The 60,604-nt window shown below is 39.8% G+C and overlaps 3 protein-coding genes across 4 annotated transcripts; 2 read left to right on the top strand and 1 right to left on the bottom strand.

The window, feature by feature from the left end:
- Positions 1-4,366: 4,366 nt before the first annotated feature.
- On the top strand, positions 4,367-20,072 carry LOC124411972. Its single transcript, XM_046891562.1, has 6 exons — positions 4,367-4,684; positions 15,531-15,626; positions 16,735-17,056; positions 18,142-18,455; positions 19,674-19,877; positions 19,956-20,072. The coding sequence occupies exons 3-6, from the start codon at positions 16,738-16,740 to the stop codon at positions 19,992-19,994; spliced, it is 876 nt and encodes a 291-aa protein (XP_046747518.1). The 5' UTR covers positions 4,367-4,684; positions 15,531-15,626; positions 16,735-16,737; the 3' UTR covers positions 19,995-20,072.
- Positions 20,073-27,792: 7,720 nt separating this feature from the next.
- On the top strand, positions 27,793-34,086 carry LOC124411970 (RNA-binding protein 5-like). 2 transcript variants are annotated; one of them, XM_046891560.1, is made up of 9 exons: positions 27,793-27,937; positions 28,885-29,541; positions 29,840-29,909; positions 30,376-30,449; positions 31,041-31,154; positions 31,241-31,653; positions 31,736-32,070; positions 32,167-32,333; positions 32,412-34,086. In XM_046891560.1, the coding sequence occupies exons 2-9, from the start codon at positions 28,900-28,902 to the stop codon at positions 33,399-33,401; spliced, it is 2,805 nt and encodes a 934-aa protein (XP_046747516.1). In that variant the 5' UTR covers positions 27,793-27,937; positions 28,885-28,899; the 3' UTR covers positions 33,402-34,086. The 2 variants fall into 2 exon arrangements, with proteins under 2 accessions (XP_046747516.1, XP_046747515.1); XM_046891559.1 differs by having other exon boundaries at positions 28,882-29,541.
- LOC124411971 (beta-1,4-N-acetylgalactosaminyltransferase bre-4-like) lies at positions 33,436-36,822 on the bottom strand. The gene is made up of 2 exons (XM_046891561.1): positions 35,807-36,822; positions 33,436-34,987 (listed from the first exon to the last, which is right to left on the bottom strand). Exons 1-2 carry the CDS (start codon positions 36,584-36,586, stop codon positions 34,793-34,795), a joined length of 975 nt encoding a protein of 324 aa, XP_046747517.1. The 5' UTR covers positions 36,587-36,822; the 3' UTR covers positions 33,436-34,792.
- Between the last annotated feature and the right edge of the window lie 23,782 nt (positions 36,823-60,604).

Below are 60,604 nucleotides of genomic sequence, written 5' to 3'. Positions count from 1 at the left end.
GTTGAGGCAAAATGTCCTTTGACTTCTATGCATTACCCAGTTCCAGGAGTGGTAGGTGGATCGTAACAATAGATTTTAGTCTTCATCATCCTACTTGAATTCGGATTTTGCCTGGATTTTCTAAAAGAATTACCCAACTGCTTGGTTGAATTGAAGAGAACAAAGAGAGCTGGAACAAAGATTTCTGACGAAGCGAAAAAGGAAACGAGGGTTCTTCGTACTCGAGGCTAATTATAAAGCATCAAGCAGCCAGAGACAAGTTATCTGTCGCTTCCGTCTTCTGTCTGCAACAAACTTGTCCGATATTACTTGTTCGCCGTTCATTGAAGAGTTTCTGGTTGGCGGCAAAAGAAATGAGCTGCAAAAGGCGCGCAAGAACCGCGGGACGGGAGGCAGGAGACGGGATGAAGAAACGAAGGAGCGTAAACGGATGAATTGGCCGGAGTTTGCTTACGTCTCATTAATATTTAACAGCGCCGAGCTAATCCGTGGGTGAGACAAGACAAGGAACGTTCGGGGAGACGTAATGACTCGCCAAAATTGAATGAAACTTCGTTCAAGGCACCACCTTTGTCATGATTCCAAGATAACGCCGTGGTACCCTCTCCGCCCTAGACGACCCAGCTACTTCGCCCCCGTGGGGCCTAGAATGGGTACAGGGTGGTGGTAAACTGGCATCCGCTCCTCCGGCTCCTCCAATACCGACAACGCCAACGGCTCCCTCTGGTTTTTGGAGTTCTCGGCGAGGGGATGTTTTGCCTCCCCTGAACACCCCCACTCGGATATATCACGATCCCCACCACTTGACCTGACGCTGCCTCCACCACGTCCTGGGCTCGGCGGAAGGGAGGCGAAGGGGCGGTGCTGCGGGAGAAGGGAGTCTGTTTTTTCCACCCACGTAATCAATAGCAAGCCTACAGCTTCTACTGAATGGACTTTGCCATCCCTGTACCCTCGACGCCTACCCAACCCCCTGTATTGATTACTACGACGTAGGGGGGCTCTATCGACCCACCCAGCTGTATTACACTTCATTCATAAATTTTCGGTTTTCATTCGCAATCGGAGCGAATCTACATTGTTACTCGGTACTTGTTATTTATAGTACTTTGTCAAATCATCGTAAACGCTTGGCCTATATCTGCTCGTTGTTCTTGATGCTATCAAGAATTTTCACTCCGAACATTTTATGCTTCTTTGGAAAAGTTCATCCGTCCAATGTAGCGATAAAATTTTACGGGGTGCTGATCGTTTCAAACGATGAAATGTATCACAAATCCTACCGTAGTTCTATTCTGACAGTACTGTGGCATTGTTGACGCGTGATTTATCTGGTCACAGTTTCTGATAATAATTTGCGAATTTTAGTGCAAACTGCAGTTCGCCTACTATTACCCTCTTTTTCAAAAGGCAGGCTTGCACTCAGCTTTGAGTGCTTCAGTGCTTCCATCGAAAAAGAGTTTTTTTTTAAAGTAGAACGTTCGATTTAGCCTTGCCTTGACAATGACGAATTGAGGTTTCGGTACATTTTGGTGGCACTGTGATAAAATGCCAGCGGTTTTTCGAGAGTACGCAGACTCAAAGATACAGCATTGTGAATACAGTACACAATTCCTGACCGGGGACGTTCCCTTTGTGGCATATTGACATTAAGTGTAATAACTAGGGTCGCAAATCGGTTTCGTGTTTATCGAAGTTCCTTTGCCTACCCACTTGACATACGTGAATCAATCACGTACAAAGAAATTGTTCTATTTGTCAGAGACTCCTACTGAAAAGGACGGCGGTATTGGACGTGGGTAAACCGCAACCCGATTTTGGTATTCCATTCCCATCATATTTCACATTTGCCCTTCTAGGTTATATGCTTGACAGGAACTTTGACTCCATGCCTTTCGGCACCACTCTGCGCTCATTGTAAGTACAGTTTATAACTTTATACGTACTATACGACGATAACTGTTTTGCAAAATGCAATTAATTTCTTCTCTCTGAAACGCAACAGTTCTGTGACACATGCTGTATACCATAAGTGTACTATTGTGTATTGGTCTTGTGCAGCTATGACAAGAGCTCTTGTCCTGACAACAATCTGATCAGTGCTGTGATGCAGCCACAATTGTCGAGTGAAAGAGCTTGAGTAATAGCTAAAAGACCAGACAATTCTTCATGGCATTCAGTGAGGAACTGCTGCAACTGATGGATTTGCTGCAATGTGTGAACCAAGGCGACGTTAAGTTCTATGAATGAATAAGGTAGTGTGGGCCAATTTTAGAAGCGCGCAATCTGCTCTAGAGACGGAGAATAAACCACGAGCTGATGATATCAAGTAGACGGATACTTACACACTCACACGTGTTCGATCGAGCAGCTTGAAGAGCCAAGTATTGTGTAGCAGGATCCGCAGAACGGTCTCTTGGTCACCCTTTTTCCGCAAAAAAAGCAGATTGTATTCACAATTTAAAAGGGTCCCATATCAGCGTAGTTCCAACTTTGACTCTCCACCCAGGCAACTTTCTCCCATTGTGAGCATGTGTGGGTGGACGGATATTTGAAAACCATCTGTTGATAATGAAAATGTCAAGAAATGCGCGAAGATGATTCACGATTATTGGATAAATCGAGAAAGTGCTTTTTATGCCTAAGGTGCGAAGTTATCGGTCTGCGGTCGCGAATGTTTCAAGTGTTTGGATTGCGAAACATGACTCTCAGAGTTTACCAGTTCTCTGCTAACTCCTGGGCAACGTTCGAAATGTCTTTGTCCAGGGTAATCACTTCGCGGTAAAGGACTTGTGCAAACTGGGAGCATGTTTTATTCACGAGGGTCAACTCACATTTAAATTAAATCAGCTGAAGATGGGATGGAAATTGACTCTGATGGATTGATAGTAGGAGTATTTGACGCAGCTAATAGATTGCCTGGTATCAAACGACCCATGCATCACTCTGATATCTGTATTTTCCTATCAAGATTCACCGGATTAAATGGCATGCTGCAATTGTGCAAGTTGATGAGCAAATTCCTTTACAGTGATATTGGTGCGAGGCCGAAAGGTCATCGTGAAAAATCGCCTGACAGCCAATGTGTGAGCGGGGATGCAAAATCGAAGAACGGAAAATTTATCGCATAGCCGGAAAAATTCCGTGGTTGACGCCGATGGGTCGGCCATGTCAGGTTCAAACTTCCAATTACGTTACTACCACTCGTCAATGTCAAAGAATTCAGTCGTATCAACTTGAGTCCGCTCCAAATTTGATGCGACACAAAGTTTTTGGGGCACTTTGTTTAATTTACGGGAGTGCGTGGTCCGCGGAAAAAGGTCGTTCGACGCTTTTTACATTTCCTTTATTACAGTCCTCTACGGCTATTCATTATCCCCCGTCCATTCGAGTGGTTAAAGAGAACATAATACTTCAAAACTTCCACTCCCTCGGAGTTAACGGTCTTTGTTACATCACAACGAATAAATATAATCATATGGTTAGGATATCCTGAACGGGGAATACCCGAGACCAACATCAAAATTTTTTATCTTACAAGGACGCAAGATGCAGAAGGCGTACCTGCATTTCTGTTTCCGTTTTACCCATGCAAGTGCATAGTATATGGTGCATGCAAATTACGCGCTTCATGTATGTGTACGAGATCGAAACAGTCCCTTGATGCAAGTTATATGCTCGTCCAGGATACGCGAAAGCTGACGTCTCTCATAGAAACATATATACCTACTCCGCCGCTACGTCAGCCAAGCGACCAACAGTTTGCTGCTCCATGATTCGTCCACACCTCACCATCCCTCGACTAGTTTCTAACCTTTACTGGCAGCTCTGATGTACGCTATTAGTTCCACAACTTCCCGGGAGGAACGATGAAGTCAAGTGCCTCACAGAGTATCAACTCAACTACCCTCCGATGAAATTCATAACCTATAAATTACATACATAATTAAATGTACTAGATCGTTAAGTGATCTGCAGCAAAGATGCTATAATTCTGAAAATAAAGGAATAAGAATGATTTTGCATTGTACAACTCTGGAGTTGTAAAGGCTGTAGAAAATTTGAGTACCGTGACGCAATAGCTGGCTAGAGTTTACAGAAATTTGGGATTCGGGGGCGGCATTAGGGCCGAGATTTATGGGTTTTCATTCGTTTATTTTCACAGGGCATTTTGAAAAATTAAAGAAAACGCGCGTCATAGACGTTGACAAATAGCCAACTCATCCACGCCACTCCTCAGAAAGAAACACGCGCGATGCCTTTGCCCAGGCAGAAGACCTGGTTCTTCGTTCTTCTTCCTACTACGGTACTCCTTTGCCACTTCCACAATCTCTTCACCCCCAAGCCCCTCACCAGGAGCCTCCTGAAATCATCCCTTCCACCGGCACTTCCATTACTCCCTTCCATCATGACCCCCACCACGAAACCGGGGAAGGGATGAACACCGCCACAGCTTGCACGCAGACACAGACCGTACTACCAGGGAGTGGAGAATTTCCCGGCACGATAGGAGCGCACTAGGGGCGGTTGGCGTGGAGGCGGTAGCCTTAAGGGTGCGAAAGAGTAACATATATGTGACTAGGGGCAGCAGAATTCCAAAACCCCTACGCAAAGAGCGGGGACAAGCAAGCCGGCTTCGTCATCTCAGTAGACCCACGGTTTCCGGACTCTACGGACAAACCAGGTGAGCAAACCCCATCAATTCCCGTTATTTACATTAAGAAAATTATTTCCTCGCGAAAGGTTCACCCTCGGGCCGATTCATCACGGTGTCATAATGGACGAATTTCACTTTCCCGCGTCATTGCGATTCCATTCGCTTTCCGATAATACTCGATTTTTCTTATCGCCAAATCAGCTTATTGAATCGCTTCTCTTCCTTCCGTCACATCATTGTGTCTTGGCTTCTTAATGTTGATGCTCATACTGGGCATACTACACACAACTTAAGGATACGCGAATCGTAACCTCATTTGGATAATAACGAATCACTGCCGACTATTGTCATCGACTCGTGCCTGTGAATGAACGATGAACCAAAACCTCAAGGGAACAGTGATTTTCTCGTGTTCGAATTTTATCGTATTCACACGCCAAAACTGTAATAAGGCCATAGTCTCTAGCGGAGCGTCAGACGAAGCAGTGTTATGAATGGACGAAAGCTAGCCGAGGGAGATTCATTGATTGACAATAGCAGCAAAGGGAACGTATAAGCCACTTGTTGCAACCCAAGATGTACCATTGCAGAAGCTTCCATAGGTGTAAAGAGTCGTGTTTTTCATAGCCAAACGAGAAATTCTGTTCTTTACTTATTTTGTGATGATTCGTGTGTATCCATATGTAGACTCCCGCGTGTCATTCGTGAATGATAGAAAATTCGATTTCGATCAATAAAATTTGACCGCCATTCATTTCCCATCCCTATATTCTTGGATGCAAGTATTTATCACTGATGCGCGTTAAGCACCAAACGATATAGTAATGGCCTGATAAAATTTTATATCTACCGCGATTGGCGTATCGATTCAGGTGGAAAAATATTTCCTGATAGGTTAAGATGCTCCCCAATCGAACGCTAACGACCGTTTTTCAGAGATTGATTGAAGCTTCCGAATTACCGCGAGGATCAAACTTACACCAGTAACTTGCAGAGTTATGTCTAACTGAAACCCAATCCACGTCTGCATCATCAATTAACCATTAAAAAATGTTTCATGGTTGTCGATTTCTTTTTTTTTTTTTTAATGTTTTCTAAGAAAATAAAAGCAACTGTGACTTCATCGCATCGATATTATTAGTCATTAATTCATATAGCTTTGAAATTTATCTGGATTTAGTGATCCCTTGAAACCAATATTAATTTCAGCAGTTATTTTTCGATGAGCACGACGACGCCTGCAGCTCCGTGAAATGTTAATATGGTTAACGATTGATCCAATCACGTGCATAGTTTACCTATAATCCTATTACGAGAAAGCTGTGCTGTGCCAATAGCAATAAACCACGTCAGTTTACCCGTCGTGGTTTTGCGTTACTGTACAGTCTTAAATCACTTCATCGTTTACGTTCTCTCGGGAATGCAGGCTGATAAAAGCCGGAAGATAACATGCAACTACGGAATCGGGATACATTCGTTACAAAATTGATATAAATAATCATGAGCTAAATTGGAAAAGCAATTCTATATCTACTTTGTGGATAAAGGAAATTATTTGATTAGAAAATTACGGAAACCGAATCAATTTCAACAGTACGATTAATTAAATAATTAGCTCTTATCAAATACTCTTTGTAGAGGTATACTTGAATTACTGGAAATACTTTTTACTCAAGAGCCGTGGAGGCAATTTAAGATAAGAACGAGCTCATTTTCGGACTGATTGTCAATAATTTAACAGCTTGAGTAGAAACGGAACATCCAGGTCAATTTAAGATAAGAATGAGCTCGTTTTCGAACTCATTGTACTGAAGATTTACAAGTTCAAGCACGAATGGAACATTTAAGGCAGTCTTAAGTAAAATCAAGTTCGTTTTGGTTCCGATAGTTATTAAGTTGACATAAAAATTAACCACTTGACAATACGTGCATAGGATGTGGTCGAATTTTGAAACATGTATGTGTAGTTTGGCAGTTATTTGTCACAACGGATAAGACTTGTGGTTACTTCAAATTAAATGAGTACTATAATCTGATATATTATGTGATATCGATCTAATTATAGGGGTCAAATGAAACGAGTAACTCAAAAATATAAACGTAGCAGAATAACGTCTCTTCATCGAGATTATTCCTTTTTTTCACAAGCAATGCTGAAACGCTAAAATTTTTTTTTGGTCCCTACCCAAGGAGAGTATATTGACTGGAACATGTTGCGTGGAAATGCCTGTATTCGCACAGAAAGTGAAGGAATGAGACAGTAAGAGAACATCTGCGGGTATATTTTCAACGAGTTTGCAAATTTCCTTCTCGTGCGATTGAATCTCTTTGCGTAATGCGGGGATAAAGTAAGGTTAAGTCAAGTTGGGTTCGAACGACGTCTAACTAAGATCCCTTTTAAGTAATCCGGTATTAGCACAAAACCTCTCTTGTCGTCGGAAACATGACGGTCCCACTTGTGGCTTCGGCTGAAACCGCAATTTCTGCGGACGCGGAATCACCTGCAAGAACGACCATTGCCTGGTTAGATAGCGTTAAACCGCGTGAAAAATGGTGACAGAGGTGGGATCACGGGATCGTGGTTCAGGTTCAGAGTGAAATAGGCTTTGGAGATACGAGAATTTCATCAGGGCCAGAAGATTTCGGGGAATATCTGAAAACAACGACATCTTCTTACTTGTAGCTCTTATCCCAAATCCCGCTCCTTGAGTTCTGAAAAGACTGTCCCTGGCACTGCATCGAAGTCTAGGCTTCGATTTTGTTCGAGATCGCTAAGCCGGCTTTTGTATTTTCCTTTGCTCTAATACGCGTTGGGTGGATAGGTTACTAATTGAATACGGGAATAGAAGCATAAGAGCTTTCCGAGACTCATCGAAAGTTCGTTTAGCGCGTAGGCTTACGCGTGGAATACGAATCTGACAAACCTTGGATTTATCTCGGGATTTTTCACAATCTTCTATCAGTGCGATAAGAAATTCAATTGTCATTGACAAATTGACCTCGGTCTTTCGTGTAATAGGTATTATCAGGATGTCCCTTATATAGGGTGTTGACGAATTTTTGCCACCCAACCCCTCAAGTCAACTTCAAATAATTAGAAAACAATTACCTAATTTTTTCAGATGAGGAAATAGCATGGGAAAAACTTTTTTTCTCAGTACATATTTTATTGTAAAAGTAGTAATGTTGAAAAAAAATTTGTAACTGTAAGGTTTTAGTCGGCAATAGTGCTACTGTCTGAGAAAAAATTCACAGAATCATATCACGCAATCTCGACGAATTGCACACCCTCGAAATCTGACTTTTTTGCATTTAGAGGCAATGCAATTCGTCTAGATTTGCTGGTATCGTGATGTAAATTTTTTCACAGATAGTAGAACTAATACCCATTAAAACTTCCCAGTTTCAGATTTTTTAAAATATTATAACTCTTGTAACAAAATATATAGAAATCTTAAAAAATTAGGCAATTGTTTTCGAATTATTTGAAGTTGTTTTGGGGGGTGGGGGCAAAAGTTCGTCAACACCCTAAATACGGGACACCCTAAGGTATTATACTATTACATAATCATTTCTTCTGGCATGAAATTAGAAAATACTATCTAAAATATGTTGATAAATTTTCCGAATGGTTACTGCAAATGACGTTGAAGCGCCGCTCCTGAAAAAATTTCTCCGAATTTTCTGGAAAGCCCGCCAAGGAATAAGGGAGAACCCATGACGTCATCGTTCCACAGTTGGCCTGGGATTGAGCAGCTTTTGATGCGATAGTAGAGCCGTCCGGGTTCGCATACATGAATTCACGCCTGGAAAAATAGGAATGACGTTCGCGGTGTTGAAATTTCATTGGGGGGGGGGGGGCGTTCGATGTCTGAAAATAGATAATGAAGATTATGGAAATATCTTTTATGGTGGGAACCCCTCTATGCTCAGCGTGTCGTCATTTGTCAAAGCGCCTCCATGACGTCAGCCACTTATTGATCCGCCGGGTCTTCCCGAATGGGAGAATAATGCGAGTAAAATATTTTGTTAACTTGTTGCTATAGCGTAAACGCGTCTTATACGTTCAATCTGAAGGCAGCGTCCTCTCCTAGCATAAATTCCAGCAGGAGTATGGCTGGTACCTAATTCGCAACGATTTTTTAGCTAACCAAAGTTTCGCCGTTATTACACAGCATTTGTAACGACCCTTTTTTATCCCCCTTTAACCGGCTTCAACAGCCAAGTAGGTATACCGGGAATGATGATGAGTTGATTTAATTTTGGAATATTTGATCCATACGGTATGTCCTTCAATTAATTCATACAATAACCATACAGAGCATATACATGTATGTGTAATATAATTATTCAAGAATGGAATCTATACATTCGAACAGAACTTAGCAACAAGTTCACTGGTAAAATAACTTTCCTTTTTAACTTTTCAATGAGATAAAACCTTTTAGAGGTTATGATGAGGAAAAAAAGTTTTCGAACCTTTCAACTTTTAACAGCAATAAGGTAGAGAGTAAAAACACACACGCATACATGCAAAGCAAGTCTTTTTCTCCAAGAAGAAACTCACGCCATATATACCGCGATAGTCGAAGCCTAAGAATGTTGGTTATTAAATTCTCTCTTTTTCAACGTTTCTTCATATTTTCCTCCCACGATAAAACTCGTCCCAGATTTTGGCGTTATATTTGAGCAGAGAATATCTCTTGATTCCCCCAACCAACCATCGACACACGAAACCTTATTTACACTTGACTTTGTACAGGGCGCTGAACAATCCAAGAAGACTGATTCGACGAATTTCCATCTAAGCTTTCTTTCTACTCGTAGCCATTGCCCACTTTCATCAGGCGATATCCAACCCAATGGTATACACACTCAGTCGTTCAGGTACTGACTAACAAACTCAGTTTATTGAAAATTTCAAAGATTTGAAGGTTCATGGCTTTACGTATATACCGAGGTGAATCTGGGCACCTACTACATCCCTTTGTACACTTACTGCCTTGTACTGCTTCAGTGCTATTTTGAGAAGCATAATACAGCGATGGTTAAGTCTGACTATAAACGTAGTGTAATGGAAGAACTTCGCCTGTAATACTCGATCGATAAACAACGATTATTTATGTCCTCATATACTGTACTGCAAATGCTGGTTCTGCGGCACATATTTATCGTATTGACCATCGGCAGGTCTGTCCTCCGGCTTTTCTTCGGGAAAAGCACAATAAACCCCGTCGAGTGTTTGGAGACTTGAGGATTGCCGCGGAGTTGGTCTGGCATCAGCGTGAATCAGTGCCGGGATTTCTTATCAACGTGCTATAATGAAGACCACCCACTAGAGCTGGCCGAATGGTAGTCTAATTGTATTTACTTCGGGTCTCGTCCTTATCCTCTACCAAAGGACTATATTGTCACAGTCGCTTTACCGGTTTAACTAGTGAGACGAAGGGACTCTGTACTATCGTAGATTAGAAAGACCGTAATTCTCGTCGCCATTAACCGTCAAATTCAAAAGAATTGCGTTGGTTGTTAATTTTTTATTTTTTGTTTATTTTTTATTTTTTTTGTTTTTCTTTCTCTTCTTCTTTTCTTTCCTTTTTTTTCAACACCAACCGTCAACCTCTGATGAACAAACTTGTTATCTCGCGACAAACTTCCCCGCGAGCTTTTCTCAATATACCATATAAACCTCGTTCAGAGGATCCGCTTTGTGCTCGACAAGCACGCCGCAGATTTTTCGATTAAAATTAATTAGTTTGCCTTTGAGGCGGCCGGTCGCTGCAAACATAACTGAACTGTGTTGGGCGAACTTGAAAGCAAGGCTCGTGGTCGATCAAACTGAGTTAGAACAGACCAAATACAGTGAATTATAGACTTTGGACTCTAGAGGGTCAAGCTGCATCTGCTAGTTCAACTTAATGATTACCGTATATAAATCGGTTCTCACGATCAATACCCGCAAAGGTTAGAGAACAACTACTTCCACTTAATTCAGGCCAACAAAACTGCTTCAAAGTTTGAATAAAGATTAAAACGTAACCTGTGTGTAAAAATTGTTTAGAAAATTAAAAAAAAAAAAAAAACAATTCTGGGTTTGTTATTCTAAAATCTAGCCACGAGCTCGAATTGATGAACAAGTTCTAAAAGTTGTGTAAAAATTTTAAGCGGATCGGATAAAAATTGACCAAGGAACTGCGTCACTGGATTGAAAACGTGGTCGTTCGCTATTTGTATGCGCCATGCCGCTATTTTGCTGTTAACTTTGACGAAAAAATTGTAAAATATTCTTAAAACTATAAATAATAAAATCCTTAAACTCAAATTGCTCTAAGTATTTTAATTTTCTTTTAAAAAAATCCCTAGAAATAGGTATGATTTTATACCGTCCAAGCTGTACCCTTAATACGACCGACACGCGCCAGTCTCAGAGCTTTGATTAATTAGCTGTTTTTGACTCTAATTATGCAACTGAGAAATTATCGCGTACAAGTGTAATGCGAGTACCCGCGAGTTTTTCCTGAATAATTAGCCAGTAATAAACGTGCCCGCAAAAGCCGGATCAGACATACCTATCTAGGTGTAGTATATAGAGTGCAGTTAAATGTACGGGCGAATTGTAAACCGAGGACATAATCACGAATCATTATGGATCGAGAATTGCGGAGTTGAATTGAATGGGTCCATTCGGTAATGCGACAACCCCTGCGGGGTGATATATTTCATCTTAAGAGTAGGCTTAATGTAGGAGAAAAGTGACGGGTTTTTCTTACCCGCCTCCATTCGGACAACTTCGAACGGTGTGGAAAAGCTCAACCCTCCGTGTAAGTTTATCGCAATTTACAATCGATCGACCGCAGAAATCGGCCGTGTGTTTGCTTATTTGGACGAGTTTCACCGGTTTCACGGCTGGCGGTGCGGTTTAAGGGGAGCTTTCCGCTCCGCCCTATCGATCTCCCAAACTTTTGTGACGGCATGTTTCACCGGCATTCACCAGACGCCACTAATTCAGACACCCACAAGTGTCGGAGTTAAAGAGTTTGCTACATCCCACGTTTATTCTGTACCAGCCAGCCCAGAATCTACATACCTACCTATTACCCTACCGAACCGTGTATTAAAAATGGCTTATTTGATACCCTCCCTTCAGGATTTACAAAAGAACGTCATCTGTAAAAGCCGGTGCATTGTGATATCTGACACAATGTGAAGAAAAGAAGAAGAAAAAGAAGTAAAAAGAGGAAAATGCTCGTTCACACTCGCGTCTACAAAGCTGCCACTTATTGTGTCTCCCATAGCGCAGAACCGTATAAGTTACCCGAGTTGATGGGTTGTTATCGGAAATAAATAACGAGGCAACCAATATCCCCTCCCCCTTTTTTCTTTCTGTTGTTGTACGCACGACGTTAATTTTTCCTTCGCTGTAAAGTACGAGCATTTGAAATGCGTTGCGATCGTTCAACACTTGTTGTTATGGCACGTGAATGAACCAGTAAAAGAAGCCCCATCAGCACTGAGAAATAAAATTCGACGACTGATTAAGTCCCCAAAAAAATGTGCAGGTAGAGAGTTTGAACCGTCAAATATCCGTTGATTGGAACGGGCGGGAAAATTTGTTCCACTTCTGAGAAACGTTGACCGTTTCGACTTTCAATTATTCGCACGGAGATTTAAATCAGCGGAACGTGTGCAACAGAGTTTTCCACTTTGGATTTACTCCGTGCTTGATCGGAATTTGAATAATTGTGACAAACTTTTTTCGTCGTCTATTCTCGCTTCGTGATAAATCGGAACGTGACCTGGACCATTTTTGTATGTGTGTTCAATTTGTCGGAATGTTTGTGGAGCTTTTGTGGTATATAAAGACATAAAATTGATTTTCAAAAACAAAAGAAAGGATGGCACAATAGACTCGAAAAGCTCCTGCAGCCGGCTAACGTTAAGTGCTTTGGAATTCAGGCCACATCACCGAGCGTCCAGTTTCAGCTGGTAATCGAATTCCAGCATCGTTTCGAAGTCTTCAGGGGTTTCCTTCGTGAAAAACGAAGGAAAACTCCTGGCTTCTCTTTGTTATTTGCCCTCGTTACGACGACGCTCCAATATACCAATATATAACCTCGCAATTCCATCTCTCTTAGTTCCTGCACCTTTCAATTCGTTCCAATCGACGAGAAACCCGAACTTCGAAAACTTTATAGTAACACAAAACCCCGCGCAGACCTACAGTGTTGCCGCGAGTTATATGGGTGGATGGTTTCGCCGGAAAAGCGTATGCCGATTTATCATTTTATCACTTCGTCCTGTAGTTAACGTTGGACGTCACGCAAACCCACGCGTCGATTGTGGTTTCCGTTGTTTAAATATTCGTCTATTCATTCTACTCTTTAGATTTTCGTCTGTTAATCGTCGTCATTACCGCCGTTATCACTCCCACTCACTTTCTTCCCTCAGTATAAAACCGAGTGAAAATAGTAGAACGAACAAAAGAGAAGAAGAAAAAACAACACAGACGACATATCTCACGCCCACACGCATCCAACCTGTAAGGTATAAAGAGGCTAGAGGTACTATGTACTACCTTATTGTATACATACATATAAAGGATACGTCGTCGTACCGCAAACCATTTACCGCCGGTGGTAAAAATTATCGAGCGAAACCAATACAAGTAAAGCATAGACCCGAGTTATGTACCATACTAAAGGTATAATAAACATGTTGTGGGGAATATTCTAACTCCGATGAAGAAAATCAGCGTTTTTCCTCTGCTAATTTTTCTGCTTTATATATATATGTAAAATACATACCTATATACATATTTCTTTTCTAATTATTGTATTACGACTAACGAGGAGCCTTTGTTCAAACGATCAACTGAAAGCTTATTTACATGCAGACTCCGAACAGGGTCGGCAGTCGGTATTTATACTGAGGGTGTAAATAATTCTTTCGGTCTTATACCGAGAGGTTTTCTTGAAAGGACCTGCTCGTAGCGCGTGCGCGCGATTCAACTTGCTTAATTTTGATTGGCTGACATCCGTGCTCGCAGTCTGAAGTAAGCCTTTGCAGACAAGAACCAGTGTCGCCACTCTGGTAATTGAAAATGTAGCAGCTCTGTGAAAAAAATTTACTATTTAGAATTCAACTATCGTGAAATTATGTTGTTTGTGGCCAGGTGGTACTTTCATTGTTTTCGCACTTGTCAGTGAGGCAGGCCATTGAAAGGTCTCATTCGACAGGCTCATGCCCCATCTAGGTTACATACTACCCATGCCCAGGTTATAATATCGAACCGCATGGAGGGAAATATGGAAATATACGACTTTATAATATGGTCTCTAGGGAAATGTACGATATTACATTGGCATGTTACAGCATGTTACATCGATGGGGTTTAGTTGGAAGATCAATATTGCCTGGAAAAACCGCGTTTCAAAAATTGTATTAAAAATCATCAAACCATACTAAAATATTCTTAAATATATTAAAAGAGCCTAAAGTGTTCTAGCGTACTGAAAACAGTTGAAATGTACTAGAAAGTAAAATTTTACTCAAAATGGCAACACTGTCTATCAAGACAAAGAAAATATCTGTTGACAAGTGACGGTCAAACATAACCTCTCGCGTATTAAGGTAGTTGGGATCGACAGTAACGGCAACCGCGGATCATCGTAAGCACTATATTTCTCAAATATTCAGAAAATAAATTTGGCAACATCGCGTGATTTTCTTATGTTATAGTCTGCTTAAACCTTCGGTATTTACCTCGTTAAAACCTTTGTTTTTGTAAATTAAAATGTCAGATCAGTTACGATTTAAGGCAAGATTTGCAAAAAAATAAATAAAAAATAAAGTGTTTCAGCAATACCGTTCCAAACTTTACGAGATTGTTTAAAATTACTCAAACAATTCCATAATTAAAACTTATGTGAATTAAACATTTCCGAAAGTACTGCCCACTGCCTCACGAATGCCCGGGTTACGACGCAGCCGCCGCGCAATTCACTACGCGTCGTTCACTCTGCCTACGATGCAGGTCTATGCTAGTAACATTTTTACGAAGTTGGCTACGCATATAAACTAGACGAGTTACAATCGTCGAGCGGGTCCTTTCAGGAGAACCTCTCGGTATAGCACTCGTCGGTTATTCAATGGGTCAGACCGTTACGTGCTATTGGAAACGTGGCGTAGAAACCCCTCGAATAAATCAGTATGTCGTACAGGACTAGAGAGCATAGAGAGGAACAAAACACCCTTCAAGACCCCAAGGAATGGAAATGTACGTCTATTCTCAAATCAGCTGCCTGCTTACGCCCACGACGCGACGGTTCGACGACGGTATACCCTTTCCTCAGCCAGCTTATCCCGTCTTCTACGATGCTACAGTACAATATTCGAGTTTTGACAAGCATCGAGATCCCTCAGCGTTACTCTATGGGACCCCGTAAATTACTTTATATACTTTGAGCTGAGGGTATAAGGCAGGTACAGGGTAATGGAAGTTTTGGCGTGCCTTTCGCACACCGTCAACGCGCGGAGGTACAATATAATGCGTATCGTTAAACGAAGCGAGATTTCCTCCTTTTTCTGCCATCTTTCTCGTTTCAATCACGAAAATGTGGATTTCCACAATGGAACTCGCAGGGTCCTTTCATCTTTTTGATCATATACAGTACTTGTAATTTCGTGCTTCAAGTTGTGGCTGTTGTGAACTCGTATAATCCACACCGGTCCGATTTGATGGCTGAGTGTAATAAAAATTTGCTTGTTCCGTACCTGCCTGCAGCAAAACAGAGTGTTTGATTCGGAATAAACCGAGTTTCATGTGCCTGTATATCTGTGACTAAAATCGATACCGCTTCTTGTTTGCTTGCAGATATTTCAATCACGGTGCATATCTCACAACACATATCTTTGGAAAGACTATTTCAATCATCACACGGCTTGAAGAAAGACTGAAAACAACGTGAAGGTTGGTACCAAAATTGATTCATCCAAGCAGTATGTATACATGCACCGCAGGTACCGTCCGCGACGCTCCCCTTTAACCCAATCAACCCTTAATTATAATAATTGTCGCGTAAACGGCCTCGCGAATAATCAGGATCATCGTATTTGTATAACGCCTCCGCTTCTTCGCGGCAAATAGGTACGAGCGGGTACCTGATTGTATAATCGAGAATTAATTTTACTGGATGGTGCATATCGTGTTTCCGACCAAATTGGCAACTCAATTTACCGAAGCCATAAAGTTGTAGCCATTCAAACTGAACCAATTTGGGATAAGAGCATTATATTCAGAGAATGTTGAGGATTGAATAACCGACTAAAACATGTATTGTGTTTACCGCAAGCCATGTGTTAGAAATTCTGTACGAGTGGTTCACTCTTAAAACAGGCGACTCGATTGCTCGGAAAATGAAGGTGATTCGTACAGGTATGTGGAGAATGAAGGGATGTAGACGTACATTTAATAACGCGGCATAACTGCTCGGAGTACTACTGCAGCAGGACTCCTGACGAATATAATTACACTAGGTTCTGTACGTAATTTAGCAACACCTAGCAATTTATGGGATGAACTAATCCTCTTACGCCGTCAACCAAGCGGTAGAGCCGCACACTTGCTTGAGGCAACGACGCCAGTATTATGCATATGAGTTTACTCGATACAGTATCACATAGTTCCAGCCTGACGTCAGCCTAAGTTAATTACAAGTTTCAAATTCTCGCGAATCACCGAAACCTACGAAACATGGGATAAGATAGCAGTTCCCGTACAAAGTTAATCATGTTAAGTGCTAAGATTTAGTTTCCACGGTGTATATAATCAATCCACAAATACAATTATCCGCACCGTTTCTCCCGCACTCTTATACTATATCCTGTAGCTTTCATTTTCATTCCCGCCCGGATAAATGGTATACGAAATCGGGCGCAAAGTCAGAATGGAATGCAATTAAGCGTCCAGCGTTGAGCTTCCGATTGTCGGCGTTGGAAGAGGAGAAAATTATACCGACAGTGATGCCGCTTGTAAAATGAAATTTCTGACGGCCCAACGTTCTCTTCTGTACTTACAGAGAATGCAGGCTATCGTAGGGTTGCTGAGCTTTCACGTGTTGCTCGCGAGCAACATAATGGGATCGAAGGGCCAGCAGTACGGCGTCCATCCCCTGAACCCCGAGGTGGGTATTCCGGTTCAAATATCGGGAGGGCTTACCGAGAAGCGGGGAAATATGGAGGAGCCATCTTGCGAAGAGCTCAGAGCCATGTGGAGATACAGCAAGAGGCAGAGCAGAGCTGCAGAAATCACCAACGAAATACCGACCTACCGCGATCCCTTCTCCTACAACGTTTGGGAGCCCTATCTAGATCGGACACAGTCATCCCTGGTCTATCGGGGTAAGAGAGCTTCCTGCAGGATTGAGGGCATAATTTCACCGGGTCATATACATTCGGTACCCATACATACATGTGGGGGGGGGGGGGGGGGGGGGGGGGGCATAAGCCACCCGAAACTCGTTCGAATCTTGTGCCAACACGAAACTTACACACCAGACCAGAAATCTTCCCGAATACACACTCTTGACACCTGACGTTGACACTCATCTCCCGATCAATAACATCGAATCAGAGTAAAAAGTCTGAACCAACTCGAGCATTTGCGAATCACTCTTCAGCGTCATAACAACTCCACAAAGTCATGAAGTTGACAACGAAGCGCTTAAAGCGTTCGAGCACGGTGTCACGTGACCGATTCAAGCACATTTACGATATTCGATCTCATTTTTTCGTAAAACATCGGTTAGATTTTAAATATTTTCCATGGTAGGTGATCTGTTCGAATGGTAGGAAGTGCGCTGTGGTCAGCTAGGCCAGTCAAATTATCATACCTATGAATTAAATGATGGAACAATTCGCAAGACACAACCTCAAAGCTCAAAGCAAATTCATAATTTCCGAAAAACGGTCAAGTCGATTAAAAGTTACGAAAAGAAATTGAATCGATTTTCGTAAATACTCGTAATTAGAGGATAATACAGTCAGTCTTTACCGACCGCTTTAAATGCCACTTGTTCTGACAACCCGTCACCAAAATCTACGCATCACTGATGTGAAAATACCGCAGTCAGCGCAATTCTACGTAAAATACCCAACAAGAATATTAAAAAGAAACAAAAAAGTCTTATTTTCCTCACCAATATAATCACTTATCGTAGGAACATGTTTTCTAACCTTATTCCTGCATGAAATAAAAAAAATGTTGGGTATTTTTGTTCGAAATTGCATGTAGAATTGCGCTGACTGCGACATTTTAACATCAGTGCTGCGTAAACTTCGACAATAGTAAAAAACCAGTGACATTTTACTCTGTCGATAAAGGATGCCTATGACATCCACTTGAACTGCAGTCACGTGACTCCGTGCAAGAGAAATAGCACCCCCATGGTACAAACTGATCGAACCGTCTTTCTTCCGGTTCAAAGGACCCACAGGTCCTGCCAGAGTCCGCGGAGCGGGCGGCGTCCCGATATTCGGAAGAATAATCCACAAAGCTCCCCCGGGTCACCAACTGCGGAACGCCATGCCCGACAGAACGCGAGCTTTCGAAGAGGTGACGCGCCATTATGGAACGGTGAATCGTCACCCTGCACAGTCACCCCGTCGTCGTCCGATGAATTTCCGGCACGTGGGTGGAGCTTCGCCCTCATCCCAAGACAGCATCTCCCACGTCCCCCAGGCCGGAAGCTTTCAGCACTTGAAGGAACTCATCCGCACCGAACGAGCCCGAGAACTCCAGGTGATCATTCTAGACTCCGTCAATTTATTTCGGCGCCGGTGAGGCCTCCTTCTTCTTGTACTTCTATTCGCGTTACGGTCCTTTGAGGGCTGATTACTCGCTCGCGATTCACGCGATGATCCCGTACTTTTCGAGGCGTGGAAGTAACCGCTCGTCTTGACTCTTATCAGCTCAAACTCGAGCGGTTTGAGTACCTACCAAACCGCATCTCGACGTCCTTTACGGGGGTCGAAAACTTTCGGTATACCGCGCGCAGGGTTCAGGGAAGTTTAGAAGTTGTTGGATACTCGGTCGGTAAACAGGTCAGAATTCCCACGTAATACCAACCTCCGGAAAGCACTCTTTGCAGCGACACCGGTCTGACCTCTCTCTTTCTCTCTCTTTTTCTTGCCTGGCCAACAAACTGTACACAGGTACAACATAAAGGCGAATCGCAAGTTGGCGGTAAATAATAAATAAACCTCCTACAGTCGCTTCGTCGCTGTAACCTCACTTCTGCAACCCGTGAATACACACAAGGTTCCGTTCAACTTTCACCGTCACTTCCGTGACACGAAGACCAAACCGCATGGAAACTCTCTGTGAACGGTACTTTGTCAGATTTATCGCCAGCAAAGGATCAACCGTCAAATATTAAGTTTTGATTCCAACTTACACATGAATATTGTCCAGCTATTGCCGATCGAAAATCTATCGCTTTCCATGAATAAATAGACGGAAATCTCTGGCCAGTTGATGTTGTATGTATTATGTACAATACATAATGATAATTATACCGAACGAGGTAACACAGACAGATTTATATCCTCTAATCTGAATTGTAAGTACAAAGATATTAGGAACTTTAACTTCCATAATGTTTTTGTCTTTAACATTCAGGACCACCAACTTGTGAAATAAGTGGGTTTGACAATTGTAGACGCTATATCTAATGGGTGCATGTTTTCTAATGCAGGAACCTTATGATTGAAAGATTTTCAATCTGTTGTTTCGATATATCACAGACCATATTTAGAGATTTCGTCAGATATCTTCAGATTTTCTTGAAATTCGGGCCTAAACGACGATATTTCTTAATAAGAAAACAAGTGTTCTTATCTCTTTGAACGGACTATAATTTCTTTAGATTTAAAGAAATTTCTTTAGGGTTGGCAATGCTGCTTCGCGATTTAAAAACTATCCACTTGGGGCGTAAAGTATCGGTTCTTCTAATCCCAGGAGCAACGTATCGCCGAAGAAGTAGCTGCGCGGGCTGCGGCAATCAAGGAGATGACAAACGGACGTAGACAAAGCGAGCCGGAGACTCGTCAGCACTACATGAACTCCCTGCAGTCCTACAACGACATGAAAAACGTCAACTACAACGACTACGACCAGGTGCAATACGTCTCGAACATGGCAAACCTCGGGCAGTCCCTGTCGGTGAGTTTATTCGTTTTCCGATTACTAAATTGAGCCAAGTATTTCGTCAGAGAGAACAACCGTCGCCTTTATTTGTAGAGAGGCGATCAGTACGGGAGGGGATACTCGCTTCGTTAAGAAAGCATTTCTTTCATACGGTGGCGAAGACGACTGAACGCGAAAACGACTCATGCAAACGACCGATTACAAAGAAGATAAATATACGGTATTACGATTAGATCGATCGATCGATCGAATCTTCAGCCGCTGTCTTAATGATGATTTTTAAATTCCGATAGGTATACATTATGTAATAATACATTACATAATCACATGTGTACTTATCCGAGACCCCGTGAAATCTAAGATTGCGATTTATGTTATACCTTCACCGGCTCACCGATACTTCCAACGCAATTGCTTGAACATTAAAGCCACAAACTGTTTTCATATATCTTCTCACAAATTGACTATGTTTCGCGATTCCATTCCACGGTGAGACGTGATTTTTTACTCCGTATACTGCGTAAGTCAGCGTTGTAGCTTTTTTTTTTTGTGTCGTTTTTTTAAAGATATCAATTCAATATTATAAAGTGTAGGGAGTGCGATTGTAACGAATAAGAAAAACAAGCCCTGAAAATCTAAGAAATTTTGACGGAACACCTTTGAACAGCACCGCTATACCTACTATAATAGAGATCGAATTATACAGCGGGGCTGAGAGCATCGCAAAATATTCCTTTTATTTCTTATAAATTTTTCTCTACGATGACTGAGGAGTATAAAACTAGAGTAGCTGATAAATGTTTCCAAAAAAATTGAATACGATGAATCAGGTATTAACGAAACGAATTTTTTTTTTGGAATATTCAATATACTTTTTCTTCCGAATTTGTTTTTGTTGCAAAACCCGGTAGTACGTTCCATCCGACTATTTATATACCGTTTTTAATAAACATATCGTTCTTGATCGATGCTCTCAGGTGGAAATTTTTTGTGTTATGCATAATTTTTTTAATTCACTTTGTCTTCGTTTCGAAGAAGATAATTAAACCTGCTGACTGTAACTTTCAATTATACTAAACTGTAAGCCTAATAATGTTAATTAACGTGCGACAATATTGAATAGCGAGTGAGAAGCTTGCGTGCGTCGGAGAGAAAGAAAAATTTCAATCGGCATTTTTATTATTTTTCTACTCCTATACAGTTTTCATATTTTACCTTGCACTTCCACATGGAATTGTACATGGACGTTGAATGATATATGCAAAATATGATAAATTTTATTATCAGATAAAGCGATATCTGCTTGATAATTGCCATTTGTGTAATCGCAAATCGCGCAAGATTTCCTCTTTGTACAATCGCAAGTTTCTCATCTGCAGGTGTATCGAATTGAAGGGAAAAAAAAACCAACATTCTGACAATAACTTTGTAGTATTTATGTAAGAGAAATTTTTTAAAATTATGATATATATATCACAAGAAATGTAATAACCTGCATTATATGAATCAAAGCAAAAAAGCGCGATTATCTCGAGTTCAACGCCAAATCAATTATTAAATCTCACAATATATAATACATGACAATAAATAAAATAATGATTAATAATAATAGTAATGACAATATATTGATAATAATAGTAATAATAATAATGATTATGATTATACGTTATAATGATAATGATAATAATAATAATTTAACAACAAATCCAAGTTCGATATATACAGCTGTATTATAATGCTGCAATTATATACAGCTGATTCTTCTTCTTCAAAAAAAAAAAGAACAATTTTTGGAAGAAAGTGCGTCAGATGACAATGAAACGATCGATCTATGTATATTTGACACAGAATCTCAAGAGTTGCCGATGCTTGATTCGTCGTATATGTAAACATAATATGTGCCATCGGATATTCGTCAAAATATAAAATTTATGATTAGGAGTAATTAGACATGATCCGTTGATTCGATTTTTTCATTTCCGACAGAGAAAGGAGATAAAGAATAAAGAATGAAAAATAAAATATTTCACACGGTAGAATCGTATTATATTTTAGCGGTATCTTTTTATAGATTTAGAGAGGCAAGTGTTGTGCTAAAGTGTGCCACTTACTACGGTTATAGATATATTATTTTTCTTCAATTACCAATACGGGTATTAATTGTTGTTATCATTATTATTACTATTATCGTATTTAATATAAATATATTGTTTGCGCGGAGCTGTTATGACAACGTAGAAAATAAAAAATAACACAAGATTCAAGACGCGCGTTTCAAAAACATACGTATACACAATAATAATTGTATTCAGTGATCCGATTAACACGATAAATGATAGAGAAAAAAAATTCGTGGTTACAATTACATTATAATGTAACGGGCGTATATGATGCAATGTGAAGCAAGTGGGGCAGATAATTTTTAACACAGGCATGCCTCGCCTAAGGTGAAATGTGTCAGACAATAATAACATGGCTTAATAATATTGTTATAATGGTCACTAAGCCCGAGTAAATTATAAATGTAGGTATTATTATTATTATATTATACTACTCATACACACACGCATATACACACACATATATGTATATTTAAAAAATTGACCTCCGTATATGTATATACATATACCAATATACATGGTGTTCCAGCTCCAGCTGACCGAACTGATAGAGGTTTTAGAGGAGGTCGAACTGAGTAAATTAACCCAAAGAACATGTGTTCTCCGAAGTCGCGTTCGCGAGATACGACCATTTAAAAAAGTTCCACTAAGCGCCGGCATGTAGGCGACCGGGTAGACAGCTCAACGTGAATAAATGATAAACCCATTTCCATCGTACGTCCTCGTTGTTGGGTTTGGCGAAAATTCAATGTCACGAGTGTTTTCGTTTGAAATTCGTGAATTTAAAAGCGTTATATTTCGCATCAGTAGTCAAGCGCGCATCAACAAGACTGCTAATTGCTGCCTGCTGTCTACTCGTTTGCCTACATGCCGGCGCTTAATGTGCTCGATTGCCTACATGTTGGCGCTTAGTGTGCACGGTTGCCTATATTCCGGCGCTCATCGGGTCTTTTTTAACCGTTCGTATCTCGCAAACGCGATTTTGGGGACCACATGTTCTTTGGGTTAGTTTACTCAGTTCAATCTTCTCTATAACCCCTATCAGTTTGGTCACTTGGAGGTGGGACACCTTATATATACTAATAGCGAGACCCATTGAAAACATTACATACAATTATTCATATACATTTTTCGAACGCGTACATCAGGACGAAGAGAAGATGTGCGTAAGCGTTTAGATATTATTATTGTAATAATCCGGTGCATATAATACACACACACACATATATATATATATATATATATATATATATATACATGTCGGAGAATGGCCAGATAAAACTCGTGAGCTTCGTGCTTGGCGTGTGGAACGCATTATGAACCACCGTTTTATTCAACAAGACAAAACTTGTGAACTTTAACTAAAACAACTTTTCAGAAAGAGACCCAATAAACAATATTTATTCGACAGGTCAATTAAATCCAAGATTCGTTTGTTGACTAGATATTCATTCGTCTTTTCGAAACAGCCGCCCTTCAAAATAATAGAAAAAAGCCACGGCAACTCTGCTCTTTCGCCATCCTCGACATATTTATACACACACACACAGAAACATACGTATATGAGTATACATATATGATTAGGTGTATAAACAGAATATTATTATCAGCTGAAATGATGATGATCGAGGCATAATAATTAATTGTTTGACAATACGATTTAACCCAGCACTCAGTATAAACCACTGACCAACGGATTAGTAATACTGGCTCCGTATAATAGTGAAAACGATAGACATAAATAAATGTCCTTTCGTGTCAGATGTTGAAATCAATTACTGATCATTTATAAAAAATACCAATGACATGTAATTATTATGCATCCATTGACGGAATAAGATAAAAAAGGAAATGAACGAAGAAAAAAGAAACAACACAAAAACAATAGCAACAAGCAAAAAGAAAGGCGGAAAATTATGTTGATTTCAAAGAAACAGGATTAATTAATAAAAAAAGAAAGGAAGAAAAAAGAATTATTAATTTTATAAGAGATCTACTATATTATTATAATTATATAATTATAAATATATACATACATATATCTATAGCGTAAACGTGTTCGATCATATGATATATTAATAACCATACGTCAAAGCAATGCAGCTAATTAATTCGCAATCAATACGGAGTCTAGTAGACAGTCTCCAGTCTGAATTACCGATATACTCTAAAGTTCGGGGTTGGTTTCAATCCTAGATTCTAGATCGCAGCCATGCATATGGCCAATCAATTAGTTAACCCTCCGTTCAACCTATGCTTTAATTAGTCATTTTCCGGCCTGTTATCGAACTTTGAATATAAGCTGGAATTATATCTAAAGGAATTACCATGAGTCTATTCATATGCATTCGTCTACATATAATTTACATGTATTATACTGAATAATCTCTCGATCAATTACACGGGTTGACTAATCACAGGCGAGAATGCATGCAATTTTTTTTAACACTTTGTTTTTTCATTTGAAAAATTGAATTTAAAAGTTTAAAATATTTGCAATTAGTTATTATTGACTATTATATCAATTTTAGTGAATTCTTCAAAGGATCGGTACTTTAAGGTACGGTCCTTAAGCTTCAATTGTGAATATTGATTCCCCCTAATCATTCAATTAGCTGCAAATCCTGACGTTCATTCGGTTATAATCTTGTAATTTCGCTCTGGTGATTGTATGCGTGACCACGCCACCCTCGAACCGATTTCAATCGAAAACAATTATTGTTCAGGCCAATTTCCGTACCTCGATTTGCTTTTCATGATGAGAATGTCACGTGCTTTAATATAGTATCGCAACAACAAAATGGTAAAACAATTCTTGTAAGAAAATGAGAAGAAAATGAGAAGAGGAAAATCTTTTCATCTGTTTCGAAGCCGACTGTATTTTCGTCGTGTACACGCGTACATACACACGCGCGGTATTTTAGGTACATACTGTAATTAAAAATTAAGCCTACTGACTGCATGTGCATTTATTCAGGTCATTTTCTGCGATTCTTATTGGCAAAGGGCAATTTGACGAGTGAAAATTTCGAGTTTACACCACGGTTTAACCGAATTCAGACCACACAAGTTCAGTTCGATTCGGTATATTATACATATCTTAATCTTACGTTGGAGGATGTTGAAACCGAGAAACATATCCAGAATTGAGGAACGACTAAGTACACTTTTTTTTTTTATCCTTTTAGCAATGTTAATTGTAGTCGAACTGAAATACGCGAGCCACTAAGAATTGTAGAAAAATACAAGCCGAAGCATTGACAATAATTAATATTAATGGTAAATTAACGTTGTAATAATATTGCTAGGAAAGGTTGTAAGATGAGTATGGAGTATAATTATGATGCAGAGTGTATTCTTCCGGTGGGAAACGTACAGTGTCTTAGCAAGTAATTTGAAGTGTTTTGGAAAGGTGTAGACAATAACCGCTTGGATGATATACATATATAGGTTTTACCTGTATGACTACACTGCATACCTATACATGCACTTTAAGTATTTGGAATCTAACTACACACACACACACACACACACACACATACACATGTATAATTATTCCGCCATTTAGTACAGTAAATATTTCTGCCCAGAAACTGACTTTAAAAACATCATCTATTATCATTGGATTCGCAATTCTATAACTATAATCAAGATACAATCAATTTTACAGAGTATTACCGACTGAGTATCTCAGCACGCTGGGCCGCGTTTCGTTTGTTTTATCCGATTTATGGAAGATTACTTGACAGTTAGCCCAACGAATGCCCTACTTATTTGGTAACACACTGTACAGGCCTTTCTACTAATGGCTAAAACCGACATTTTGTCACTCTGTACTTTATCATCTATTATACCTATGACATATCAAGAAAGAGGTTATATTACTATAATACAAGCTGCAGAAAAAAAAACAGTTGACATTATACATGATGTTTGATTCGTGAAATTGCGAAGAACATCTATCCTCTTATACGCTAATGGCAACGCTGAAAACTATTAATTGTATAACGATTAACTAAACTTAACGTTAATCTAAATAATCTACATATCCCCAGTCATTTTAATTGCTATTATATATTTATCTATTATACCTATTAAAGAAATAATCGAATAATGAAATCTTTGATGAATAAATCTAAACAAAACTATCCTAAATTTCGACTGATTAAATGTCTCTGTTAGTTGAATTGTTACTTCTACAATCGATTATTGTTAATCAAAAATATTTAAAAAATAATATTCTCAGATGCATGATGAGAATATCCCTGCGCTTAGTATGTACTTGTCGATGACAATAAATTCAAAAATGTGTACTGAGTCCATTCGATTTATTCATGATTATTTAGCGAAAACCGGAAGTCGTTATGGCTGCTCAAATAAATAACGTTTCTAACTCTGCAATATTGTTCTGAACTATAAGTTGACGATTCGTATCCGGTCGAGTCTAGAAAAGTCTATCTTGAGAAGGAAGAAAAAGTGTTGAAGTGAGTGCTAAGATTACTACGGAAACGTCATCAGTGACTGTAGTAGGAAAATATCGATTGATAGGTCTTTAAGACAACTTTTTGTGATTGGACATCGAAATCACTTTCTGTATCAATCACTATATTAAGTAGTTGAGACGGAAATAATTGTTCTGAGATTTAATCAGTAATAGGATTAAGGTAATAGAGTTGCACTATGCATATTCAATAACGTAGTGTTAAACAAAGACAATGTAAATAATTATAGCATCCGACTATCGTGCTACAGCGACGGCAAATTCAAAGAATTTCTCTACCGTTAATTTTTTATCTTACAGCAACTAATTAGCCACAGGATCCAGAAAAATCGTTATGTAATTCTAATTATCTCTATTTTTGTTAAATACATAATTCTACTTCCACGCGTACTGAAAAGTGGAACTACTAAGGTTTGAATAAATAAACGAGCCAATTGGCTCACTTTATTGTACGGTATAATTTCGTGGCCGACGGCAGGGTGATATAATTATTAATAACTACTGTATCTGTGTATAATATGCAACTATGAAACGATATTTTGTTTTTCAAATATAATATATGTCTATCATCGAAGTTGGCATTTCATACAATCCCGTCTCCCATTACAGCTGCGGTCATTGAAACTAATTGTTAATAATATAAAAATAACACGTGATCACAGTAGCTGCATCGTCAAGCGATGTGATACCAAATTACGTAAGAAACGCATGAAAAACAGCTCATTGAATTTTTGTAGCGTTGGTATCGTTATATTCATAATTTCACGATTCCAAGATTCGTTGTAAAATTATTTGTTCCTCCTTCTGAATTTTTCAGTATCAAGACCGTGAAAATAAACATCTTTGCAGTTAGTTTCTTTTCGTTCTAGCACATTCAGAAGAAATATATACTTACGGTGGAGTACGCGACGGGCTTAAACCCATAAGTTACAGTATTAGGGGTAAGCTAAAAGTTGGGAAAGCTAATTATCACAGCAAGGAAAGAAAAGTTCGAATCCTTACGCTGCCTCTAATTCCCTGTAACTTATGGCTTTGGTTTGCACTGCGTAAGCCGAGTAAGTGTACAAAACTGTTTGAAACACAAATACACTTGAAAGAATACCTAAAAATAAGCAGTATTTTTAGATAGCCGATTCTTAACAACTATGCATTTTAAGTTCCTTTGTTTTATCAACGATTCTTTGCGCCGGTTTGAAATAACCGTTGACATATCGAAGTACGCAGTGCAGCCAACAGCGAGGAAACTGCGTCGTAGCGCCATCTGTCAAGTAAATTCGAAGAAACGGCTGCAGTTAAAGTTCTTCTCTAGTTGACAGCCATCCTCAGTAATCGGAGGCTCGCACGGCCATATTTTTCGTGAATTCCAAACAGCCCTAACCACGCCATTGTGATAAAAATCAATATTTTCAATTCGAAGAGTGATACTCGGTGACTCAGCGAAGATTGCCGAATTTGTGAGTAAAACACTGCTAATCTTGACAGGTTCAAAAAAACCGGCTAAGCGTCCGTTCGACGTTCCTTTGCCAAATATTGGCTGGCAGCAACAAAGTGCACTGGCACATGCAGTGTTGTATCTATGGCCAAGTGCCTTCCTGAAAATTCGTCTACGTATGTAGACGTACGCGTAGCCTGGCTTGAATTTGTTTCAAACCCTGCTGCAGCGTTCGAAATCACGATTCGTTGCTATTTTCATCGACAACCAACGATAGCGTGGCTGCCGACGGACCTCCGACATCCACAACCTCATCCCGGTCCAATTCAGAAATTCACACGTATATCCTCTTGTCTTCGGCTCGTTTTATGTGTATACGTATTGCGTTCAGCTACACGCCGCGCGCTCTCCCACGTCGTCCCAACGGCGGCTTAGTGTAATTATTTTAAGTAACCAATAAAAATCCTACCTTCCAAAACACCGAGAACCTCATTTTATTTACGATATTGCCCTTCCTCAACTGGATGAAAAAATTAGTGTATTCGACCATTATTCCGTCGTACACATGCAACGTCAATTAATATTGAAAGCTAAAGATATATATGTCTGTTGCAATTGGTCGTTATGATAATTTGAAAAAAGAACGGTTTGTTTGTCGTAAAAATAGAAGACTCAAATCATCCAATCCGTGAGATAATTTTATCCCAAATGGCTCACAAGTTTCATACTTTTATTACCAAATGAACCCGAAACCAAAGCCTCGTACACACCTCAATTCATGTCTCTTCCGACGTCCTACATACCAGTATTTCCAATTTTTCTTTTGTTTCTTTGTATTTCCTAACCGTCATTGAAAAATGTTTCAAACAAAATGCAACGAACACTGGGAATCTAACTTTACAATTTCACATTCAAGTTAATGTAAAATTCCCAAACCTTTAAGACTCATGATTTGACATTGCACAGCAGGCCGAACACAACGTCATGGACTCAATGTACACGAACACCCTAGACCCCTGGGAGCCAGGGTATGGTCCAGATCGTCGTTCAGGTCACGGATCTGACTACGGAGACTACAGATCGGACTACGGAGATCACAGATCGTCGGACTATGGCGGGGGAGAACACAGAGAAAGGGATCATCGCAGTCCCGAGTACAGAACTCACCGAGGAAGGGACAGGGACAGAGACAGGGATCGTTCGCGTGAGAGGAGAGACAGGAGTCGAGAAGATCGGGACAGGAACCACAGGGACAGAGATGATCGTTACGGGAGGCAGAGGGACAGCAGAGATTCTGCCGACAGAGACAGAGAAAGGGATCGGTCCAGGGACCGGGATCGAGACAGAGATCGAGAGAGAGACAGGTCTCGCAGAGACCGAGACAGAGATAGAGGAGACAGGGACAGGGACAGAGACAGAGGCGACAGGGACAGGAGAGGCAAAAGAGGAGACGAGAGAGACAGGGACCGAGACAGGGATGACGACCATAGTCGGGAGAGCATGGACTTTGATCATGACCATGGTCGTGGGTATGGCTCGTCGATGGAAGGCATTCACTACAAGTCACAGTCCCCCAATAATACTATCATGATCAGAGGATTGGCACAGCACATTACTGAAAATGACGTAGGTTTTCTTATACTTCAGGATTCGATTTCTAGTCTAACGACGAAGCTGAATATTGTTGAAATTATTAATCGCTGTAAAATTATTCTTCAAACGACGCGTGCAGATCAAAAGACACTTTTTACAATAAAAATAACAAATGATTGTGGCTTCTCGTTTTATAAGAAGAGTATTTCTACCAGCTTTAGCACTGGTATCGCCTGTACTGATTGTTGGCTTGCGAAAACTTTGACGTGAATTTATTCCTGATTTTTAATTGATTACATGTGTTTATACTGGTATATAATGGCATTTGAAGGTGCGCCAGGACATCCTCAACTGCGGCCTCATGCCCAAGGACATCAGGCTGATCAGGAAAAAGGATACAGGTAAAGATTTTACCCTACAATTTTTCTACTGCTACGCCGTCGATACACACTGTGATCCTTTATTGTCGACTCTGCGACTACTATATCACCGGATACGTGGATCGAGGAAGAACTTTAAACAATTCATGACATTGAAATTTAAGAAGGTCTCTTCGCAGTCACACTCCGTCGAAATATCAGAATTGCTTTTTGATACTTGATTTAATTCTTTTTCAAACATCATTATTAGCAATCTGGTATAAGACTCAGTGTACTAAAAAACGGGGGACCTTCTTAGAGATGCGTGAAACGTTGCCCTGGAATCATTCAGGTAAATGGCAAAAAAGGGGAATGAACAAACGCTTCGTTCGGAGCTGAGAATCAGTCTGTCAATGGTCGGTGCTGTGATTGCCTGCCCTCTCAGAGTAGAGAACTTCAGGCAAAAACGTGGATTAACAATGGATCTGTGTGTATTTGCTCTGTATAGGTGCTTCACGAGGTTTTGCATTCGTCGAGTTTAACGCGACTCAGGAGGCCTCGCGATGGATGGAGATGAAACAGGTAGAAAGAAGTTCAATCCACGTACTCGACCGATGTGTTGCTTGCGTGCCAACGACGCCCCGTGGCGGCAGGGCATGGTAAACCAGCCCTAGGTCGCCCCATGGCCATGGCTGACCACCTATCAAAGGCTATTTCAACCTACCATAATATCTAATTACCTACTTACTTACCTAGGGTGACCTACCTCGCTTACCGCCGTGCTATCGTCTCGTTACTGGCCAATTTTTTTTCTATTCTGTTGAACAAAGACGTCGTGTAATAATTGATCTCTTTATTTCCTCGAGGAAGTAATATTCTTCCATAGAATAGCCGCGATTCGAAATATAATCGACGTTTACGTAGCTTGGAATGACTTTATAATTGCGGTTGATGAGAGGGAATGATTCAGGGTCGTGAGCGATGATTTCGCAACGTGAAGAAACTTTTAGCTGCGGATTTTTTGTTTTTCTTCCATTCATCTTACCGTGATCGACTAATCGAGACTTATAGCGAGTAGAGAAACACAGTTCCTTCAGCAAGAAGCAAGTTAAGGGACGAACGGAGGCCAGAGGAAGATATCGGATTGGATAACACTGAAATTCTCTGTTTCAGGGCGTTCTAATGCTGCAGGACCAGTACCGTGCAGTCATGCAGTACAGCATACCGAAAGATTTTCACGTGGACAAACCGCTTGCAAAGAACACGCAGGATTGGCACTGTGTTAAGGTATGTAGCCGCTCCATTCACGCCCACCCTTTCCTCTCATCGGAAACAATCTAATACACCGGATAACATTTCTCCTTTTCAAACAGTGCGGAGCACACAACTTTAAAAGGCGTGAAACTTGCTTCAAGTGTTGCGCATCCCGTGCTGAGAGTGAGGAAGGTGGCGAGGGTAGCGACGAGATTAGTCCTCACCCAACAAACACGGTCCTTCTTCGTGGTCTGGACGTTCTGACTACCGAGGATTCAGTATTACAAGCAATGAAAAACCTCTCCTCCCTACCAATCAGGAGCATTAGAATTGGTAGAGATACCCTGACCAACACGTCACGTGGTGTTTGTTATTTAGAAATGGCTAATGTCGTCGATGCCATGTACCTACACACGGCATTGAGTAAGCAAGGCTTGATGGTAGATGGTAGGAAAGTCGAAATCACGTACTGCAAATTGCACCAGGTGAACAGTACTGGTGCTTGGAAATCGAGCGAAGCTCAGCCACAAAGGTATGGCAAAGTGATCTGAAGACCTTTCATTTTTGTACAATAGTGGTTTGTCGTAATATTTATTAATAATTTTTTACTTTAGGTATACTTTGGACGATGTGTCACAATTGGCAGAATACAGTGCCAATATGTACGCGAAAACTCCGGCGCAAAAAGCGCACTATGTACAGTATTACACTCAGTACTACCAGAACCAGATAATGCAGGGATCGGCGATAACTTTGCCGTCGTTGAATCAGACTGACAGAGTTAATGCGGCGGCGGCCGTGGCGCAGTCAGCGATCCAGCAACTTCAAGCGTCAAGGAAACTGGGTGATGCTGAGGAAATGAAGGCCAGACCAACCCCAACTGCCCCTAGCAGCACGTCCTTAGCCAGCGGTAGAGTTCCTGCCCATGCTAACGACGGCAAAGTCTATTGTAAGCTGTTCTTCTACTTGAATGATCTAAACACTCATTTGACACCTATGTATCCTTGAATTACTTTCATGCGATAAATGAAAATGCTCGTTTTAGCTGTGCCGGATGTCAGTACCTATCACTATGACGAACCTTCAGGCTACTATTACGATCCAAGCACGGGATTGTACTACGATCCAAATTCTCAATACTACTACAACAGCCACACGCAGCAGTTCCTTTACTGGGACGCAGAGTCTTTGTCGTATCAACCAGCGAAGGTAAGCATGGAAGGAGTCAGAAACGCCAATCGTGGTATATCGCTTCTCCATCCATTATTCCGATTTTTTTATTATCAGGGTGTTGTTGGTACGTCTGGAGTGGCGGGAACCGCTGTGCCTCCGGGTGCCGAGAGCGGAGCTACACCAGTTACTCAGGAATCCGTGAGCACCAGTGTGGGCCAAGACTCGAAGGAGGACGATCCGAGCAAGAAGAAGGACAACAAGCAGGATAAGGTCAAAGTAGCTAAAAAAATAGCCAAGGACATGGAGCGGTGGGCCAAGACTTTGAACCAGAAGAAGGAAAACGCGAAGTCGAGCTGGAGCGCGGAATACGCTGGTAGCGAGAGTCACCAGGGAGCCTTTAGCGGCGCGGCGGATGCGGGTTACGCGATTCTCGAGAAGAGGAATCATCTGGCAACCGCTTATCAGGAGGAAGAGGATCCTAGTGGAAGCAACGGGCTTGTCGCCGCTTACGGCGGCGGAAGCGACACCGAGGAAGAGATCGAGGACGTGCAGCAAGAAGAGAGGCAGCACACCGATTGGAGCAAGCTCGCCTGTCTCCTCTGCAAAAGACAATTTCCCAGCAAAGAAGGACTCCTGCGACACCAGCAGCTGTCGGATTTGCACAAACAAAACCTTGAGAATTGGTACCACGTTCGCGGTCTCGATCCCAACGATCCACAGCAGAGAAACAGCAAGTACAGGGACCGCGCAAAAGAAAGGAGAGCGAAGTACGGAGAGCCCGAACCACCGCAGCCTAACAGACTCAAGGAGAAGTATCTCAAGACGAGAGTTGACGAAGTCTCTGTGAACTATGAGGAACCAACCAGGGCTGGAATTGGCTCTGACAATGTTGGTAATAAGCTGCTGCAAAAAATGGGATGGAGCGAGGGTATGGGATTGGGAAAATCTAACCAAGGTAGAACAAGCATCATCGAAGCTGAAAGACGAGTTCCCACGGCTGGCCTAGGTGCCAAGGCTGCCGCGTATAACGCTTTGCCCGGTGACACGTATAAAGATTGTGTGAAAAAAATGATGTACGCTAGGTATCAGGAACTTTCAGATACGTAATATGTGCCGAAAATATCGCGAAACATTTTTCCTCTTTTATATACAATTATTATATAATATATATTATACATACATGTTTATGCATACATTGGTAATCGATTATGTATGTAAATTGTGTATATAATATCGATACCTGCGATGGAAGACATTACACTTACACAGAGCAAAACAATAGAACTGTTAGATCGCATTCGAATGCACCTAGCGTTGTATCTGGTACCGATAGATATGTCGCGGAGAATTCTATTTGTTTCTTCTTTTTTTTTTAACTTTTACATTATGCCACAGTAACAGTCACTTCCCGCTCACTGCTTCTCCCCAGTAAATGTAATACAACTGTTCATCCGTCAGAATGAGAGTTGATTCTCCCTTTTTTGTAACTTTTTTTTTTATACGTGATATTTCCCCACTTTGTTTACTACGTACATCTTGAAGCATAATGAATTGTTGTAGTGACACAAAGAGAACTCAGACCAATTATTATGCAATCATAGTCAGATGATTATATATCATTTTTTTTTAGAATCCCGTGTATTTTAATACAAAGATTGTTTAAAAGTTACCATAACATGAGTCGTTTACACGTACTTGTTTCATTGCTTTTAAAACATCTGTGCCTTTGATAATTGTAAATCCCTCGTAAGACTATTGGTTTTAGTATTCGTTTTGCCATATTTTCAAGAAAATAACAATTTACAATATTTCACTGTTGATTATATAGCCGCTTCTAAACGGTACTAGAAATTCCTCTATGTGGCCTATACACAATAATGACCAGTAACACGCCAATTGATCCGAAACGTAATTTTATCGTGATAACCAATTGATATTTAAAGAATCGTTTCATGAACTAATTATGTGAAATAAACGAAATTGAATGAATTTTTAGTGTACGCTTATTTAAGGAAATTATGCTCATCTTAACTATCACATGGTAGCAGTAAATTTTGACTTTATTTTACTTTTTTATTCGTGTATCAAATTGATGCGTGATGCGTGTATAAAGAAAAATTACTTCTTACTAACGCCCTAATGAACTGTTATGTTAATTCCTTTGCTTCAACTCGATTTAGCTATTATATACACAGCTACACGCGTACACCCATTGTCAGCAATATTCGTTGTTTTTTCAAAACATCCATGTATTTGGAGAAAAAAATCATAAGCAGACGTAATAAATGTACAGGCAGCGTATTGCTTGTAAAATGTGGAATTTCTTTACTATATTACATTTCCTTTACATTACCATACATACATTTTTTACATAGATATGTTATTCAAACTAATCTTTCTGTGACGACAATTGAGCTGAATGAATGAAGAATGTACGTTACATTTCGAATGCTAACACAGAAAAAAAAAAAAAAAAAAAAAAACAATTTGTGCTAAGCTTATATATCAGCTAGTATCCACGAATACAGAGGACGTAATTGATGAGTCAACACTCTGTACTCGAGATTACTTATTCCATCAGTATCATATCTTCGCGCCCCAGTTTCGAGGTTAACGAATCTCGCACTGCTCGGCGGTTCTTTAGCGTGTGTTAACATGTAGTATTGCGCGACATCTGGCCCAAACCTACAAACCTGTAGGTAAGAAAACAAAAAACAGTATTTCAGTCAACTTCAAATAAGTTTCTAGATTCAGAACGTATTTTATCTTTCCTACGTGTATCTTGTGTGTAGATTATCAGTAATTATTATTCAAAGTATCCGTGTATCATACCTGGTACGGAATAGGATTACTTGGATAATTGAAAAAGGCCGTCAGTGCCTTTTTTTCAAAGAACCAATTCAAGCGCTAAATAAATAGGCAGCGAAAAAAACAGTTTTTCTACGTTTTTCGAAATTTTTGATTGCAGGCACTCATAGCCTGCTTCAATTCTCCTCTTCAATTATATCCGTTGACAAATACGAAGTGCGTGACAGAGATACATTCATTTAATTTTATCTACCATCGAAAAGTGGTTTTAGAGGTCGTGATCTTGGTCAAGGGTTCAAATGGCATCATCCGCATCTTTGAATTACATAATTTGGATAAGATCTAAGTAAATTTGCGGAAAATTGCGACAAAATACAGCCAACGGTAAGTTCATAACGGTCTTTCGGGTAAAAAATGAGCAAACTGAATCTTTCACGTCACGTAATTTGTAGACAGTATGACTTACAATATCATATCGAAGTTAGTAACGTTATCCGAACGATTCATGCTGCGGAAAAATCGCCGTTTCGCAATTGTTTGAAATTCAGTATACCGTAACAAAACAACACACACTCACATTTCGAACTCTTAGTTCCTTCAAAATCATAGTGAAATTAAGAAAATAACGATTTCTGCTCAATGTTTCGTTACGATAAGGTTACTAACTTTAACTTCGTCTGACAATTAGATTTATTCGAGATTACCTTGAGCCCCCGAGTTTGCAGTCGGCTATAAAAGTCGTCGTCTTCGCCACCCCATCCGTAAAAAACGTTGGAGAAACCGTTGGCACGTTTGAAATGTTCGCGAGTAAGCGCAATAGCACCTCCGAACAATCCGTTGTAGGGTAAGTTGTACCGGAATGTATTAACGCTAGAGCTCATGTGCCTGGGCATTTTGGTACAAGCGTATATGTTGTCGAGATTCTGGGGTATCAGATCGATGTCCTGAAAGATGAAGCAGTGAAAATCGTTGGCCTTGATCGCCTCGTTGAAGCCGACATTGAACAATTTTGCCCGATTGAATTCGCGCCCGGGACTTTGCTCGACGACAAATATTCTGTAGTCGAGGTTCTGTGCCTGAAGAAAGGGATGGATATAATTCATGAATATCGTAAGCTGGGCCTTGCGGTTCCTGTACGGCAGGATAATGGCTACGTTGAAGAGCGGGTGGCAATTCGAGGGCTTCCATTGTCCGCCTGGCAGAATTCCTAGGCGCCTTGCAAGAGCCGTTGGATTCTCCTTGGCCTCGTTCAGCGGGTAGAGAAGTCGCGACGACTTGCCACTGATGTTCACGGCACATGAGTTGTTCTTAGGAAGGTACGCCTTCTCGAGCTCATTAAAGATGTCTTCGGTTTTAATGTGGCTGTAATGCGATGCGAACCTGCCAGGATGGAGGCAGTAGCAAAGAGCGAGTATCACCGCGATGCCGACGGACAGGCCGCGGACGTGTTCGGCTATCTGGGTGACGACCCCCTTCGCAAGCATCGCAAGCCCCTCCTCGAGAATTTATCCAGCACAGCTCAGCTCAGTGATTATCAAAACATTCCAGTCCCGGGTCCTCGCCCCTTAAGCCGGCCGAAACGCCAGCTCCTTGCGACGATACGTCGTTACTTTTGATTCAAACATAACCTCGTCTGCTGAATACTTAACCTAAAAGTTCTCTCCTGTCGAAAACTGACACGAAAGTCTTGCGCTCAAGGTAGCTCAACTGTGGACAGGCGCCCTCCCGTGTTCCACATTGATTGCATATCTGTGGGATACGGGTCGTTACGGAGAACCCACACTGTCCGTACGCAACGCATTTTCTTGACCGACGGAAACTAATGTCCTTTCGGTTTTCATGATTCTAAAAATATATCCAGAACATCGTGAAATCAGGAGCCACAAACATACCACATTTATTCGTATTTCTGCTGTGACATTTTTCAACTTAATCAAATGCGACATGGGACTGCGATCAATAGTTTTCTTTCGCGAAAACACGGCGATATTCTACTAGTGAATGACTAAAAAATTTACAGTAGTTAACTTTCCTTCTTTTTGAGCCTAAAATTTTTTTTCTCAAAATCGGTTTCTATGACCCTTCGTAAAGTAATTGAGTCTGAATCTGAGGAATCAGTGGTCGAAATCCACGTGAGTACATCAATATATCTCATTGTCATTTTTATTAGCAGAAATTTATACTCTGAGATTGTTGATTAGAAGAGTGAGAACGTATTGATGAAATGAATAAGCGAGACGAAGTAGTTCATAGCGTATTCGGACTGCATGCGATCGATTCTTCTCGCAAAATTACGTCCATACAGTGTAGAAAGGAAATAATTTAACCATTTTTCGGAATCGGCCGAATTTTGACTGAAAAAATCCAAAGGGGTTAGCCTTCCTTTTTTGCGATTTTTGAGGCTCCAAACTTTTCGTCTGGGAATCGTTTTGCAGGACCCTTTTCCGACTGATTGTACCCTCAGGAATGCGAGAAAGACATCAAAAATATCGTGAGACCAACAGCAGAGGAATTACAGAGAAAATTTTTCATTTTTTGGCCGTAACTCTTGATACGTTGCTCGCAGGGTATTCGGACTGCGCGCAGTCGATTCCTCTCGCAAAATTACGTCGATATAGTGCATCACGAAGTCACTTTTAATGCTTTTTGAAATCGGCCAAATTTTGACTGAAAAAATCCAAAGGGGTTAGCCTTGCTTTTTTGCGATTTTTGGAGCTCCAAAACTTTTCGTCTGGGAATCGTTTTGCAGGACCATTTTCCGACTAATTTGACCCTCAGGAATGCGAAAAAGACATCGAAAATATCGTAAGACCAACAGCAGAGAAATTACAAAGAAAATTTTTCATTTTTTGGCCGTAACTCTTGATACGTTGCTCGCAGCGTATTCGGACTGCGTGCAGTCGATTCCTCTCGCAAAATTACGTCGATATAGTGCATCACAAATTCACTTTTAATACTTTTTGAAATCGGCCAAATTTTGACTGAAAAAATCCAAAGGGGTTAGCCTTGCTTTTTTGCGATTTTTGGAGCTCCAAGACTTTTCGTCTGGGAATCGTTTTGCAGGACCCTTTTCCGACTAATTTGACCCTCAGGAATGCGAAAAAGACATCGAAAATATCGTGAGACCAACAGCAGAGATATTACAAAGAAAATTTTTCATTTTTTGGCCGTAACTCTTGATACGTTGCTCGCAGCGTATTCGGACTGCGTGCAGTCGATTCCTCTCGCAAAATTACGTCGATATAGTGCATCACAAATTCACTTTTAATACTTTTTGAAATCGGCCAAATTTTGACTGAAAAAATCCAAAGGGGTTAGCCTTGCTTTTTTGCGATTTTTGGAGCTCCAAAACTTTTCGTCTGGGAATCGTTTTGCAGGACCCTTTTCCGACTAATTTGACCCTCAGGAATGCGAAAAAGACATCGAAAATATCGTGAGACCAACAGCAGAGAAATTACAAAGAAAATTTTTCATTTTTTGGTCGTAACTCTTGATACGTTGCTCGCAGCGTATTCGGACTGTGCGCAGTCGATTCCTCTCGCAAAATTACGTCGATATAGTGCATCTCGAAGTTACTCTAAATATTTCTCATAATCGGCCGAATTTCGACTGAAAAAATCCAAAGGGGTCAGCCTTCGTTCTTTTCCGAGCGAAAGACTTGCCGTTTCGGAATCGACTCAAACGACTCTTTAATTCTATGCTAATTGAATCCTATGGATTGTGAGGAAGGCATTCAAAAAATAATAGGACCAATAGCTGAGAAGATACGCAGAAAATACGGAGAAATTTATTTATGATTGATTTTAATCCAGATTACATGAAATAGTAGCACCAATATATTATATGATATTATAATAATTTTTGGTATAATATATCATTATCAGTACAATGTATTAGAATAAGATATTATATCATACTATTTAGAAACTTGGTAGAGTAGTATACACTGACACCTGATCACTTGTACTATGACTAAGACATGATAAATAAACGGAAACTGAAACTTTGTAGTTATGAGTTTGTAATTTTTGTTCTCCATCTCTATGAAAACCCAGTGCAAATTTGATGTTTTTCAGCGGTGAGTTCGGTTTCATTGCTTGCAGTGTGTCATGACTGTGCGCAATGAAATCCTTTCGCAAAATTACGTCGAAATAGGGTATGAACAAATCGATTCCAGTATTTTCCGAAATCTGTTATAAATAGACTGAAAAAATCCAAAGGGGTTAGCCTTGCTTTTTTGCGATTTTTATAGCTCCAAAACTTTTCGTCTGGGAATCGTTTTGCAGGACCCTTTTCCGACTAATTTGACCCTCAGGAATGCGAAAAAGACATCAAAAATATCGTGAGACCAACAGCAGAGGAATTACAAAGAAAATTTTTCATTTTTTGGCCGTAACTCTTGATACGTTGCTCGCAGCGTATTCGGACTGCGTGCAGTCGATTCCTCTCGCAAAATTACGTCGATATAGTGCATGACAAAGTCACTTTTAATACTTTTTGAAATCGGCCAAATTTTGACTGAAAAAATCCAAAGGGGTTAGCCTTGCTTTTTTGCGATTTTTGGAGCTCCAAAACTTTTCGTCTGGGAATCGTTTTGCAGGACCCTTTTCCGACTAATTTGACCCTCAGGAATGCGAAAAAGACATCAAAAATATCGTGAGACCAACAGCACAGAATTTACAAAGAAAATTTTTCATTTTTTGGCCGTAACTCTTGATACGTTGCTCGCAGCGTATTCGGACTGCGTGCAGTCGATTCCTCTCGCAAAATTACGTCGATATAGTGCATCACAAATTCACTTTTAATACTTTTTGAAATCGGCCAAATTTTGACTGAAAAAATCCAAAGGGGTTAGCCTTGCTTTTTTGCGATTTTTGGAGCTCCAAAACTTTTCGTCTGGGAATCGTTTTGCAGGACCCTTTTCCGACTAATTTGACCCTCAGGAATGCGAAAAAGACATCAAAAATATCGTGAGACCAACAGCACAGAATTTACAAAGAAAATTTTTCATTTTTTGGCCGTAACTCTTGATACGTTGCTCGCAGCGTATTCGGACTGCGTGCAGTCGATTCCTCTCGCAAAATTACGTCGATATAGTGCATCACAAATTCACTTTTAATACTTTTTGAAATCGGCCAAATTTTGACTGAAAAAATCCAAAGGGGTTAGCCTTGCTTTTTTGCGATTTTTGGAGCTCCAAAACTTTTCGTCTGGGAATCGTTTTGCAGGACCCTTTTCCGACTAATTTGACCCTCAGGAATGCGAAAAAGACATCGAAAATATCGTGAGCCCAACAGCAGAGGAATTACAAAGAAAATTTTTCATTTTTTGGCCGTAACTCTTGATACGTTGCTCGCAGCGTATTCGGACTGCGTGCAGTCGATTCCTCTCGCAAAATTACGTCGATATAGTGCATGACAAAGTCACTTTTAATACTTTTTGAAATCAGCCAAATTTTGACTGAAAAAATCCAAAGGGGTTAGCCTTGCTTTTTTGCGATTTTTGGAGCTCCAAAACTTTTCGTCTGGGAATCGTTTTGCAGGACCCTTTTCCGACTAATTTGACCCTCAGGAATGCGAAAAAGACATCGAAAATATCGTGAGACCAACAGCAGAGGAATTACAAAGAAAATTTTTCATTTTTTGGTCGTAACTCTTGATACGTTGCTCGCAGCGTATTCGGACTGTGCGCAGTCGATTCCTCTCTCAAAATTACGTCGATATAGTGCATCTCGAAGTTACTCTAAATATTTCTCATAATCGGCCGAATTTCGACTGAAAAAATCCAAAGGGGTCAGCCTTCGTTCTTTTCCGAGCGAAAGACTTGCCGTTTCGGAATCGACTCAAACGACTCTTTAATTCTATGCTAATTGAATCCTATGGATTGTGAGGAAGGCATTCAAAGAATAATAGGACCAATAGCTGAGAAGATACGCAGAAAATACGGAGAAATTTATTTATTATTCATTTTAATCCAGATTACATGAAATAGTAGCACCAATATATTATATGATATTATAATAATTTTTGGTATAATATATCATTATCAGTACAATGTATTAGAATAAGATATTATATCATACTATTTAGAAACTTGGTAGAGTAGTATACACTGACACCTGATCACTTGTACTATGACTAAGACATGATAAATAAACGGAAACTGAAACTTTGTAGTTATGAGTTTGTAATTTTTGTTCTCCATCTCTATGAAAACCCAGTGCAAATTTGATGTTTTTCAGCGGTGAGTTCGGTTTCATTGCTTGCAGTGTGTCATGACTGTGCGCAATGAAATCCTTTCGCAAAATTACGTCGAAATAGGGTATGAACAAATCGATTCCAGTATTTTCCGAAATCTGTTATAAATAGACTGAAAAAATCCAAAGGGGTTAGCCTTGCTTTTTTGCGATTTTTATAGCTCCAAAACTTTTCGTCTGGGAATCGTTTTGCAGGACCCTTTTCCGACTAATTTGACCCTCAGGAATGCGAAAAAGACATCGAAAATATCGTGAGACCAACAGCAGAGGAATTACAAAAAAAAATTTTCAGTTTTTGGCCGTAACTCTTGATACGTTGCTCGCAGCGTATTCGGACTGCGCGCAGTCGATTCCTCTCGCAAAATTACGTCGATATAGTGCATCACAAAGTCACTTTTAATACTTTTTGAAATCGGCCAAATTTTGACTGAAAAAATCCAAAGGGGTAAGCCTTGCTTTTTTGCGATTTTTGGAGCTCCAAAACTTTTCGTCTGGGAATCGTTTTGCAGGACCCTTTTCCGACTAATTTGACCCTCAGGAATGCGAAAAAGACATCGAAAATATCGTGAGACCAACAGCAGAGGAATTACAAAGAAAATTTTTCATTTTTTGGCCGTAACTCTTGATACGTTGCTCGCAGCGTATTCGGACTGCGTGCAGTCGATTCCTCTCGCAAAATTACGTCGATATAGTGCATGACAAAGTCACTTTTAATACTTTTTGAAATCGGCCAAATTTTGACTGAAAAAATCCAAAGGGGTTAGCCTTGCTTTTTTGCGATTTTTGGAGCTCCAAAACTTTTCGTCTGGGAATCGTTTTGCAGGACCCTTTTCCGACTAATTTGACCCTCAGGAATGCGAAAAAGACATCGAAAATATCGTGAGACCAACAGCAGAGAAATTACAAAGAAAATTTTTCATTTTTTGGCCGTAACTCTTGATACGTTGCTCGCAGCGTATTCGGACTGCGTGCAGTCGATTCCTCTCGCAAAATTACGTCGATATAGTGCATGACAAAGTCACTTTTAATACTTTTTGAAATCGGCCAAATTTTGACTGAAAAAATCCAAAGGGGTTAGCCTTGCTTTTTTGCGATTTTTATAGCTCCAAAACTTTTCGTCTGGGAATCGTTTTGCAGGACCCTTTTCCGACTAATTTGACCCTCAGGAATGCGAAAAAGACATCGAAAATATCGTGAGACCAACAGCAGAGAAATTACAAAGAAAATTTTTCATTTTTTGGCCGTAACTCTTGATACGTTGCTCGCAGCGTATTCGGACTGCGTGCAGTCGATTCCTCTCGCAAAATTACGTCGATATAGTGCATGACAAAGTCACTTTTAATACTTTTTGAAATCGGCCAAATTTTGACTGAAAAAATCCAAAGGGGTTAGCCTTGCTTTTTTGCGATTTTTATAGCTCCAAAACTTTTCGTCTGGGAATCGTTTTGCAGGACCCTTTTCCGACTAATTTGACCCTCAGGAATGCGAAAAAGACATTGAAAATATCGTGAGACCAACAGCAGAGGAATTACAAAGAAAATTTTTCATTTTTTGGCCGTAACTCTTGATACGTTGCTCGCAGCGTATTCGGACTGCGTGCAGTCGATTCCTCTCGCAAAATTACGTCGATATAGTGCATGACAAAGTCACTTTTAATACTTTTTGAAATCGGCCAAATTTTGACTGAAAAAATCCAAAGGGGTTAGCCTTGCTTTTTTGCGATTTTTGGAGCTCCAAAACTTTTCGTCTGGGAATCGTTTTGCAGGACCCTTTTTCGACTAATTTGACCCTCAGGAATGCGAAAAAGACATCGAAAATATCGTGAGACCAACAGCAGAGAAATTACAAAGAAAATTTTCCATTTTTTGGCCGTAACTCTTGATACGTTGCTCGCAGCGTATTCGGACTGTGCGCAGTCGATTCCTCTCGCAAAATGACGTCGATATAGTGCATCACAAAGTCACTTTCAATACTTTTTGAAATCGGCCAAATTTTGACTGAAAAAATCCAAAGGGGTAAGCCTTGCTTTTCTGCGATTTTTGGAGCTCCAAAACTTTTCGTCTGGGAATCGTTTTGCAGGACCCTTTTCCGACTAATTTGACCCTCAGGAATGCGAAAAAGACATCGAAAATATCTTGAGACCAACAGCAGAGGAATTACAAAGAAAATTTTTCATTTTTTGGTCGTAACTCTTGATACGTTGCTCGCAGCGTATTCGGACTGTGCGCAGTCGATTCCTCTCGCAAAATTACGTCGATATAGTGCATCTCGAAGTTACTCTAAATATTTCTCATAATCGGCCGAATTTCGACTGAAAAAATCCAAAGGGGTCAGCCTTCGTTCTTTTCCGAGCGAAAGACTTGCCGTTTCGGAATCGACTCAAACGACTCTTTAATTCTATGCTAATTGAATCCTATGGATTGTGAGGAAGGCATTCAAAGAATAATAGGACCAATAGCTGAGAAGATACGCAGAAAATACGGAGAAATTTATTTATTATTCATTTTAATCCAGATTACATGAAATAGTAGCACCAATATATTATATGATATTATAATAATTTTTGGTATAATATATCATTATCAGTACAATGTATTAGAATAAGATATTATATCATACTATTTAGAAACTTGGTAGAGTAGTATACACTGACACCTGATCACTTGTACTATGACTAAGACATGATAAATAAACGGAAACTGAAACTTTGTAGTTATGAGTTTGTAATTTTTGTTCTCCATCTCTATGAAAACCCAGTGCAAATTTGATGTTTTTCAGCGGTGAGTTCGGTTTCATTGCTTGCAGTGTGTCATGACTGTGCGCAATGAAATCCTTTCGCAAAATTACGTCGAAATAGGGTATGAACAAATCGATTCCAGTATTTTCCGAAATCTGTTATAAATAGACTGAAAAAATCCAAAGGGGTTAGCCTTGCTTTTTTGCGATTTTTATAGCTCCAAAACTTTTCGTCTGGGAATCGTTTTGCAGGACCCTTTTCCGACTAATTTGACCCTCAGGAATGCGAAAAAGACATCGAAAATATCGTGAGACCAACAGCAGAGGAATTACAAAAAAAAATTTTCAGTTTTTGGCCGTAACTCTTGATACGTTGCTCGCAGCGTATTCGGACTGCGCGCAGTCGATTCCTCTCGCAAAATTACGTCGATATAGTGCATCACAAAGTCACTTTTAATACTTTTTGAAATCGGCCAAATTTTGACTGAAAAAATCCAAAGGGGTAAGCCTTGCTTTTTTGCGATTTTTGGAGCTCCAAAACTTTTCGTCTGGGAATCGTTTTGCAGGACCCTTTTCCGACTAATTTGACCCTCAGGAATGCGAAAAAGACATCGAAAATATCGTGAGACCAACAGCAGAGGAATTACAAAGAAAATTTTTCATTTTTTGGCCGTAACTCTTGATACGTTGCTCGCAGCGTATTCGGACTGCGTGCAGTCGATTCCTCTCGCAAAATTACGTCGATATAGTGCATGACAAAGTCACTTTTAATACTTTTTGAAATCGGCCAAATTTTGACTGAAAAAATCCAAAGGGGTTAGCCTTGCTTTTTTGCGATTTTTGGAGCTCCAAAACTTTTCGTCTGGGAATCGTTTTGCAGGACCCTTTTCCGACTAATTTGACCCTCAGGAATGCGAAAAAGACATCGAAAATATCGTGAGACCAACAGCAGAGAAATTACAAAGAAAATTTTTCATTTTTTGGCCGTAACTCTTGATACGTTGCTCGCAGCGTATTCGGACTGCGTGCAGTCGATTCCTCTCGCAAAATTACGTCGATATAGTGCATGACAAAGTCACTTTTAATACTTTTTGAAATCGGCCAAATTTTGACTGAAAAAATCCAAAGGGGTTAGCCTTGCTTTTTTGCGATTTTTATAGCTCCAAAACTTTTCGTCTGGGAATCGTTTTGCAGGACCCTTTTCCGACTAATTTGACCCTCAGGAATGCGAAAAAGACATCGAAAATATCGTGAGACCAACAGCAGAGAAATTACAAAGAAAATTTTTCATTTTTTGGCCGTAACTCTTGATACGTTGCTCGCAGCGTATTCGGACTGCGTGCAGTCGATTCCTCTCGCAAAATTACGTCGATATGGTGCATGACAAAGTCACTTTTAATACTTTTTGAAATCGGCCAAATTTTGACTGAAAAAATCCAAAGGGGTTAGCCTTGCTTTTTTGCGATTTTTGGAGCTCCAAAACTTTACGTCTGGGAATCGTTTTGCAGGACCCTTTTCCGACTAATTTGACCCTCAGGAATGCGAAAAAGACATCGAAAATATCGTGAGACCAACAGCAGAGAAATTACAAAGAAAATTTTTCATTTTTTGGCCGTAACTCTTGATACGTTGCTCGCAGCGTATTCGGACTGCGTGCAGTCGATTCCTCTCGCAAAATTACGTCGATATAGTGCATGACAAAGTCACTTTTAATACTTTTTGAAATCGGCCAAATTTTGACTGAAAAAATCCAAAGGGGTTAGCCTTGCTTTTTTGCGATTTTTGGAGCTCCAAAACTTTTCGTCTGGGAATCGTTTTGCAGGACCCTTTTTCGACTAATTTGACCCTCAGGAATGCGAAAAAGACATCGAAAATATCGTGAGACCAACAGCAGAGAAATTACAAAGAAAATTTTCCATTTTTTGGCCGTAACTCTTGATACGTTGCTCGCAGCGTATTCGGACTGTGCGCAGTCGATTCCTCTCGCAAAATGACGTCGATATAGTGCATCACAAAGTCACTTTCAATACTTTTTGAAATCGGCCAAATTTTGACTGAAAAAATCCAAAGGGGTAAGCCTTGCTTTTCTGCGATTTTTGGAGCTCCAAAACTTTTCGTCTGGGAATCGTTTTGCAGGACCCTTTTCCGACTAATTTGACCCTCAGGAATGCGAAAAAGACATCGAAAATATCTTGAGACCAACAGCAGAGGAATTACAAAGAAAATTTTTCATTTTTTGGTCGTAACTCTTGATACGTTGCTCGCAGCGTATTCGGACTGTGCGCAGTCGATTCCTCTCGCAAAATTACGTCGATATAGTGCATCTCGAAGTTACTCTAAATATTTCTCATAATCGGCCGAATTTCGACTGAAAAAATCCAAAGGGGTCAGCCTTCGTTCTTTTCCGAGCGAAAGACTTGCCGTTTCGGAATCGACTCAAACGACTCTTTAATTCTATGCTAATTGAATCCTATGGATTGTGAGGAAGGCATTCAAAAAATAATAGGACCAATAGCTGAGAAGATACGCAGAAAATACGGAGAAATTTATTTATGATTGATTTTAATCCAGATTACATGAAATAGTAGCACCAATATATTATATGATATTATAATAATTTTTGGTATAATATATCATTATCAGTACAATGTATTAGAATAAGATATTATATCATACTATTTAGAAACTTGGTAGAGTAGTATACACTGACACCTGATCACTTGTACTATGACTAAGACATGATAAATAAACGGAAACTGAAACTTTGTAGTTATGAGTTTGTAATTTTTGTTCTCCATCTCTATGAAAACCCAGTGCAAATTTGATGTTTTTCAGCGGTGAGTTCGGTTTCATTGCTTGCAGTGTGTCATGACTGTGCGCAATGAAATCCTTTCGCAAAATTACGTCGAAATAGGGTATGAACAAATCGATTCCAGTATTTTCCGAAATCTGTTATAAATAGACTGAAAAAATCCAAAGGGGTTAGCCTTGCTTTTTTGCGATTTTTATAGCTCCAAAACTTTTCGTCTGGGAATCGTTTTGCAGGACCCTTTTCCGACTAATTTGACCCTCAGGAATGCGAAAAAGACATCGAAAATATCGTGAGACCAACAGCAGAGGAATTACAAAAAAAAATTTTCAGTTTTTGGCCGTAACTCTTGATACGTTGCTCGCAGCGTATTCGGACTGCGCGCAGTCGATTCCTCTCGCAAAATTACGTCGATATAGTGCATCACAAAGTCACTTTTAATACTTTTTGAAATCGGCCAAATTTTGACTGAAAAAATCCAAAGGGGTAAGCCTTGCTTTTTTGCGATTTTTGGAGCTCCAAAACTTTTCGTCTGGGAATCGTTTTGCAGGACCCTTTTCCGACTAATTTGACCCTCAGGAATGCGAAAAAGACATCGAAAATATCGTGAGACCAACAGCAGAGGAATTACAAAGAAAATTTTTCATTTTTTGGCCGTAACTCTTGATACGTTGCTCGCAGCGTATTCGGACTGCGTGCAGTCGATTCCTCTCGCAAAATTACGTCGATATAGTGCATGACAAAGTCACTTTTAATACTTTTTGAAATCGGCCAAATTTTGACTGAAAAAATCCAAAGGGGTTAGCCTTGCTTTTTTGCGATTTTTGGAGCTCCAAAACTTTTCGTCTGGGAATCGTTTTGCAGGACCCTTTTCCGACTAATTTGACCCTCAGGAATGCGAAAAAGACATCGAAAATATCGTGAGACCAACAGCAGAGAAATTACAAAGAAAATTTTTCATTTTTTGGCCGTAACTCTTGATACGTTGCTCGCAGCGTATTCGGACTGCGTGCAGTCGATTCCTCTCGCAAAATTACGTCGATATAGTGCATGACAAAGTCACTTTTAATACTTTTTGAAATCGGCCAAATTTTGACTGAAAAAATCCAAAGGGGTTAGCCTTGCTTTTTTGCGATTTTTATAGCTCCAAAACTTTTCGTCTGGGAATCGTTTTGCAGGACCCTTTTCCGACTAATTTGACCCTCAGGAATGCGAAAAAGACATTGAAAATATCGTGAGACCAACAGCAGAGGAATTACAAAGAAAATTTTTCATTTTTTGGCCGTAACTCTTGATACGTTGCTCGCAGCGTATTCGGACTGCGTGCAGTCGATTCCTCTCGCAAAATTACGTCGATATAGTGCATGACAAAGTCACTTTTAATACTTTTTGAAATCGGCCAAATTTTGACTGAAAAAATCCAAAGGGGTTAGCCTTGCTTTTTTGCGATTTTTGGAGCTCCAAAACTTTTCGTCTGGGAATCGTTTTGCAGGACCCTTTTTCGACTAATTTGACCCTCAGGAATGCGAAAAAGACATCGAAAATATCGTGAGACCAACAGCAGAGAAATTACAAAGAAAATTTTCCATTTTTTGGCCGTAACTCTTGATACGTTGCTCGCAGCGTATTCGGACTGTGCGCAGTCGATTCCTCTCGCAAAATGACGTCGATATAGTGCATCACAAAGTCACTTTCAATACTTTTTGAAATCGGCCAAATTTTGACTGAAAAAATCCAAAGGGGTAAGCCTTGCTTTTCTGCGATTTTTGGAGCTCCAAAACTTTTCGTCTGGGAATCGTTTTGCAGGACCCTTTTCCGACTAATTTGACCCTCAGGAATGCGAAAAAGACATCGAAAATATCTTGAGACCAACAGCAGAGGAATTACAAAGAAAATTTTTCATTTTTTGGTCGTAACTCTTGATACGTTGCTCGCAGCGTATTCGGACTGTGCGCAGTCGATTCCTCTCGCAAAATTACGTCGATATAGTGCATCTCGAAGTTACTCTAAATATTTCTCATAATCGGCCGAATTTCGACTGAAAAAATCCAAAGGGGTCAGCCTTCGTTCTTTTCCGAGCGAAAGACTTGCCGTTTCGGAATCGACTCAAACGACTCTTTAATTCTATGCTAATTGAATCCTATGGATTGTGAGGAAGGCATTCAAAGAATAATAGGACCAATAGCTGAGAAGATACGCAGAAAATACGGAGAAATTTATTTATTATTCATTTTAATCCAGATTACATGAAATAGTAGCACCAATATATTATATGATATTATAATAATTTTTGGTATAATATATCATTATCAGTACAATGTATTAGAATAAGATATTATATCATACTATTTAGAAACTTGGTAGAGTAGTATACACTGACACCTGATCACTTGTACTATGACTAAGACATGATAAATAAACGGAAACTGAAACTTTGTAGTTATGAGTTTGTAATTTTTGTTCTCCATCTCTATGAAAACCCAGTGCAAATTTGATGTTTTTCAGCGGTGAGTTCGGTTTCATTGCTTGCAGTGTGTCATGACTGTGCGCAATGAAATCCTTTCGCAAAATTACGTCGAAATAGGGTATGAACAAATCGATTCCAGTATTTTCCGAAATCTGTTATAAATAGACTGAAAAAATCCAAAGGGGTTAGCCTTGCTTTTTTGCGATTTTTATAGCTCCAAAACTTTTCGTCTGGGAATCGTTTTGCAGGACCCTTTTCCGACTAATTTGACCCTCAGGAATGCGAAAAAGACATCGAAAATATCGTGAGACCAACAGCAGAGGAATTACAAAAAAAAATTTTCAGTTTTTGGCCGTAACTCTTGATACGTTGCTCGCAGCGTATTCGGACTGCGCGCAGTCGATTCCTCTCGCAAAATTACGTCGATATAGTGCATCACAAAGTCACTTTTAATACTTTTTGAAATCGGCCAAATTTTGACTGAAAAAATCCAAAGGGGTAAGCCTTGCTTTTTTGCGATTTTTGGAGCTCCAAAACTTTTCGTCTGGGAATCGTTTTGCAGGACCCTTTTCCGACTAATTTGACCCTCAGGAATGCGAAAAAGACATCGAAAATATCGTGAGACCAACAGCAGAGGAATTACAAAGAAAATTTTTCATTTTTTGGCCGTAACTCTTGATACGTTGCTCGCAGCGTATTCGGACTGCGTGCAGTCGATTCCTCTCGCAAAATTACGTCGATATAGTGCATGACAAAGTCACTTTTAATACTTTTTGAAATCGGCCAAATTTTGACTGAAAAAATCCAAAGGGGTTAGCCTTGCTTTTTTGCGATTTTTGGAGCTCCAAAACTTTTCGTCTGGGAATCGTTTTGCAGGACCCTTTTCCGACTAATTTGACCCTCAGGAATGCGAAAAAGACATCGAAAATATCGTGAGACCAACAGCAGAGAAATTACAAAGAAAATTTTTCATTTTTTGGCCGTAACTCTTGATACGTTGCTCGCAGCGTATTCGGACTGCGTGCAGTCGATTCCTCTCGCAAAATTACGTCGATATAGTGCATGACAAAGTCACTTTTAATACTTTTTGAAATCGGCCAAATTTTGACTGAAAAAATCCAAAGGGGTTAGCCTTGCTTTTTTGCGATTTTTATAGCTCCAAAACTTTTCGTCTGGGAATCGTTTTGCAGGACCCTTTTCCGACTAATTTGACCCTCAGGAATGCGAAAAAGACATCGAAAATATCGTGAGACCAACAGCAGAGAAATTACAAAGAAAATTTTTCATTTTTTGGCCGTAACTCTTGATACGTTGCTCGCAGCGTATTCGGACTGCGTGCAGTCGATTCCTCTCGCAAAATTACGTCGATATGGTGCATGACAAAGTCACTTTTAATACTTTTTGAAATCGGCCAAATTTTGACTGAAAAAATCCAAAGGGGTTAGCCTTGCTTTTTTGCGATTTTTGGAGCTCCAAAACTTTACGTCTGGGAATCGTTTTGCAGGACCCTTTTCCGACTAATTTGACCCTCAGGAATGCGAAAAAGACATCGAAAATATCGTGAGACCAACAGCAGAGAAATTACAAAGAAAATTTTTCATTTTTTGGCCGTAACTCTTGATACGTTGCTCGCAGCGTATTCGGACTGCGTGCAGTCGATTCCTCTCGCAAAATTACGTCGATATAGTGCATGACAAAGTCACTTTTAATACTTTTTGAAATCGGCCAAATTTTGACTGAAAAAATCCAAAGGGGTTAGCCTTGCTTTTTTGCGATTTTTGGAGCTCCAAAACTTTTCGTCTGGGAATCGTTTTGCAGGACCCTTTTTCGACTAATTTGACCCTCAGGAATGCGAAAAAGACATCGAAAATATCGTGAGACCAACAGCAGAGAAATTACAAAGAAAATTTTCCATTTTTTGGCCGTAACTCTTGATACGTTGCTCGCAGCGTATTCGGACTGTGCGCAGTCGATTCCTCTCGCAAAATGACGTCGATATAGTGCATCACAAAGTCACTTTCAATACTTTTTGAAATCGGCCAAATTTTGACTGAAAAAATCCAAAGGGGTAAGCCTTGCTTTTCTGCGATTTTTGGAGCTCCAAAACTTTTCGTCTGGGAATCGTTTTGCAGGACCCTTTTCCGACTAATTTGACCCTCAGGAATGCGAAAAAGACATCGAAAATATCTTGAGACCAACAGCAGAGGAATTACAAAGAAAATTTTTCATTTTTTGGTCGTAACTCTTGATACGTTGCTCGCAGCGTATTCGGACTGTGCGCAGTCGATTCCTCTCGCAAAATTACGTCGATATAGTGCATCTCGAAGTTACTCTAAATATTTCTCATAATCGGCCGAATTTCGACTGAAAAAATCCAAAGGGGTCAGCCTTCGTTCTTTTCCGAGCGAAAGACTTGCCGTTTCGGAATCGACTCAAACGACTCTTTAATTCTATGCTAATTGAATCCTATGGATTGTGAGGAAGGCATTCAAAAAATAATAGGACCAATAGCTGAGAAGATACGCAGAAAATACGGAGAAATTTATTTATGATTGATTTTAATCCAGATTACATGAAATAGTAGCACCAATATATTATATGATATTATAATAATTTTTGGTATAATATATCATTATCAGTACAATGTATTAGAATAAGATATTATATCATACTATTTAGAAACTTGGTAGAGTAGTATACACTGACACCTGATCACTTGTACTATGACTAAGACATGATAAATAAACGGAAACTGAAACTTTGTAGTTATGAGTTTGTAATTTTTGTTCTCCATCTCTATGAAAACCCAGTGCAAATTTGATGTTTTTCAGCGGTGAGTTCGGTTTCATTGCTTGCAGTGTGTCATGACTGTGCGCAATGAAATCCTTTCGCAAAATTACGTCGAAATAGGGTATGAACAAATCGATTCCAGTATTTTCCGAAATCTGTTATAAATAGACTGAAAAAATCCAAAGGGGTTAGCCTTGCTTTTTTGCGATTTTTATAGCTCCAAAACTTTTCGTCTGGGAATCGTTTTGCAGGACCCTTTTCCGACTAATTTGACCCTCAGGAATGCGAAAAAGACATCAAAAATATCGTGAGACCAACAGCAGAGGAATTACAAAGAAAATTTTTCATTTTTTGGCCGTAACTCTTGATACGTTGCTCGCAGCGTATTCGGACTGCGTGCAGCCGATTCCTCTCGCAAAATTACGTCGATATAGTGCATGACAAAGTCACTTTTAATACTTTTTGAAATCGGCCAAATTTTGACTGAAAAAATCCAAAGGGGTTAGCCTTGCTTTTTTGCGATTTTTGGAGCTCCAAAACTTTTCGTCTGGGAATCGTTTTGCAGGACCCTTTTCCGACTAATTTGACCCTCAGGAATGCGAAAAAGACATCAAAAATATCGTGAGACCAACAGCACAGAATTTACAAAGAAAATTTTTCATTTTTTGGCCGTAACTCTTGATACGTTGCTCGCAGCGTATTCGGACTGCGTGCAGTCGATTCCTCTCGCAAAATTACGTCGATATAGTGCATGACAAAGTCACTTTTAATACTTTTTGAAATCGGCCAAATTTTGACTGAAAAAATCCAAAGGGGTTAGCCTTGCTTTTTTGCGATTTTTGGAGCTCCAAAACTTTTCGTCTGGGAATCGTTTTGCAGGACCCTTTTCCGACTAATTTGACCCTCAGGAATGCGAAAAAGACATCGAAAATATCGTGAGACCAACAGCAGAGAAATTACAAAGAAAATTTTTCATTTTTTGGCCGTAACTCTTGATACGTTGCTCGCAGCGTATTCGGACTGCGTGCAGTCGATTCCTCTCGCAAAATTACGTCGATATAGTGTATGACAAAGTCACTTTTAATACTTTTTGAAATCGGCCAAATTTTGACTGAAAAAATCCAAAGGGGTTAGCCTTGCTTTTTTGCGATTTTTATAGCTCCAAAACTTTTCGTCTGGGAATCGTTTTGCAGGACCCTTTTCCGACTAATTTGACCCTCAGGAATGCGAAAAAGACATCGAAAATATCGTGAGACCAACAGCAGAGAAATTACAAAGAAAATTTTCCATTTTTTGGCCGTAACTCTTGATACGTTGCTCGCAGCGTATTCGGACTGTGCGCAGTCGATTCCTCTCGCAAAATGACGTCGATATAGTGCATCACAAAGTCACTTTCAATACTTTTTGAAATCGGCCAAATTTTGACTGAAAAAATCCAAAGGGGTAAGCCTTGCTTTTCTGCGATTTTTGGAGCTCCAAAACTTTTCGTCTGGGAATCGTTTTGCAGGACCCTTTTCCGACTAATTTGACCCTCAGGAATGCGAAAAAGACATCGAAAATATCTTGAGACCAACAGCAGAGGAATTACAAAGAAAATTTTTCATTTTTTGGTCGTAACTCTTGATACGTTGCTCGCAGCGTATTCGGACTGTGCGCAGTCGATTCCTCTCGCAAAATTACGTCGATATAGTGCATCTCGAAGTTACTCTAAATATTTCTCATAATCGGCCGAATTTCGACTGAAAAAATCCAAAGGGGTCAGCCTTCGTTCTTTTCCGAGCGAAAGACTTGCCGTTTCGGAATCGACTCAAACGACTCTTTAATTCTATGCTAATTGAATCCTATGGATTGTGAGGAAGGCATTCAAAGAATAATAGGACCAATAGCTGAGAAGATACGCAGAAAATACGGAGAAATTTATTTATTATTCATTTTAATCCAGATTACATGAAATAGTAGCACCAATATATTATATGATATTATAATAATTTTTGGTATAATATATCATTATCAGTACAATGTATTAGAATAAGATATTATATCATACTATTTAGAAACTTGGTAGAGTAGTATACACTGACACCTGATCACTTGTACTATGACTAAGACATGATAAATAAACGGAAACTGAAACTTTGTAGTTATGAGTTTGTAATTTTTGTTCTCCATCTCTATGAAAACCCAGTGCAAATTTGATGTTTTTCAGCGGTGAGTTCGGTTTCATTGCTTGCAGTGTGTCATGACTGTGCGCAATGAAATCCTTTCGCAAAATTACGTCGAAATAGGGTATGAACAAATCGATTCCAGTATTTTCCGAAATCTGTTATAAATAGACTGAAAAAATCCAAAGGGGTTAGCCTTGCTTTTTTGCGATTTTTATAGCTCCAAAACTTTTCGTCTGGGAATCGTTTTGCAGGACCCTTTTCCGACTAATTTGACCCTCAGGAATGCGAAAAAGACATCGAAAATATCGTGAGACCAACAGCAGAGGAATTACAAAAAAAAATTTTCAGTTTTTGGCCGTAACTCTTGATACGTTGCTCGCAGCGTATTCGGACTGCGCGCAGTCGATTCCTCTCGCAAAATTACGTCGATATAGTGCATCACAAAGTCACTTTTAATACTTTTTGAAATCGGCCAAATTTTGACTGAAAAAATCCAAAGGGGTAAGCCTTGCTTTTTTGCGATTTTTGGAGCTCCAAAACTTTTCGTCTGGGAATCGTTTTGCAGGACCCTTTTCCGACTAATTTGACCCTCAGGAATGCGAAAAAGACATCGAAAATATCGTGAGACCAACAGCAGAGGAATTACAAAGAAAATTTTTCATTTTTTGGCCGTAACTCTTGATACGTTGCTCGCAGCGTATTCGGACTGCGTGCAGTCGATTCCTCTCGCAAAATTACGTCGATATAGTGCATGACAAAGTCACTTTTAATACTTTTTAAAATCGGCCAAATTTTGACTGAAAAAATCCAAAGGGGTTAGCCTTGCTTTTTTGCGATTTTTGGAGCTCCAAAACTTTTCGTCTGGGAATCGTTTTGCAGGACCCTTTTCCGACTAATTTGACCCTCAGGAATGCGAAAAAGACATCGAAAATATCGTGAGACCAACAGCAGAGAAATTACAAAGAAAATTTTTCATTTTTTGGCCGTAACTCTTGATACGTTGCTCGCAGCGTATTCGGACTGCGTGCAGTCGATTCCTCTCGCAAAATTACGTCGATATAGTGCATGACAAAGTCACTTTTAATACTTTTTGAAATCGGCCAAATTTTGACTGAAAAAATCCAAAGGGGTTAGCCTTGCTTTTTTGCGATTTTTATAGCTCCAAAACTTTTCGTCTGGGAATCGTTTTGCAGGACCCTTTTCCGACTAATTTGACCCTCAGGAATGCGAAAAAGACATCGAAAATATCGTGAGACCAACAGCAGAGGAATTACAAAAAAAAATTTTCAGTTTTTGGCCGTAACTCTTGATACGTTGCTCGCAGCGTATTCGGACTGCGCGCAGTCGATTCCTCTCGCAAAATTACGTCGATATAGTGCATCACAAAGTCACTTTTAATACTTTTTGAAATCGGCCAAATTTTGACTGAAAAAATCCAAAGGGGTAAGCCTTGCTTTTTTGCGATTTTTGGAGCTCCAAAACTTTTCGTCTGGGAATCGTTTTGCAGGACCCTTTTCCGACTAATTTGACCCTCAGGAATGCGAAAAAGACATCGAAAATATCGTGAGACCAACAGCAGAGGAATTACAAAGAAAATTTTTCATTTTTTGGCCGTAACTCTTGATACGTTGCTCGCAGCGTATTCGGACTGCGTGCAGTCGATTCCTCTCGCAAAATTACGTCGATATAGTGCATGACAAAGTCACTTTTAATACTTTTTGAAATCAGCCAAATTTTGACTGAAAAAATCCAAAGGGGTTAGCCTTGCTTTTTTGCGATTTTTGGAGCTCCAAAACTTTTCGTCTGGGAATCGTTTTGCAGGACCCTTTTCCGACTAATTTGACCCTCAGGAATGCGAAAAAGACATCGAAAATATCGTGAGACCAACAGCAGAGGAATTACAAAGAAAATTTTTCATTTTTTGGTCGTAACTCTTGATACGTTGCTCGCAGCGTATTCGGACTGTGCGCAGTCGATTCCTCTCTCAAAATTACGTCGATATAGTGCATCTCGAAGTTACTCTAAATATTTCTCATAATCGGCCGAATTTCGACTGAAAAAATCCAAAGGGGTCAGCCTTCGTTCTTTTCCGAGCGAAAGACTTGCCGTTTCGGAATCGACTCAAACGACTCTTTAATTCTATGCTAATTGAATCCTATGGATTGTGAGGAAGGCATTCAAAGAATAATAGGACCAATAGCTGAGAAGATACGCAGAAAATACGGAGAAATTTATTTATTATTCATTTTAATCCAGATTACATGAAATAGTAGCACCAATATATTATATGATATTATAATAATTTTTGGTATAATATATCATTATCAGTACAATGTATTAGAATAAGATATTATATCATACTATTTAGAAACTTGGTAGAGTAGTATACACTGACACCTGATCACTTGTACTATGACTAAGACATGATAAATAAACGGAAACTGAAACTTTGTAGTTATGAGTTTGTAATTTTTGTTCTCCATCTCTATGAAAACCCAGTGCAAATTTGATGTTTTTCAGCGGTGAGTTCGGTTTCATTGCTTGCAGTGTGTCATGACTGTGCGCAATGAAATCCTTTCGCAAAATTACGTCGAAATAGGGTATGAACAAATCGATTCCAGTATTTTCCGAAATCTGTTATAAATAGACTGAAAAAATCCAAAGGGGTTAGCCTTGCTTTTTTGCGATTTTTATAGCTCCAAAACTTTTCGTCTGGGAATCGTTTTGCAGGACCCTTTTCCGACTAATTTGACCCTCAGGAATGCGAAAAAGACATCGAAAATATCGTGAGACCAACAGCAGAGGAATTACAAAAAAAAATTTTCAGTTTTTGGCCGTAACTCTTGATACGTTGCTCGCAGCGTATTCGGACTGCGCGCAGTCGATTCCTCTCGCAAAATTACGTCGATATAGTGCATCACAAAGTCACTTTTAATACTTTTTGAAATCGGCCAAATTTTGACTGAAAAAATCCAAAGGGGTAAGCCTTGCTTTTTTGCGATTTTTGGAGCTCCAAAACTTTTCGTCTGGGAATCGTTTTGCAGGACCCTTTTCCGACTAATTTGACCCTCAGGAATGCGAAAAAGACATCGAAAATATCGTGAGACCAACAGCAGAGGAATTACAAAGAAAATTTTTCATTTTTTGGCCGTAACTCTTGATACGTTGCTCGCAGCGTATTCGGACTGCGTGCAGTCGATTCCTCTCGCAAAATTACGTCGATATAGTGCATGACAAAGTCACTTTTAATACTTTTTGAAATCGGCCAAATTTTGACTGAAAAAATCCAAAGGGGTTAGCCTTGCTTTTTTGCGATTTTTGGAGCTCCAAAACTTTTCGTCTGGGAATCGTTTTGCAGGACCCTTTTCCGACTAATTTGACCCTCAGGAATGCGAAAAAGACATCGAAAATATCGTGAGACCAACAGCAGAGAAATTACAAAGAAAATTTTTCATTTTTTGGCCGTAACTCTTGATACGTTGCTCGCAGCGTATTCGGACTGCGTGCAGTCGATTCCTCTCGCAAAATTACGTCGATATAGTGCATGACAAAGTCACTTTTAATACTTTTTGAAATCGGCCAAATTTTGACTGAAAAAATCCAAAGGGGTTAGCCTTGCTTTTTTGCGATTTTTATAGCTCCAAAACTTTTCGTCTGGGAATCGTTTTGCAGGACCCTTTTCCGACTAATTTGACCCTCAGGAATGCGAAAAAGACATCGAAAATATCGTGAGACCAACAGCAGAGAAATTACAAAGAAAATTTTTCATTTTTTGGCCGTAACTCTTGATACGTTGCTCGCAGCGTATTCGGACTGCGTGCAGTCGATTCCTCTCGCAAAATTACGTCGATATGGTGCATGACAAAGTCACTTTTAATACTTTTTGAAATCGGCCAAATTTTGACTGAAAAAATCCAAAGGGGTTAGCCTTGCTTTTTTGCGATTTTTGGAGCTCCAAAACTTTACGTCTGGGAATCGTTTTGCAGGACCCTTTTCCGACTAATTTGACCCTCAGGAATGCGAAAAAGACATCGAAAATATCGTGAGACCAACAGCAGAGAAATTACAAAGAAAATTTTTCATTTTTTGGCCGTAACTCTTGATACGTTGCTCGCAGCGTATTCGGACTGCGTGCAGTCGATTCCTCTCGCAAAATTACGTCGATATAGTGCATGACAAAGTCACTTTTAATACTTTTTGAAATCGGCCAAATTTTGACTGAAAAAATCCAAAGGGGTTAGCCTTGCTTTTTTGCGATTTTTGGAGCTCCAAAACTTTTCGTCTGGGAATCGTTTTGCAGGACCCTTTTTCGACTAATTTGACCCTCAGGAATGCGAAAAAGACATCGAAAATATCGTGAGACCAACAGCAGAGAAATTACAAAGAAAATTTTCCATTTTTTGGCCGTAACTCTTGATACGTTGCTCGCAGCGTATTCGGACTGTGCGCAGTCGATTCCTCTCGCAAAATGACGTCGATATAGTGCATCACAAAGTCACTTTCAATACTTTTTGAAATCGGCCAAATTTTGACTGAAAAAATCCAAAGGGGTAAGCCTTGCTTTTCTGCGATTTTTGGAGCTCCAAAACTTTTCGTCTGGGAATCGTTTTGCAGGACCCTTTTCCGACTAATTTGACCCTCAGGAATGCGAAAAAGACATCGAAAATATCTTGAGACCAACAGCAGAGGAATTACAAAGAAAATTTTTCATTTTTTGGTCGTAACTCTTGATACGTTGCTCGCAGCGTATTCGGACTGTGCGCAGTCGATTCCTCTCGCAAAATTACGTCGATATAGTGCATCTCGAAGTTACTCTAAATATTTCTCATAATCGGCCGAATTTCGACTGAAAAAATCCAAAGGGGTCAGCCTTCGTTCTTTTCCGAGCGAAAGACTTGCCGTTTCGGAATCGACTCAAACGACTCTTTAATTCTATGCTAATTGAATCCTATGGATTGTGAGGAAGGCATTCAAAAAATAATAGGACCAATAGCTGAGAAGATACGCAGAAAATACGGAGAAATTTATTTATGATTGATTTTAATCCAGATTACATGAAATAGTAGCACCAATATATTATATGATATTATAATAATTTTTGGTATAATATATCATTATCAGTACAATGTATTAGAATAAGATATTATATCATACTATTTAGAAACTTGGTAGAGTAGTATACACTGACACCTGATCACTTGTACTATGACTAAGACATGATAAATAAACGGAAACTGAAACTTTGTAGTTATGAGTTTGTAATTTTTGTTCTCCATCTCTATGAAAACCCAGTGCAAATTTGATGTTTTTCAGCGGTGAGTTCGGTTTCATTGCTTGCAGTGTGTCATGACTGTGCGCAATGAAATCCTTTCGCAAAATTACGTCGAAATAGGGTATGAACAAATCGATTCCAGTATTTTCCGAAATCTGTTATAAATAGACTGAAAAAATCCAAAGGGGTTAGCCTTGCTTTTTTGCGATTTTTATAGCTCCAAAACTTTTCGTCTGGGAATCGTTTTGCAGGACCCTTTTCCGACTAATTTGACCCTCAGGAATGCGAAAAAGACATCAAAAATATCGTGAGACCAACAGCAGAGGAATTACAAAGAAAATTTTTCATTTTTTGGCCGTAACTCTTGATACGTTGCTCGCAGCGTATTCGGACTGCGTGCAGCCGATTCCTCTCGCAAAATTACGTCGATATAGTGCATGACAAAGTCACTTTTAATACTTTTTGAAATCGGCCAAATTTTGACTGAAAAAATCCAAAGGGGTTAGCCTTGCTTTTTTGCGATTTTTGGAGCTCCAAAACTTTTCGTCTGGGAATCGTTTTGCAGGACCCTTTTCCGACTAATTTGACCCTCAGGAATGCGAAAAAGACATCAAAAATATCGTGAGACCAACAGCACAGAATTTACAAAGAAAATTTTTCATTTTTTGGCCGTAACTCTTGATACGTTGCTCGCAGCGTATTCGGACTGCGTGCAGTCGATTCCTCTCGCAAAATTACGTCGATATAGTGCATGACAAAGTCACTTTTAATACTTTTTGAAATCGGCCAAATTTTGACTGAAAAAATCCAAAGGGGTTAGCCTTGCTTTTTTGCGATTTTTGGAGCTCCAAAACTTTTCGTCTGGGAATCGTTTTGCAGGACCCTTTTCCGACTAATTTGACCCTCAGGAATGCGAAAAAGACATCGAAAATATCGTGAGACCAACAGCAGAGAAATTACAAAGAAAATTTTTCATTTTTTGGCCGTAACTCTTGATACGTTGCTCG

Source organism: Diprion similis, chromosome 10, assembly GCF_021155765.1.
Source record: "Diprion similis isolate iyDipSimi1 chromosome 10, iyDipSimi1.1, whole genome shotgun sequence".
Classification (NCBI taxonomy): Eukaryota; Metazoa; Arthropoda; class Insecta; order Hymenoptera; family Diprionidae; genus Diprion; species Diprion similis.
The sequence above is the reverse complement of the archived record's forward strand: the minus strand, read 5'-3'. Positions and strand labels throughout refer to the sequence as shown.

Bases quoted from the DNA above. Each gene is read 5' to 3' on its own strand.
- LOC124411972 (XM_046891562.1), top strand. From the start codon at position 16,738: ATGCAGGCTATCGTAGGGTTGCTGAGCTTTCACGTGTTGCTCGCGAGC. The intron at 17,057-18,141 runs GTAAGAGAGCTT...TCCGGTTCAAAG, and splicing joins GTCATCCCTGGTCTATCGGG to GACCCACAGGTCCTGCCAGA. The intron at 19,878-19,955 runs GTGAGTTTATTC...CTTTATTTGTAG, and splicing joins ACCTCGGGCAGTCCCTGTCG to AGAGGCGATCAGTACGGGAG.
- LOC124411970 (XM_046891560.1), top strand. From the start codon at position 28,900: ATGGACTCAATGTACACGAACACCCTAGACCCCTGGGAGCCAGGGTAT. The intron at 32,071-32,166 runs GTAAGCTGTTCT...TGCTCGTTTTAG, and splicing joins TAACGACGGCAAAGTCTATT to CTGTGCCGGATGTCAGTACC. The intron at 32,334-32,411 runs AGCATGGAAGGA...TATTATCAGGGT, and splicing joins CGTATCAACCAGCGAAGGTA to GTTGTTGGTACGTCTGGAGT.
- LOC124411971 (XM_046891561.1), bottom strand. From the start codon at position 36,586: ATGCTTGCGAAGGGGGTCGTCACCCAGATAGCCGAACACGTCCGCGGC. The intron at 34,988-35,806 runs GTAATCTCGAAT...TCTTACCTACAG, and splicing joins TGCAAACTCGGGGGCTCAAG to GTTTGTAGGTTTGGGCCAGA.